The sequence below is a fragment of the Notamacropus eugenii genome, chromosome 4 (genome assembly GCF_028372415.1).
Source record: "Notamacropus eugenii isolate mMacEug1 chromosome 4, mMacEug1.pri_v2, whole genome shotgun sequence".
Taxonomy (NCBI): Eukaryota; Metazoa; Chordata; class Mammalia; order Diprotodontia; family Macropodidae; genus Notamacropus; species Notamacropus eugenii.
The window spans coordinates 50,445,093-50,517,181 of record NC_092875.1 but is presented as its reverse complement, the minus strand read 5'-3'; the positions used below and the strand labels follow the sequence as shown (position 1 = coordinate 50,517,181).

Genomic DNA, 72,089 nt, shown 5'->3' with positions numbered 1-72,089 from the left:
TGTATCTGACTTAATGAAATTATGCAATTTTGTGAATTGTGAGAAAACTTGATTGTATTGTTTTGAACCTAGCCCTGCATGGCTGGGAAATTACAGCATCTCCATATACCTTCAGCCAAGTACCTTTGTTCTGTTGTTTCCTCTCAATGAACAAATCATATATCTACTGGGAGCTGCTGTCAGATGTGTCTGCTACTCCCAGAGGTGCCAACTTGTGGATATGAACTCCTGGATCCATGTGTTACATCTCAGGATTGTCCCTGCTCCTGAGTGGACATCTGAACCCACAGGAGACCTTGCCTGCTGGTTTCGAAGGTACTTGGAAAAGAAGACAGCAGAGGGACAGAGCCAAGATGGTGGAGTAGAAAGACATAGATAGGAAGGCATTGCCCACATAGCCCATAAAAAACCTGTAGAAAGGGACTCTCAACAAATTGTGGAGCAGCAGAAGTGGAGAACACCAGAGTGGAGGAGATTTCCAGCCCAGGGTGACCTGAGAGGCCCATGGGAAACGTATGTTGCATGGGATATGGAACAGAGCCCAGGACTGCGTGCCTCAGGAACAGCCCTTGGAGGCAGAATCTCCAGTCAAGGAATCCCCATTCCCAGTAGCAGGGGTTCCCAGATCCCTGAATCCACAGGTGCCAAAGGTCAGTGAACGGGTTTTTTCAGCTGGCCAGGAAGGGAGAAGGGCCTGTTTTTCTAAAAGAGAACTCATGATGGTGTCTCAGCTGGATATGTTCGCCATTGTTCTTATCAAAGACTGTTCTTGTGAGAATCCAGTCCGCTAAGTCAACCCGAAGTGTCTGCCCACATTCATGCTTTCAGTCATTTGTCCAACACTTATTAGACAATTCCTCCTACATGTGGAACACTGAACTAATGACCTCATTAATATTGGGAGGACCTGACAGAGTGCTAGGCCAGAACAGTCTCTGTCACTTCTCAATGTCTTCTCTTCCTCTGCCTCCTCTTCTTCTTCTTTTTCTTCTCCTCCTCCTCCTCTTTCTGCTCCTTCTCCTTTTTCTTCTTTTTCTTCTTCTTCTCCTCCTCCTCTTCCTTCCTCTTTTTCGTCTTCTTTTTGGACCTCTTTTGCCATTTGGGTTGGTCTATTTTTTAGGATGTTACTTCTTTCAGTTTTTGGGATGGCTCTCCTTTAGCAAGCTATTGACTTGTTGTATTCATGATTTTCTTCTATCACTCTCATTTTTCTTCCCAAATTTTCCTCTACTTCTCTTACTTGATTTTCAAAATCCTTTTTGAGCTCTTCCATGGCCTGTGACCAATTCATATTTTTTCTTGGAGGCTTTGGATGTAGGATCTTTTACTTTGTTGTCTTCTTCTGGCAGTATGTTTTGATCTTCCTTATCACCAAAGTAAGATTCTATAGTCTGAGTCTTTTTATGTTGTTTGTTCATTTTCCCAGACAAATACTTGATTTTTAACTCTTTATTAAAGTAGGACTCTGCTTCTGGTATGTATGGTTTCCTGTCCCAATCTTCAGGGGTTTTGTGCAGCTGTTTTCAGAGGTATTTCTAGGGGCCTGTAAGTTTTCAGTTCTTCTAAGGTGGTATGATCAAAGGAGAGGTGTTTACTGACCTATGGTCTAGTCTGTGAGTGACCACAAGCACTCTTTTCTGCCTTGGAATTGTAAAGAGCATCCCCTCTCCACTGCCTGTGACAGGCTCTTCCACACCAGTGCTTCTCTTTGCTCTAGGACTGCCACTCAAGACTATGACCCAGATCCAAACAAAGACAAAGCAAGACAATCTTGCTTCAGCACCAGCAGAGAGATCCCTGCAATCACCTTCTGATCAGTCTCTTGATCCCCACATTGTCTGTGGGCCAGAAGTTTCAGAAGCAGCAGCAGCTGCTGCTGCTGCTCCTGTCACTTTCACCATCTCCTCCGCCACAGGGCTTGGGTTACACCATGCTTGTCTTTCACACAGGTCTGACAGAGTTTTCCCACTGAGTTTCTCTGCTATCTTTGGTGTTTGTGGGCTGAAAAATCTGGAAACCACCAAAGCTGCCAGTTATTCCGTCCCCTGAGGCCAACTCCAGCCCCATCTGTGCTGGCATGGACCACAGTGGACTGTGCTTAGCTCCCAGTCCAGTGCAATAGACTCTTCCTGTCTATCTTCCATGTTGTCTTGGGCTGGAGATTTGTTTTACTTCATCATTTTGTTGGTTCTGCAGCTCTAGAATTTGTTTAGAGTCATTTTTAAATGTATTTGGAGGGGTTTGAGGGAGAGCTCAAGCAAGTCCCTGCTTTTACTCTGTCATCTTGGCTCTGCCCCGCTCAAAGCATTCTTAAAACAATATTGCTATTACTGTATACAAAATTCCCTGCATTCTGCTCCTTTTACTCTCCATTGTTCTGTACAAGTCTTTCCACATATTCTTAAAATCACTTAGCTCATTGTTTCTCTAGCATAGTAGTATACTACGACAATCATATACCACAACTTGTTCAGCCAGTCCCCAATGGATGGGCATCCCTGCAACTTCCAGCTCTTTGCCACCACAAAGAGAACTGATATAAACTTTCTCTAGCATATGGATTCTTTTCCTTTTTAAGTAATCATCTTTGGAAACAAACCAAGTAGTGGTATTGCTGGGTCAAAGTGTATGGGCAATTTAATAACTCTTTGAGGATAAATCCAGATTACTTTCCAAAATGATTGGCTCATTTCATAATTCCGCCAACAATGAATTAGTGTCTCAGTTTTTCCACATCTTCTCCAACATTTGTCACTTTCCACTTCTTTCATTATAGTCAATCTAGTAAGTGTAAAATGATGTCTGCAGTTTGTTTTAATCTGCATTTCTCTAAACAATAATGATTTGGAGCATTTTTATATAACTATAAAGTGTTTTGATTTCTTCATTGGAAAACTATTCATATCTTTTGATCATTGTCAATTGGATAATAACTTGTGTTCTTAAATATTTGAATATTATCTATTTATATATATTTCTTTATCTATAGTATCTTTTATCAAAATGTAGTTACCCTGTTTATCTCTTTTAAGTAAATCTATTTTAGCCATAACTTTGTCAGATATCATAATTGCCACCTCTGCCTTTTTGCATCAGCTGAAGCACAACAAATTCTGCGCCAGCCCTCCAATTTAACTCTATTTATCTCTCATTTTAAATGTATTTTTTTCATTTTTGATTCTGTTATTTTCATATTACTTTAAAAATTAAATTAATGAATGGATTAGCAATTTTTAAAAATAAAACATGCTCCTAGTCTTATTTATTAGTTCAATGGTTTTCATACTTCCAATTTTATTAGTTTGTCTTTTGATTATCTGATTATCTATCTGATATTTAAATGTGAATTTTTCAATTTGTTTTTTTTTTCTAGTTTTTATTTAACTTTTGTTCTCAATTCATTGATCTACTCTTTCACTATTTAATTGGCTTAAATATTTAGAGATATTTTCCCCTAAGTACTGCTTTGGCTGCATTGTATATAAGTTTTTTGTCTCATTATTGCCATTCTCTTTCATGAAATCATTCATGGTTCCTATGGTTTGTTCCTGGACCCCCTCATTCTTTATCATTAGAATATGTAGTTGTGCAAAAGGTGATAGTTACCTAAATATATATGTAAGGGGGTGAGAATGGTCTAGGGAACCCTCCTAGGGTGCTGAGAAAGGCCCCTATGTCAAGAATTGGGTCACCAACCCTGGGTTTGAGCCCCTCAGCTGGGAAGTGAAGCCTGACATCCGTAGTAGGATGACACTTCTATCAAAAAGACCTCCAATATTCTCTCTCATTCCTGGTCTTCCTTTACCAAAGGAATTTATTGAACCCATGAATAATTGGCTACTTTGGAATCAATCAACATTCTGCAACTAGTAAGAACTGATTACAGCACAATCCTAGAGATTCTATCACCTTTTAGTATCCATCACATAATGTTCTAGATGTCACAACTGAGTACTTCTGATTTTCCAGTTATGAAGTCTATGGAAACATCATCTTTTTTCATACTATTCTCTTCTAAAAGCACCACCCAGAATACTTGGTCTGGATCAGTGAATCACACTCATATATCTTCACTTGGAGTCCAATACTCTGTCTTTTACACTCTACTGTTCAGTACATTTTTTATCAATGACTGGGATAAATGCAAAGAAGGCATTTTTGTTATTTTTTTTAGATCACACAAATATGAGCAAGATACCTAATATACTGAATGACAGTGTGTACAGGTTGCCAAAATACCCTTATTGGAAAGAACATTCAGCACAACTGAATCTGATGAAATTTAAAAGGGATAAGAAGGTATTATGCATTTGTTCAAAAAATACACTTTACAAATATACTATGGAAGAAATATCAGTATATAGTAGTTCATCTGAAAAAATTCCAATAGAGGATGGGTAAAATTGGAATTGATGTCTGCACCATAAAAATAGATTCCCATGGGACAATATTATTATTTGGCAAACAGGCAAGTTAATGTGATCTCAGGTTACACTGAGAATTATATATCCAGAAGCATGAAAGTGAGAGGACCACCATATTCTACCTGATACTACTCTGTCTAATCCAATGGGTTCAATTCTAGGCATTACATTTGAGCAAAGACATTGATAAACTGGAGAGCACTAAGAAGAAAATTTGTATGTCAAAAGGTCTTCAGTGCATGCTATATGAGAATGAGTTTTCTATGAATCAATCAATAAGTATTTATTAATCAACAGGGTATATGGATTAAGCATAGAGGATTAGCACCTCTAGTTATAGGGCTTGCCAAACCCTTTTTAGTGTTGCTCACAACTTTTGGTGTCCAACTGTCATCTAATTCTCACCTATGGTTCCAAGAAGCTGTAGCATGCAAAGTGGCCACATCCTGGTAAAACCATCCATGGCATATGGGCTAAGTCTTCTTGAGGCTTCAAACCCATCAGTGAATTACATGAATGTCTAACACAAGTATGTGAAGACTTCTCCCAATGGAATGGACAGACAAGAACAATTTGTTTCAATGGCCATGAAAGCATCTGAAGCAGGTGCTGTGGAACGCTTAGAGAATTGTTGGACATCAAAGATACCAAGGTCTTCCACTCCATCCCAGTCACTGCCAGTTAGCCTGACTTTTGTCTTGCCACTGGACTTTGATGACCCTGGAAGAGAGAGTGAGGCTGATGTCTTCGGGCAATTCTGCCTTACTTAAATCCAATTCACACAAAAGTCAAGAAATCACCCTATGATGTAATTGGTTATTTTCAAAGGTGAGGGATGAACAACATTACAACCACTACCAGTTCTCTATCCCAAGGAGATCACAATTGTTTTAAAAAAGGAAAAGAAATGTAAACAAAAGATTTACAGTAGGTCTTTTTTTGGTGGCAAAGAATTGAAATTGAGAATATGACTGTAAACTGAGGAATAGCTGAACAAGTTGTGGTATAAGATTGTGATGGGATACTATTATGCTATAATAAATGATGAGTAGAATGTTTTCTGAAAAAAAAACACCTGGAAATAATTACATGAAATGATACAAAAGGAAGTGAGCAGAAGCAGGCAAAGAGTAGACAGTAACAGTGATATTGTATGATGATCAACTGTGACTGAACTGGACAGAAGGAGGGGTCTTCCCCAACCCCTTAATTAATTATAAAAAGCAAAGACATTTTGGCAGAATTAATGAATTGATCCTAAACTAACATGACTAATTCCTTAATCACGTTTAAAGAATTATTGGGCTTCTGCACCATTAGACGAAACAGAAGATCCATAAAGAAAGTACCTTGAGATTGGTTGAATAGAATGAGTCATAACCTGTGGAGGTGTGAATGTCACACCAAAGTTACAGAAGTTCAACAATTTAAGTTGTAGGTGAATCCTATGGTGAAGCAGTCTTTAATGGGAATTGACACTAGGTATGGGAAATGAAAGAGTTTAGCATAACTCTTAGTCTCCTACTCCCTTATTGTCCAATGTTCATCCCTAACCCTTGAGAACTTCAGACATTCTGAAAATCTGAAGTTATCAGGTATCAGTGCATTGGTAGCAATGCCCTCCAAAATCATTAGTAATGTCTTCAAAGGAGCACTAGTCAGTAATTCCGTGGTGATCCAATATATTTATATAAGTAGAATTTGACAATGTAGCTGGAAAGAATGCTACAATAAAGTAAGATGGGTTTGAATACCAACAAAATTGATAAATATGGCTATGTCAAATTAATGTAGGTTATTATTCAGACTTAATATTCCCAGAACTGGAAGTGTATGACTGTGCTCTAGAAAAAATCTTGCCTCAGGAGTCCTGTTGAATTTCAATATGTTTCTTTGCATTTTTTTCTGGCTTCAGGAGAATCACATACTTGGTAATAAAAATGCAATTCAGTAACCCACCACTGGAGGCCAAGATGGAGAAAATTTCCACAATAATCATGGCCTTTCCTTTGGTGCTTTGATATGTGGGGAGGAAAGAGGCCCAGACCCTGCAAAACACTAGCATGCTGAAAGTGATAAACTGGGCTTCATTGAAGTAGCAAGCAGGTTCCTGGCCAGGAAATCTAGGGTAAAGGTTCCCAGGGCCAGAAACACTATGTAGCCTAGGACTCAGTGAAATGTGAAGAGAGAGCCCTCATTATATCTAATGATTATGTGATCAGATTCAGGGCGTGTGTCTGCCTCTGGAAAGGGGGGGATAGCTTCCCAACCAGATAATACAGAAAATCACTTGATTCCCTGTGCAGATGAGGACAACATAATTAGAGACTGTTAGATATATCAGCATCCAGCTCCTGTCCCCTGGCATTGTAACCCTGAAAGCCAGAACCACTATGATGGTTTTGGCCAAAGTGGAGGAAACAGTCACTGTAAACACAATTCCAAATAGTGTTTGTTGAAGTAGGCAGGTGATGGTGGTAGGACAGCCTATGAAGAGCAGGGAGAAGAGAAAACAGAAGGTAAGAGAGATGAGGAAAAAATAGATGAGGCCAGTTATTTGTTTTGGCTATGGAGTTGTCTTGGAACTTCACAAAGATGCCCAGAACATGGGCTATCAATAAAGAGATGGAAACAGCTACAAAGGCCAAAGTCATCCCCAAAGATGCTTTCACATTTAGGAAGTTCACAAGCTTGTTCATTTTCTGAGCACTTCATACATTGATCTGCATCTGCAGGAGATATACAAAGGCTCCATGTTGAGATCCAAAGAATTATCCTTTAAAGACAATGGATTATAGAAATCTATCATGCCCTTCAAGAAAATAGAAGGGAAGGAATAAGAGAAGGGGTGTGTGTGATAGAAGGGACAGTAGAATGGGGGAAGGGCAATCAGAATGCATGCTGTCTTGGGGTGGAGGGAGGGGAAAATGGGGAGAAAATTTGGAACTCAAAATCTTATGGAAGTGAATGTAGAAAACTAAAAATAAATTAGTTTAAAAAAATTTTTAAACCATTTTTCAGTTCCATCGGAGCAAAGACTCTGAAGGAATCAATACCATTTCTTTCCCTGAATTAATCTCAATGGATTCTCTCCTCTCATCCACAGTTGTAGAACAGTGGATAAAAGCTGTATTTGGAAGCATCTTGGAAAAGTATTCTCCATGAGTCAAATAAAGAACGTAGACTGGATGCTGTTCAAAGTTCCCACTTGGAGTTAGAGTCAAGATGATGGAGTAAAGTCAGGGATGTGCCTGGAATCTACAAATTTCCCCTCCAACAATTTAAAAATAAAGCCTCAAGATGAATTTCTGGAGTTGTGCATAGTAGATTTGCAGTTTCATGTGCAACCATCTTTTTAATTGCACTATATTATAGAAAGGCTTGTTTTATTCCATAAATGAAAAATAAAATACATTTTTAAGAAAGGATGGAGTGAAACAATGTTCTTGCCCAAGAAAACTTAGAGGACAGGGAGGAAAGGTCTGTCTCAACCAAGTAAGAAAGGAATGCAGTCCAGCACATGTTGGCTGGGCAAGCCTGCAGTGAGGACCAGACCTGCTGCAAAAGCCTGCATCAAGCTCCACACCCCTCATATCCCAGCCCCTGTTTCTGTAAACCAGCAGTGAGGTAAATCTGTTGCAGCCATTTCCTGAGTTCTCAAGATGTAGATTGTAAGAAGATCAGATAACTGGTCAGAAAGAGATTACAGGAGACCTTCAGCTGGTGCAGGGCACAGGTGTCCGTTCTATTGCCTAGGATAGCTTGCCTAGCAAAACTAAATATAATTCTGAAAGGAAAAAAAAGGATCCTTAATGAAACAAAAGACTACAAAGTGTTATTAATGAAAAGATTAGAGTTGTATAGAAACTTTAATGTAGAAACAGGAGTCAAGAGAATCATAAAAATGTAAACAAATAGGACAATGATAAAAGAGTAATGAAGCATAAGGAGCTTACATTCTAAGGTAGGAGATAACTCCTGTGTCACTCTGAACCTTATTATGAGGGATCATAGAGGTCAACTAATTAGAAAATATCTGAGAATGGCTCTTTTATGTCTTCATGATCTTAAGAGAAGAATGGAAAGACGGGAAGAAGATGACACTAGGTAGGGAAAGGAATGGAACATTAGTGGAGATTATCTCACAATCATGGTGCACAAGAAGATATATGTACAAACAAGGAACAGGAGTGGGGAGATACTGACCCTTCAACTTCACTATTATATGAAGTTTCCAGAAAAAGGAAGAATATAACAAGAGGGAGAACAAAGAATTAGAGAGAAAGGTAGATTAAAGGGAGATAAGGTCAAAGCAAAATAATCTGTAACTAAGGATGTGCAAAAATAGCTATAGCAGTTTTTGAAGTGGCAAAGAGTCTTATGGTGCCCATAAATTGAAGAATGGTCCAACAAGTTACACACACGCACGCATGCACGCATGCACGCATGCACGCACGTATACACACATATGTAAGTGTGTTTATACATTATGCAGTACTATTGTGTTGTAAGAAATGATGAAGGGGATTGTTTCAGAGTAACCAGAGAGACATTTATGAAGGGATGCCAAGTGAAGTGAGTAGAACTAGAACAGCTAATTCTACAAAGACAACGACACGGTAAAAACAAACAACTTGGGAAGACTTGGGAACTCTAACTAATGTAACAGCAAACCACAAATCTGGAGGTTAATGATGAAATATATTACCCACTTCCTGAGAGAGAAGGGAAGGACCCAGAATGCAAAATGAAATATAGTATTTTTTGGACTTGGTCCATGTGGAAATTTGTGTTGCTTGACTGTACGTGGAGCTTTGTTTTTCCTTCATTCTATAGTGGGTTAGAGAAAAGGTTGGATTTTCTGATTAAAAAAAAGATACATACACTGCTATATATGTATGTAAGTGTGTGTATGTATGTGTATATGTATATATACATCTTTTCATATATGCGTGTGTATGTGGGTATATGATCACTGAATACCACCTAGCATACACATTGCCTGTGTGACTTTACATAAATCACTTACTCTCCCTGACTATTAGTTTCCTGGAGCATGGTTGACTAAATGACCTGTGAAGTCTCTTCATTAACAAGATCTATAATCTTATTTTTAAAAGTAGTCATTAGGTATCTTTGATTTATAAATATATACAATGTTGTTGCTGTTCAGTAATTTTTAAATAGCTTCTGATTCTTCATGACCTTATTTGGGGTTTCCTTGTTAAAGATAATGGAATGGTTTGCCATTTCCTTCTAATTCACTTTACAGGTGAGTAACTGAGGCAAACAGTTTTGAGTGACCTTTCTAAGTCACACAGCTACTAATTTTCTAATGTCCAATTAGAACTTAGGAAGATGAGTCCTCCTAACTCCAGATTAGATATATCTCAAAAGTGAGAAGGGAGGTGGGAAAGTGGATTACAAACAATCAATTCCCAGTGCCCATGACAAGCTCAGAAGTGGAGGACAATACAACAGTTCTTTGGTTATTTCAAAGTTTGGGTGTTGTGACCACCATCCTAGGGCACAGAACCAGTGATAGGAACAGGTTCTGCAATAATTGATGCACTTCACTTAAGGTATATAGGACTCAAAATGCAGTGATTGTGAGAGTATTGTCAAGGTTTGATTGATCATTTCTAGTTGTATTATAAGCCTGACTCCCAAGCCAGAGGAGGCAATTCTGAAAAATCTAAGTTATTGGTATATTTATTACATATCATATTTATTATGAACATCATAATTCCTTTCATATAGGCACTTGTTAAATTAATATTAACTTGCTCCCAAAAACTCTGGATCAACTTCAAAACAAGTGAAGCCAACAGTGCCAGAGGCTTCCAGATACCCTATGTCACCTATGATGAGGACTATGAACAGTTAGTAGAAGACATTGTGCGAGATGGTCGGCTCTATGCCTCTGAAAACCACCAAGAGATTCTGAAGGATAAGAAGCTCATCAAGGCCTTGTTTGAAGTGCTAGCCTACCCACACAACTATTTCAAGTACACAGAGAAGCACAAGGAGATGTTACCCCAATCCTTCATCAAGTTGCTACACTCCAAAGTTTCCAGCTTCCTTCGACCTTACAAATAGCCCTCCCCAGCCCCACAGACCCCAGTTTCAAGGTTCCCTGGTTGCCTAACCCTCATATCCCAACAGCCCCCATCTACTGCCAAAGAACTCTCTTTTTGGAGAAAACAAATGTTCACTATGCAGACTACTTACTTTCCCATCCTGCCCCTCCATGTCCCTGCCTTTCTCTCTCTAATTTACCCATTTTTCCATTTCTTACATGCTCCCTGGGTGTTGGAAAAGCTCTGTTCCCCCTAAGGGATGGAAGTAACAGCCCCACAAACTGACCTTTTCCCTAGCCCATGCTCTGTGGTCAGGATCAGTTTGAAAGGGGTGAGGGGGTCCATGGTCTTAGGGCAGTTGTGTCCTAGAGGCAAGGCAGGGAAGGTGTATCTGCCATTCTCAGGGCTGTGCCCTGACTGTCTAGAGCCAGAATCCTCCCCTCTTCTCTGATACATATCCTTCAACCCATGGCAACTCAGGCAGCCCAGGATCTTACCAAAGAAGTCTTTGGCCTGCAGGCATTTCCCTAGCACTGATCCTCTGTGGGGCATAGTTTGGGCACTACCCTCAACCCCACCCTCCACCACCACCTCTAAGACCTGGGTGGATCAACCATCTTGTCTAGACTGCCCGAGTATTCCTCTGTCTTTCCCACATGCTCTGTCTGAGCTTTACCACTCAAGGGCTCACAGTGATTCTCACTACTGAGCTGGTGATTTCTGAACTAAATGATGAGGAGCAGATGAGGAACAGGCAATTGCCATGCAGATCACATTGCCATGGCTTCCAGGAGAAAGCATAAAGCTCCACAGAAGAGCAACCGGGTTTTTAAGCATCGCCAAAAAAGAAAAAAATTTAAAGGACTACAAAAAAAATTAATATTAAATAACCGTTGACTGACTGAATATACACTATCATTGCCCAGAACAGGACTTCATTTATGGTGTTAAAAAACTGAAGAGGTGGTCCATTCTGTCACTCAACTTTGTGACACTAGCATCTTTCTAAATAGGAAAAAGATGATTTTAGTTGAATTGGATGCACATTCACTTGATGCAATCGCCAATGTCCAGAGACAGGCTTGAGGCATATACATTTCCATATATTTTTGTGTTCCTCCTAGAGGGTAGAATTGAGTATGTAGAGTCAGGTGAATGTTTCTCTTAGAGGAACTGGATACAGGAGATATGAAACTAAAACTCACCATATCATTGACCAATGAGTATAAATTTTATATGTATGTGTGTATATATATATATATATATATATATAAAACCTCCTAAAGATTTTTGCAGAAATTATTGCCCTCAGTGACTTCCTTTTCTAATTCATTTTAAATACCTAGAACAATTCCTATTGCAAAATACCTAAAAAGTTACCACGTGGTCTCTGGTTGAATCAATTAATATTTCTTAAGCACCTGCTAAGTGCAATAAACTGTTCAAAGTGCCATGCTGGAAGTTCTGTAATAAGGTGGATCACCCTAGACACAGGCCATTATTCTTTTGGACAACTCTATGTAAATGCATGTTTGTCATGACATCATAAAAATATACACTTCTTGGAACCTTCCACTCTCTGTTCCTGTTTCTTCCCTTTTGGGAAAAGTTGAATAAATTTAATCCCTCTTCCACATGAATGCCTTTCTGATTCTTGAGTAATCCTATCATGTCCCACTCCTTTGAATGCTCTCTTCACCAGGCTAAACTTTCCCAGCTCCTCCAAATGGTTAACATATGATACAAGGAAAGAAGTCCCTTCATGTGATTGTGTTCCAACATTCTCCATATTAAATATCACATGGTAGCTATCAGTATTCTTCTTAAATCAAGGCTGCCAAAACACAAGATATGGAAATATTCAGATATAGAAATATCTCTTTCTTAGTTACATTCTCTTTTTGTCCAAGGTACCTTTACCTTTCTTAAGTATTCCATCACATATCTATGTCATATTGGCTTTATAACCCTCAGATCTTTTGAAAGAACTGCTTGTTGCCCAACCTCTCATCTTCAACTGTTTTTTAGACATGCTAACTTGGATATCCTGTTGTTATTCATTTGTTTCCACTGTGTCTGACTTCTTGTGAATCTATTTCAGATTTTCTTGGCAAAGAAGCTTGAAATCTGAGGAAAATTTTACTGAATAAGAGATGTTTATCCCAGAAAAGGAAAAAATAAGGGAAGGCACAGAGATGTTTTTCGAAGGTCTGAATGCATGTCCTATAGAATAATGTCTACCTGGCTCAGAAGACATAATTGCCAGCTTCAGAGGCTGAAAGTTAAAGAGAAAGTACTGTGACACATCATGTCACATGCCTATAGTCCTTGCTCTGGGGGTGTCTGTTGACTCATTAAGTTCAGAGCTTCAGAGCTGCAGCAGGACTAAAGCTGATTGGGCGTCTGATCTAACTCTCTCAAAACTATGGTGAGTCCATAAGACTATGCAACTCAGTTCAGGGCAACAGAATACATTAAAGCTGTCCCTGTGATCACTATTTGGTTCAAGCCTATGAGTGACCATTTTGCGTCTACCCCTGGTTTTATAGAGAAATAATTTCAAGGATAACGTGAGTAGTGAAAAAGAGAATCTAGTTTATGTTTATAAATATAAACTATTAACTTTTATACCCCTCTAACTTAGAATAAAGTTACTGTTCACATAATTTAAAAGGAAATAGAATCACAGAATCAGTTTCACAGTCACATGAAAAGAAGGTGACAGCAACTGTGTGAGCACAGAAAGGACTAAGAAAATTTTCCTGAGAGACTGAGTAACTTAACTTTCATGAGAAAGTCTGGAGAACATTTTGAGACAACTGAGTTTACATCAACCTATGAAGATATTCTGTGGAGAATTTTTGACAGACTGAAATCTGGAAAGAGCTGACTGGTGGAAGCATTTGTTTCTGTAACTGTGAAAAAATCAACAGCTTATATTAATGGCTAGACGTGATTTTATCCAGAATCCTTACCATCACAGATTACTTATTGTATAATTTCTTACACTCTTAATAAAATGTATAGTCAGTGGCAGAACCAAGATCACAGAGTAAAAGCAGGAACTTACTTGAGCTCTTCCCCAAACCCCTTCAAATACCCGTATAAAATGACTTTAAACAATTCTAGAGCAGCAGAACCCACAAAATGACAAAGTGAAACAAATTTCCAGCTCAAGACAATCTGGAAGGTCAGCAGGAAAGGTCTATTGCAGCAGTCTGAGAGAGGAGCACAGTCCAATGTAGTCCATGCTGACACAGATGGGCCAGAGCAGATCTCAGGGGACTGAATCACTGGCAGCTGTTGTGGTTTCCAGACTTCTCAATTTATAAAAGCCAAGGACAACTTAGAAGGTCGATAGGATATGTCTGTGGGACCTGGGTGTGCAAAGAGCTTGATGTAGCCCCAGCCCCAGGACAGAGAAAGGAGCATGGTCAGGACCCAATCCCAGGGGCAGTGGAAATGGCAGCTGTGGTGACAGCTGCAGCAGCTGCTTCCAGAGCTCTCAGCCTGCAGACTGTGTGAAGATCAAGGGGCTGATCAGAAAGGGATTTTTCTGGCACTGAGACAGGATTCTCTTGCTTTGTCTGTTCTTGGATCTGGGTCACAGTTCTGTGTGGCAGTCCTGGGGTGAGAAGGAGAACTGGTGTGGCAGAGCCTGTGGCAGGCAGTGGAGAGGGAATCCTCCTCACAGTTACAAGGCAAAAAAGAGTACTTGTGGTCACTCACAGACCAGAGCATAGAACAGGAGAGAAACTCCTTTGATGGTACCACCTTAGAGGAACCAAAAATTTACAAGTCCCTAGAAGTATCTCTGGAAACAGCTACACAAAATCCCTGAAGCTTCAGACTGCTTAAGAGTTTAAAAGTTTAGTAATTATCTGGGAAAATGAGTAAACAATATTAAAAAAAACTCAGACTATAGTATCTTACTTTGGTGACAAGAAAGATCAAAACATACAACCAGAAGAAGACAATAAAGTCAAAGCTCCTACATCCAAAGCCTCCAAGAAAAATATGAATTCGTTGCAGGCCCTGGAAGAGCTCAAAAAAGATTTTGAAAATCAAGTAAGAGAAGTAGAGGAAAAATTGGGAAGGGAAATGAGAGTGATGCAAGAAAATCATGAAAAAATGAGTTAACAGCTTGCTGAAACAGACCCCAAAAAGTGCTGAAGAAAGTAGCACCTTAAGAAGAGACTAACCCAAATGACAAAAGAGGTCCAAAAAGCCAATGAGGAGAAGAATGCCTTAAAAAGGAGAATTGGCCAAATGGAAAAGGAAGTCCAAAAGTTCTCTGTAGAAAATATTTCCTTAAAAATCAGAATGGAGCAAATGGAAGCTAATGACTTTATGAGAAATCAAGAAGCTGTAAAACAAAATCAAAAGAATGAAAAAGCTGAAGACAATGTGAAATAAATCACTGCAAAAACAACTGACCTGGAAAATAAATAGAGGAGAAATTATTTTAAAATTACTGGACTACCTAAAATTCATTATCAAAAAAAGAGCCTCAACATCTTTGAAGAAATTATCAAGGAAAAGCGCTCCAATATTCTAGAACCAGAGGGTAAAATAGAAATTGAAAGAATTCACCAACCACCTCCTGAAAGAGATCCCCAAAAGAAAATTCCTAGGAATATGGTAGCCAAATTCTGAAATTCCCAGGACAAGGAGAAAATGTTGCAAGCAGCCAGAAAGAAAGAATTCAAGTATTATGGAAACAGTCAGGATGACACAAGATTTGGCAGCTTCTACATTCAGGGATCAGAGGGCTTGGAATGTGATATTCTGGAAGATAAAAGAGCTAAGATTGAAACCAAGAATTGCTTACCCCGTAAAACTGAGTGTAGTCTTTTGAGCAGGGGTGGGAGGTGGGCATTCAATGAAATAGAGGATTTTCAAACATTTTCAATGGAAAGACCAGAGATGAATAAAATATTTGACTTTCAAATACAATCAAGAGAAACAGGAAAAGGTAAACATGAAAGAAAAATTATAAGGGACTTATTAAAGTTGAACTGTTTATATTCCTAAAATAAAACAAAATGTATGGTCAATAGAATTTGAATTAGTATATGCCTGTGATTCCAGGTATTGATGAAAGTGATCATTAAAAATATATGGGAAAAGAATGTTTTACATTTCATTTATTTTTTTTATTTTTTTATTTTTTTTATTTTTATTTATTTATTTATTTTAATTTAACTTTTAACATTTATTTTCACAAAATTTTGGGTTACAAATTTTCTCCCCTTTTATCCCCTCCCCCCCCAAAACCCAAGCATTCTAATTGCCCCTGTGACCAATCTGCTCTCTCTTCTATCCTCCCTCCCTGCCCTTGTCTCCGTCTTCTCTTTTGTCCTGTAGGGCCCGATAGCTTTCTTGACCCCTTAACCTGTATTTCTTATTTCCCAGTGGTAAGAACATTACATTTGATCCTAACACTTTGAGTTCCAACTTCTTTAGCTCCCTCCCTCTCCACCCCTTCCCCTTGGAAGACAAGCAATTCAATATAGGCCAAATCTGTGTAGTTTTGCAAATGATTTCCATACTAGTTGTGTTGTATAGGACTAACTATATTTCCCTCCATCCTATCCTGTCCCCCATTACTTCTATTCTCTTATGATCCTTTCCCTCCCCATGAGTGTCGAGCTTGGATTGCATTCTCCTCCCCATGCCCTCCCCTCCATCCTCCCCCCCACCCTGCTTGTGCCCCTGTCCCCCACTCTCCTGTATTATGAGATAGGTTTTCCTATCAAAATGAGTGTGCATTTTATTCTTTCCTTTAGTGGAATGTGATGAGATAGACCTCATGTTTTTCTCTTGCCTCCCCTCTTTATCTCTCCACTAATAAGTCTTTTGCTTGCCTCTTTTATGAGAGATAATTTGCCCCATTCAACTTCTCCCTTTCTCCTCCCAATATTTCTCTCTCACTGCTTGATTTCATTTTTTTTTTAAGATATGATCCCATCCTCTTCAATTCACTCTGTGCACTCTGTCTCTATGTATGTGTGCGTGTGTGCATGTGTGTGTGTGTGTACTCCCACCCAGTACCCAGATACTGAAATGTTTCAAGAGTTACAAATATTGTCTTTCCATGTAGGAATGTAAACAGTTCAACTTTAGTAAGTCCCTTATGTCTTCTCTTTGCTGTTCACCTTTTCATGGTTCTCTTCATTCTTGTGTTAGAAAGTCAAATTTTCTTTCCAGCTCTGGTCTTTTCATCAAGAAAATTTGAAAATCCTCTATTTCATTGAAAGACCATTTTTTCTCCTGAAGTATTATACTCAGTTTTGCTGGGTAGGTGATTCTTGGTTTTAGTCCTAGTTCCTTTGACTTCTGGAATATCCTATTCCATTCCCTTCGATCCCTTAATGTAGAGGGTGCTAGATCTTGTGTTATCCTGATTGTATTTCCACAATACTTGAATTGTTTCTTTCTAGCTGCTTGCAATATTTTCTCTTTCACCTGGGAATTCTGGAATTTGGCCACAATGTTCCTAGGAGTTTCTCTTTTTGGATCTCTTTCATGCGGTGCTCTGCGGATTCCTTGAATATTTATTTTGCCCTCTGGTTCTAGAATCTCAGGGCAGTTTTCCTTGATAATTTCATGGAAGATGATGTCTAGGCTCTTCTTTTGATCATGGTTTTCAGGTAGTCCCAGAATTTTTACATTGTCTCTCCTGATTCTATTTTCCAGGTCAGTTGTTTTTCCAATAAGATATTTCACATTATCTTCCATTTTTCGAATCTTTTCGCTATGTTCTGTGATATCTGTCTTTCTCATAAAGTCCTTAGCGTCCATCTGTGCCATTCCAGTTTTGAAAGATCTATTTTCTTCAGTGAGCTTTTGAATCTCCTTTTCCATTTGGCTAATTCTGTTTTTGGAAGCATTCTTCTCCTCATTGGCCTTTTGAACCTCTTTTGCCAATTGAGTTAGGCTAGTTTTCAAGGTGTTAATTTCTTCAACATTTTTTTGGTTCTCCTTTAGCAGGGAGCTGATCTGCTTTTCATGCTTCTCTTTCATCCCTCTCATTTCTCTTCCCAGTTTTTCCTCCACCTCTCTAACTTGATTTTCAAAATTCTTTTTGAGCTCTTTCATGGCCTGAGCCCATTGGGTGGGCTGGGACACAGAATCCTTGATTTCTGCGTCTTTGCCTGATGGTAAGCATTGTTCTTCCTCGTCAGAAAGGAAGGGAGGAAGTGTCTTTTCTCCGAGAAAGTACCCTTCAATAGTTTTATTTCTTTTCCCTTTTCTGGGCATTCTCCCCAGCCAGTGGCTTGACCTCTGAATATTCTCCTCACACCCACCTCGCCTCCTGGTCCTCCCAGCCAGCGTTTGGGGACTGAGATTCAAATGCTGCTTCCCACCTTAGGGCTTTTGGCGGGGGCAGGGCTGCTATTCAGTGTGAGAATTAAGTTCAGATGGTCAGGTCGGGGCAGGGCTGCCTCTCAGGCACAGTTCCCTCAGGGGGTTTATGCACAGACCTTCCACAATGGATCCAGGCTCCCGCCCGCTTGGGGAGCCCCTGTCTGCAGCCACCTCTCAACTTCTATCTCCCGGGGGGCCCGAGCCATGGGGGCACCCCACTCCCCTCTCGACCCACCAAAGAGACTCTCTCACCGACTCTTGTCACCTGTGGGTTGGGGGGCTTATGCGGCCACTGGAGATCCTGTCTCTGAAGCCTGCTCAGATCTGTACCTCTCGGAGCCGCGGCCGCTGCAGGGTTGGGCTCCGCGTCTGCAGCGCGACGGACCTTTTGCGAGAGGTTTGCAGGCCCCTCTGTGGGTGGAGGGACCCGCGTGGCCACAGGAGATCCCATCCCTGAAGCCCGCTCGGATCTTTTCCTCACGGTGTCGCGGCCACTGCAGGGCTGCACTCAGCTCCCAGTCCTGGCGCCCAGTCCACAGTGCGAAGGACCCCCCGCGAGAGGTTTGCAGGTCTCTCCGGAACAGAAATCTCCCTTGCTCCAATATTCTGTGGCCTCTGGGTGCAGAATTCACCATGGGTTGGTCCCCTCTAGCCGTTCTGTGGGTTGTGGGTTAGGAGCTATGTGTATGTGCGTCTTTCTACTCCGCCATCTTGGCTCCGCCCCCCCTACATTTCATTTATGAACTAGGATAAGTGTCCAGAGTTAATTGCTTGATTAATGAGAAATTGTGTAACACTAATAATTTATGAAGAATTATCATAACATATCCTTGATCTCTTAAGAACTCAGAATGAGAATTAATAAAAAATAAGTCATTAACACGTAGAATTTCTGAGGACTGATCATTGGCTTGTTATTCAACTAGTAGGGGACATATTATAGCTTAATTAACCCCACTTCAAGGTAATAATGAATAGTTTTTCAACTTTTATGACTCCTACAAAATGGAATAAGATAACTTTGGAGGTGACGAGTTACCCCATGACTGGAAGCAAACAGCAAGACTTTTGCAGAAGAGGCTCCTGTCCAGATACACCAATAACTGCTAGATGGTTCCTGAGGTCTTTTACAACTCCAGGACTCTGTAAAAGAAACAGTAATTATGAAATTCACAGGCAAACTGACAAATATTAGAAATTAACATGTTTTCAAGGAATGTATACTCAGAGAATGAGAGTTGGAAAAGACTCCATTATTCACTTTGTCCCACCTGTGCCCAAAAAATATCTTCTCCATACCATAGCTAAAGAGTGGCCACTAATTCAATATTACCTGCCATATTCTTCATTTCCCATTGATCTTTGCCTCATAAACATTTCATGCAGATGCCAAGCCACAGCATATACAGTATTGTAGATGATATAACTGAAGTCAGATATAGCCATATCAATGATATCCAGGGGCCATGTCTCCAAGGAAGCATTTGGTGAACAATTCTCTTGCTCTGGGCTTTCTGGTTGATCTGGGCACTCAAAAGCTGAGAACCAGAATCCCTAAAGTAAAATGTCATCTGAGTATTTAGAAGGTGTAACTCTCTCAAGAGAAGTCCTGAATCCAGGAATTTTATGTCAAGTATGAAAATGTGAGAGACCCATGGAAAGGAATACCACGAGAATGGAAGGGTCTCATGGTAATGTCCCAGTGAGATATGGCAATTCATACCTTCCCTGTTGGGAAAATAGGTTCTTGTGAGTATCTTAGATTCATTCACGAATCTTGTCACCATGGATGACAATCACTTTGGTTGATGATGCTATGATCCTGAGAATGAAGGTCTCATGTGATTCCACATATCTTCTCTCACTGACAGGTATCTTCTCTGTGAAGGCTACACAGATGCCATTCTTTACCATTTCCCCCGTCATTTCCAGAGGAATTCTTCACCTTTCACATCACTGGAGGCAACCAGATCTATCCAATTTCATTTAAAATATACCATTAAGCAGACAAAACCTTGATGAAGAGAAGAGTCATTGGGGGCCTTCTGATAGTGGAAAGGAAACTGTACGTTGTCATTAAGAACCAAATCAAATGGACCATAGTTGATCTGGATGACAAAGAAACATGCATCAGTTTGACCCCTAGCAATACAGAGAGAAATGAAACAAAATGCAAATTGAGAAATGGACCATTTTATTGATAGAAAATAATTATGTATATTTCAGTGCACAATTTGTAATTGGTATTTTAAACTCTGAAAGTCTCAATATTTATCCCTCTCAATAAGCCCTCAAAAAGACAATAATTGAGTGAAGAGAGTTCTGAGATTCTAATGCGACTTCTACTCCAGTCATTGTGTCTTCCCTAGGCTTTCCAAATGAACCAGGATATATTCTTACTATTTTGCTTGATTTTTTGACCCACAGTAAATTTCCAGATTAAATTTATTACATATTATTGACATTTCAGGAAATTTCAGGTTTATTTTAAAAACAAAAGAATACCACATGAATTGTTTTTAATATATTTTTTCATTTTGGCTAAACAGTATACCTAAACATATCTTTCCTGGATTTGAATATTTTATTTCAGACAGGATAATCTAATTGTTTTCTCATGAAACTGGGATATTGATTTCTGATTTCGTGAAAATAGGAATCTGAGTGTGAGAAAGGAACTAGTAAAATCTAAAACAATGCTCAAAAGGAATTCTTACTATAATGTAGCTGAGTAGTAGGTATTCAATCTATGATTGAAAACCTTCAACAACTATGATCTTACTATAAAAGCAGTTCATTCTTCTTCATGCATGATTGAAATAGTTACGTTTTTTATGAAACAAAATATCTTTCCTTTTAGCTAACCTAATTTTCTTTTTTTTTGTAAGATAGGGATAAAAAAAAGCATTTACTGAAAGCCTTCCCTGTTCTAACATTTTGCTAAGTGTAGAGGTACTAATACAAAAATCAATATAGTCCTTCTTTCCAATGCTTTATATTTGTATTGGAGAAAACAACACACATAATAAGAAATTGCTTAGGAAGGACTATTTTGTTCTGAGAAGTCATTCAGATGGTGAGTGGAGATATGGAACAATCTATTGCCATGTACATACCATTAATGATAGGGTAAATTTGATTTCTGTGTTCTGAGGTAGAGATAGAAAACATGAATGAGCATTAGAAAGGGAAGAAAAAAATCCAAATATTAATAGTGTTAGATAGGGACATCTGGAATCTCTTTTGGGCTATATATTGTAATGCTAATTTGAATTGGACAATCTTTCTTATTCACTAATTGGTCCATTAAATCACCTGGGAGCCTAAGTCACATGTGGTGGGAGGCGTTTGCTGAATGGGTGAAACAGGAAGAGGTAGAGCTAAGGCAGAACTGAGAGGAAATTAGTCTTGACAGCAGTCAGAGTTCCTGGGTAGCATGAGTGGTTTTATGACTTTTTGTGATTTTGTTCAAGAAAGCTGGCTTGTGATAAGGGTAATGGATCTGGTTTGTGGGAAACCTAGCAGGGAAAGGCTTGGGGATGATACATTGTCATTGTATATAGACTTTTGTCACTGTGAAGGATTTCGTTCTGAATAAACGCTTTGATTCTGCCCTCTCTTAGAGACACTCTTGACACTAATAAGGAAAATTTATTGCAGCAGAGTTCAGAGGAATTGAACACTTTGAGCCAAGAACGAGCTGAAACCCCCACCCCTTTAGGAAGCAAGAGCACTGAATACAGAAGCAAGATGAGCTGTATACTGTTAGTTGAAGACAGATCCTCCCACCAGAAGATGAATTGGTCCATTCTCCATTAGGTCATCATCTTCTCTACATGCCCATTATGTAACCACCTTTGGTGTGATTCCCCCCCCTCCCAAACTTTAACATAGGACCCATGATCAGAAAATGTAGGCATCATTTTATGTGGGGTGTGTCTGCTTACATGCATAACGCTCATTAAGCAAGTACAGTGAAAAAAAGCTTCCTCCAGGTGATAATATTTAATATCATTTTTGGACTTTAATAAGGGCCAGAACTTTCAGAAGAAGAGCCTGGATCTAACAGTCTCTTTGTTCTCTGAAGTAAACTCAGAGAATATCTCTTCCTATGTCAACAAGGTCAGATGGGACTGACTTAGCATACTTTATGAGATCCTGAACCCGGGACACTATCTTGAATAGTGGGACTTTTTTTCTTATTTTGTGAACATGTACTATGTTAAGACATATTAATAATAGAGAAAACACAGATATCCTGAATTGTAATTTCAACTGACACCTTTTCAATCTTACTGTATTTACAACCTATCCAAATAAGAAACTCCTTTCTTATGGAATAGTTAATCACTCATGGAGACCATACATCTGAAGGACACAGACAACCTTGGATTGTCCTAAAACAGATTTAAGCCTGCTCATTCTTGTATTAGTCAGTCAGAAGTTTTTCTGGCTCCATGATCATGTAACCACTAGCTTTAAGGGAATGAACAATATGCATTTAGCCTGTTTGCCTTTATTATTTTTTTTATTTTTCTTTTCTTTTTTGTTTTTTTGTTCTTAGTTTATTTGTTTTTTAATTTACGTTGTGTATTTATTTGAAAAATAATGTAATCACTACAACCTTAACTCTGTTACACAACAGATGAAACATATATAAACTGGTCTTTCAAAATTTTCTTCTTTTGTTTTCTTATGTTTCTACCATTCCCTTATTTTTATTCAATGCCTGCCATTGCATCTGAAGCTACTGCCACTCCCAACTCCTGAATGCCCCAGTGCCCCCCAAAGGGGTGGTATCACCCACTTTGGGAAACTATGCGCTGGGCAGAGATTCATCTCTACCTAGACCACTCTGCCTTTGGAGCAATCCAGACAAAAAAATCTACCTCCAAACAGACCACTTATGTAGCAATAGACTGGAATTTACCTACACCATATTCTCTTTACCCTTTAATCAGAACTGGTTGGTTGTTGTCCTTCCTTCTGGAAGTGGATCAAAATGACATCACTATGCTAGAGTCAAGCTACACTGTGTCCAACTGTGACTGATCAGACTAATACAAGTGTGGAATGTTCTACCACAGATCAGCAAAAATAGTCCGTGTGCACATTTGGGGTGGATTCTCCAAATTTGTTCATCTCAAATTTCTGTTGAGCTACTTCAATTGTGCTTTGCTCATAGTGCACAGCAGCTTCTCTGATGTGAGCACACCATGCTGAGCAGTCCTGTGCTAGTGTTTCCCATGTCACACAATCAATTTCAAAGTTCTTAGTAAAACCTTGAGAGTGTCCTTGCATCTCTTCTTCTGACCACCATGTGAATGCTGCCCATGTGTGTATTCTCTGTAAAATAGTTTTTTAGGCAAGTGTATATTTGGCATTTGAACAATGTGGCCAGCCCATCAGAGGTGCACTCTCTGCAGTAGAGTTGAATGCTTGGTAGGTTAGTTTGAGAAAGGACCTTATCCTGCCAGGTGATCTTCAGAATCTTCCTAAGACAGTTCAAATGAAAGCAATTCAGTTTCCTGGCATGGCACTGGTAGACTGTACAGATTTCACAGGCATACAACAGCGAGACCAGTACAACAGCTCTGTAGACCTTCAGCTTGGTAGTCAGTCTAATATCCAAACACTGAGCTAGCTCTGGCAATGCATGTGTCAATTTCATTATCACTGTGTATATCCCTGGAAAATATTCTACCAGGGTGAGCAAACTTATCCACAGCACTTAAAACATCTCCATTTGCTGTAACTGATGGTTCCACATATGGATGGTGTGGTGGTGGCTGATGGAACATCTATGTTTTCTTGGTATTGTTAGGTCAAAATTAGCATAAGCAGTGGAGAACTGATTCATGCTTTGATGCATTTTAGCTTCAGAGACTGCATTGAGTGCACAACCATCTGCAAACAGAAAATCATGCACCAACACTCCCTCCACTTTGGTCTTGGCTTGGAGCCTTTTCAAGTTGAAAAATTTATCCTCAGTGTAGTAGCTGACATTGATGCCATGTTTGTCCTCATGGAAGGCATTTGACAACATGATTGAAAACATCATTCTAAAAAGCATGGGAACAAATGTATAGCCTTGTTTTACTCCTTTGGTGACTGGGAAAACACAGGTGGGATCCTTTTTATGCCTCTCTTGAGATCTGCATTTGAAGATCGAATTTTCTATTAACTTCTGGCGTTTTTGTCAGTAAGGTCTGGAAATCCCTCACTTCATTGAATGACCATCTCCTTGCCTGAAATGTTATGCTGAACTTTGCTGGGTAGCTGATCCTTGGTTGTAGTCCCATCTCCTTTGCCTTACAGAATATCGGATTCCAATTTCTTCAGTCTTTTAATGTAGAAGCTACATGGTCCTGTGTGATCCTGACTGTAACTCCTCGATATTTGAATGGTTTCTTTCTGGCTGCCTGTAGTATCTTTTCCTTCTCTTGATAGTTCTGGAATTTGACAACGATATTTCTTGGGGTTTTGAGTTTGGGATCCTTTTCAGGAGGTGAACGGTGAATTCTTTTGATGACTATTTTGCCTTCTGGATCTGGCACTTCTGGACAGTTTTCCTTGATGATTTCCTGGAAGATATTGTCCAGACTCTTTTTTTCATCGTGGCTTTCTGGCAGACCAATAACTCTTAAATTTTCTTTCCTGGATCTATTTTCCAGGTCAGTTGTTTTTCCAATTAGATATTTTACGTTTTCTTCTATCTTTTCATTCTTTAGATTTTGTTTGACTGATTCTTGCTCTCTCATAGAGTCACTAGTTTCTACTTGCCCAATTCTAATTTTTACCAAATTGTTTTCTTCAGTTACTTTTGCATCTCTTTTTCCATCTGACCAATTTTTCCTTTTAAGAGTTATTTTCTCCAGTTAATTTTTGTACTTCCTTTTCCATTTGTTCAATTTTCCTTTTTAAAGAGATGTTCTCATCAGTGAATTCTTTTTTTATACTTTTAAAATCACTGGCCAGTTTTTCTTCTATTTCCTTCTTCAGCTGTTCCAGCAGAGCTATTTGTGCATGCTAGCAGTTCATAGTCCCTTCTGAAGTTTCAGATGGAAGTACAGTCTCAATGCTGACCTCTTTGGTATTTGTGTTTTGGTCCTTGTCCCCATAGAAAAATCCTATGGTTCTTTTCATGCTTGTTTTGCTTTTTCTTGTTCATGATGGTGATTGTGTGTTGTGGTTTCTGGTTCTTTCAGTGAGAAGCTGCAGGACTTGGTGTTGAGATGACTTGTGTCCTGTTTGCCTTTTTTAACCAAACTTTCAGGTCGACACAGGTTATTCTGGGTCATTTCTTGGCTAGCTCCAGGTAGCTGTAGATTTGGTTCCTTTATCAAAAACTTTGTAATTTTCTGAAGGCCACTGTCTGTCTCCCAATTAATTGAGTCCACCTGCAATCTGCTGACCTTCTTATTATCTGACTTATTCTCCATGACTTTATCAACTAATAATAACTTCTGTGGAAACTTCAAGTTTGTTGTCTCTCACACTTCCATGTGGAGAATCTGTGGAATTTCATGATTCTGAATTGCACCGTGATATTCATGGCTGCCATGGGAGCTTTGTATGTTGCATTGGTCCTACAAATGGTAACAGGAATGGGATCACAAAATAGCAGACCTCTATTTGCAGACAGAAAGACACAGGAGACAGAGGAAGAAATGTCCCAGGGTGGGAGGATTTTTGTTCCTCCCTAAAAAGAGAATGGGCTAAAGGCGCAGGGCTTTGTGAAAACTGGGAACTGAGGCTACAGAAGGGAGAACCTAGAGACTTAGAAAGATGTTTCCACTGTCATAACAATGGAACCAGGGAAAGAAATGGCAGAGGTATGTAGGAGAGGCTGGGCCTTGCTAAGCTCTGGATGGAGGAAGGACTCACACCCCAGAAGATGGCTGGAGCCTTGTGAGCCAAGGCATAATAATGGTGACTCAGAAAAGAAAAAGTCATTTTTGTCTCAAATCGTTTGTAAATTTAGAAACAGGCTGCTGGAGGAGAAGGCTCAGATGGAAGGGGAGTTGGCTGGTTTGCAGGAGAGGCTTTTTGTCCTACAGTGTTAGGGCTGTCCTTTGGGAGAGGAAGCTGGAGAGTTTGGAGTGGTACAAGGGAGGGCTGTTGGTTTGTCTCATGGGAGGTGAAAAGTTAACAATAGGAAAGTGAATGCAGCCCTTGCAAGGTTGAGCTTGATTCGGGCCTAAACATAGGCTAGGATGTTGTGCAGGAGAATGAAACAAGTGAGGAGGCTGAGGTTTGGCCAGTACTAAGAAGAAAGCATGCCAATCATGAGGCACCACCATAGTGTTTGGGGAGATAATTGAGGATTTTGCTCAGCAGGAGGTCACAGATGTTTTGAGTTGGTTCACCCAAAAGATGGGAGAATCATCGGTACCTTAGATGGTGAGAATTAGTGAAAATATAGGTTTTCTCAAAAGAGAAGAATGAATAGCCAGTGGGTTCAGGGTCTGAGTGGACTGTCAAGAAAAGAGTTGTTTGCTGCTCTATTGAGAGCAGGGGTAGATTTTGGAAGAATAGATGGCTTTCTTCCAAATGAATTATATAAAATGTATCCAGGAAAGAGGCTTGATTTTTGGACTCAGCAGGGAGATAGGAGCTGCCTGGGCAGATCATTCTGAAACATTGTATCCAGGTTCATCACACCTGCAAGGAGAATGGGCGGGGTGGCCCCCCCAGCTCAGATTAAAGAGGATGTACCTCTAGCCCAATGAGGACCCCAGAACTGCAAATTAGAAAACAGTAAACACCAGTGAATAAGGCTATGATAATGGTTCATGGACTCCAGAAGCATGGTTGACCCTACATCTACCCTGTTTCTAGTTATTGTTTCTTTGTTTCTTTTTGACTTTTTGTCTGTTCACCTTGTCTGACATTTGTTTTCTGCAGGCTTAATGCCCTCCACCTGTGGATGCCTGGTCACTTACCCACAAGTCACCCTCCATCCATAAAGTCACTGTGTCATCTTTGGACCTGAAGTAGACCAAATTCTGGATGCCAACTAAAGACCTGATCTCTCAAATGGGACCTTTTGGGGCAGGGACATCTCCACAGGAAGTAGCTATAGATGAAAAGACTTTCACCCCTCACCCCAAGATTTTGGGCCCCATTTGTTCAAGGGGGGACCCTTGAACCCTACCCTAAGATACTGTTTTATGTGCTCATTTTGTGTGATCCCTGTTATATTGTTGTAAAATTCTGTTGACACCAGTTGCCCCACTGATCTATGTAATGAATATGAAAGATCTTGGGGCTGAGTGTAATGGTAATTTGAATTGGAAAATCTTTCCTATTCATTAATAGGCCCATTAAATCACCTGGGATTCTAAGTCACGTGTGGTGGGAAGAGTTTGCTGAATAGGTAGAGCAGGAAGAGGCAAAGCTAGAGCAGAGCTGAGAGGAAGTTAGTCTTGAGAGCAGTCAGAGCTCCTGGGTAGCGTGAGTGATTTTGTGATTGTGATTTTGTTTAAGAGAGCCTGCTTGTGATGAGTGTAATGGACCTGGTTTGTGGGAAGCCTAGTAGGGGGAAGGCTTGGGGATGATGCATTGTTATTGCATGTAGACTTTTGTCACTGTGATGGATTTGGGTCTGAATAAATGTTTTGGTTCTGCTTTCCATGTGGAGAGTTTGTGGAGAGTCTGTGGTATTTTGTGATTTTGAATTGCACCGTGATATTCATTGCTGCCATGGGTGCTGTGAACATTGCATTGGTGCTACAGATATGAAGTACCACCCATAAGAAGTCTCTATTTTGTAATTTCTGATTGGCGGTGGAAGCTACAGCAAAGAGACATGGGATAAACATATCTGGAGAACAGTAAAATTGGTCTGAATGACTATGATATTGAGTGTGTAATCCAATGAAATCTGATTTCTTTTAGAAAAACTGCTACCAAATCCCTCCTGTTCTATTCAGTAATGGAAAGGTTTTTCTTTTCATATTTTTTAAATTCCAAATTAGAGGCGTAAGTTTATACCCTATTAAATTTTATTTTTTTATTTCAAAACAGATCATAAACTGCTGGGTCCATTAGGACTCCTTCTCAGTCATCTATCTGGTTAGTTATAACCTCAGTCTTTATCTCATTTCTATATTTGATTAGAATAACATTCATGCCTTTATCAAAGGCATGAATAACAGTGCTAAACAGCAGGGAGATAAGAAGCTCCCTAAAATGCTCCACTGGTTACTTACTGTGACATTAATGCTGAATCATCAAAAGTTACACTGTGGATTGAACCAATCAACCAATCCTTATTGCTATCAAGTCTGTATGTCGGTTTTTAGAACTCTATATTACACACCTCCCTATTGTTTCCTTCTGAATAGAATCATACATTTCATTAAATATTTTTTAACTTGAGCTGTTTTTATTCCTCAGTGTGTCTTCTCTTGAAAATAAGTACGACTGATTTTTCATATTTATTTTGAGACAAACACTTTTCAGTATTTGTTAGTGGCAACTAAAACCACTCAACTCAACATTTGCATTTATTCTATTTTAAAATTTATTTTAATTTTAATTTATAGAATAAAATAAGCATTTTCATAACATAATATAATAAAAGCAAATGACTGCACATGAAACTACAAATGACAACTTGTCATTCCTTTCAAACATACAAAAAAGTATCAGGAAAAATTTCTTTATTTTCCTTTTTTTCTTTCATCACCTGTCTCTATCCTAGAGATGGCTACCAATAGAGACAAGTACATATACATGTAAAATTATTCTATAAACATTTCTATTTATCATTTTTTTCTCTAAATGCAGATGATGTCTTCCTTTATATTTCCTCTAATGTTAATTTAGGTTTTTATAATAGTCAAAATAACTTATTCACTCACTGTCATTCTGAAATGAATAAGGCTGTTACTGTACACCATCTTCTCCTGTTTCTGCTAATTTCAGTCATCACTATTTCATGCAAGACTTTCCATGTTTTTCTAAGATCACTGAGTCCATCATTTCTTGTAGAAAGTATTATTCCTTTACAATCATATGCCGCAACTTGTTCAACCATTCCACAACATAAATCTCATAGGAAATTTGCTAGTACTTAACTATTTTCTAAACCATTTAATTAGTCTCTGTCTTTGTCTTAACCAGAATGTAAATGGATAAGTTTATTAGCCAATAAATGTGTATTTATTATGTAATGTATACTACAGTAATATGTATTACAGGATTTATTTCACCTGAAAGAGTATTAAAACCATTCAAAAAAATGAAATATATTTGTTTTCAGCATGACCTGTTCCTGATGAAGCAGTATTTTCTCTTTGTAATCACTGTTTGCCTTTCATATACAGAATTTTCACTTTATGTAAATTTCTTGGACCTCTAAAGAAAACAATTTTTATGTAACATAAATTTATTTGCAGACATGGGGAAGGATGGCAGGACAGAGAAAAGAAGGAATCATCATGCTCATGTTGGAAGGGGCCCAGTAAATGGTTCAACGATACTTCAGGGCCACAGAGAAAGCAAGAGGAGGAGGGAAGGGGAGGCTTGGGAAGGGCTTTGCCCCTGAAATGATAACGTGTATGGACTTCTTGGTTACTATGATGGATCTGGATTTCTGATTATGGGATTTAGCTTTCAGGTGTCTGAATAAAAGTTTTTCTTCTGACTTCTGTATGTAGAATCTGTTATACTTTGTGATTCAGAACTATGCTGGCATTCATAGTCACCACCAGTGCTGTGAATATTGCCTTGGTGATGCAATCATCGCCAAAATCAAACAGAAAATCTTTGGTTTGGTGTACAAGGGTCTTCATACTCTATTTGCTGCCTTCCCAGTCTTATACTTTATTCCCTGCCATCAGTGATGCAGGCCTCCTTACTGTTCTTCATACTCCATCTTCTAGTTCTATTTTCACTGTGCCTGGAACTTTCTCCTTCTTGGCTTCCCCAGCATTCTCCAGATCCCAACCCAAAACCCATCTTCTAGGGGACAGTGAGGTTTCTTATTGTTTCTTACTTCTATTCCCTTCTCTTTCTTGATGATCCCCAATTTTTCCTGTATGTATATTGTTTGAATATCGTTTCTGGCATGTTGTCACTCTCATTAGACTGAACTTCTTCAGGGTGGGGATGAGCTTTCTGCCTTTCTTTGTATCTTCAGTACCTAGCACAGTATTTTGAAGATGGCAGGCATTTCATAAATGCCTGTTCATTAACTTAGAATATCAGAAGGGGAATAGCAAGCAAGCCAGCTTGGCTGGAACAGAAGAGTGTGATGGGGAACAATGTGTATTAAGCCTAGGAATGAGAAGGAAATAGAACGTGAGGCACCATACAACTGACATAAGAATTCATGTTGTGTCTTGGAAGCAATAGGGGACATTGCTGGAGTGAGCTCTTTGGCCAGGGTAGGAATATGGGCAGAGCCATGCTTTAGGAATATTTGGCAGTTGTGTGTGTTTGCCCTTCATTGCCAAAGAAGACCATGCCATCAGAGAAATAATGACATGACTTGGATTTGATTTTGTTCTGAGGGAAGGCTGTGCAGGTCACCAGCCTCACTTCTCCTCCGGAGCCATCTGAATCCAGTGACCACATACTCATCAGGATGACTGGAGATGACCCAGGATGAGGCAGTTTGGGTTAAGTGACTTGCTCAAGGTCACACAGCTAGTGAGTGTCAAATGTCTGAGGTGAGATTTGAACTCAGGTCCTTCTAACTCCTGCACTGGTGCCCTATCCACCGCACCACCTAGTTGCCCCAATTGGACAGTTGTATGAAAGATGGATAGGGCAAGAGGAGACATGAAGGGAAACAGACCAGTTAGGATCTCCTCACCATAGTCTAAGGGAGAAGGTGGTACTTGTAAGTGGACAGAAGACGATAGATATGAGGGATCTGTCTGGAGGGCAGAACAGACAATATTTAGCCACTGATTGGATAGTGAATGAGAATAGAGGATGGTTTCAAATTTGTGGGTCTAGGTCAATGGAAGCATGAAAGTGTCTTTAATGAAAATAGGGGAGCTGAGAAGGGGAGGTGGATTTGGGGGGAAAGATGAGTCATAGATCTCTGAGTTTTATATTCATGGAACATCCAGGCAGATCACAGGGTCTTAGGAGGGACCTTAGGGGCCATCAAGTCCAACTTCACCATTTTATACATGGGGAACCTGAGGCCCAGGAAAATGCAATCACTCACCAATAGGGATCCAGGTAACATCAGAAGCAGGATTTGAATCTGGTTCCTGACTTGTGCTTCCTTGCAGCTTACATTTCTGCTTCCTAATGTCCTTTAGTCATTTCAGGACAGATGAGGGTTGTGTATACTCTATAGATTTTAGAATCATCTGCACAGAAGCCATGAGGAATAATAAGCATTGGATATAGTACCTACTATGTGCCAGGCACTGTTAAATACAGTGTTATCTCATTTGATCCTCACAACAACCATAGGAAGTACACTCTATTACCCCCATTTTACAATGGAGAAAACTGAGACAAACACGTGAAGTGACTTGCCCAGGGTCACACAGCTAGTGTCTCAAGCTGGATTTGAACCTAGGTTTTCCTGACTCCAGGCTCTGTGCTCTTTCCATTGTCCCACCAGTTGCCTCATGGCATGGAACTAATAAAAGCAATGTGAGAGGAAGACAGAGAAATAGGGCCTGGCCCTATTAATAATAATAAAAAAGACCCACAGAAGGGAGAATGCAGGAGGAAGGGAGTCGTCAAAGCATCAGAAGCAGATGAAGTCTGAAAAAAGTCCATTGAAACAATTGGAGGTGTACCAAGAGGAAATGGGATTTGCCAGTTAGGACCTTTCCTCAAGTTGCCCCTTTCCCCCATTACTTTGTGTGTAGATGGGGATGCTGAAGAAAAACGATAGCTCAACTAGTAAGGCTAGAGGGCCCTGGCCCAAAGAGCATGACCTTTTACATAGTTTAAATCCTAGATGTAAAGTTGCAGAATCTAAGAGTTGAAGAGTTTCTGATGATACCTGGACTAACCTCTCTACTGTCAAGTGTAAACTCCTCTCAAAAATATCCAGAACAGGGAGTCATCCAACCTCTACTGGACTACCTCTGGAGAAAGGGACTGCTTGTTCCTCGGGGGAACTCATTCCCCTTCTGGATGGTTCTATCCTCAACAGGATTCCGGGCAACTTCAACTCAACACTCCTACTTCTGTCATCTTGAGTGTGTTCAGTGATATTCCTGATAACTAATTCAATGGATACTTGCAAATTCTTACTATCTTGTTTGTGTCTGCTTTTATATATAGTAGCAAGTGCGTAAAAGGGGCTACAAAGAAATGAGAACAAGTTGGTTTTGGATTAGTCATTTAAATGGAACAGAAAAAACTAAACTGGAAAGCGTTTTGAAAAGGGATAGCATGACAGCAAAACTTACTGAAATCAATGAATTTCCATAGAGTATTTAACACATTTTTATGAATGGGGGAAAACATACACGTCAATAAAAGAGACAAATGGTACTTAAATATTATAATGAATCCCCTCAAAATAAATATGAAACCTTTTACCAAAAAATAGTTTATTGCATAAAACCTAAGAATTCCTATGCACATTTAAATGTTTTTTAATTAACATGCTGTATAAGATATCATTCGGAGTACATGGTGTCACATTATCCTCAAATTATTCCACAAACAAAAGTCCCAACCTGAGGGAAAAAATTGAACAAATTGGTATGCATGAATAATTGCTTTGCAGGTATATGAAGCTTATTTTGATTTGCTAATGAATATTTGATTAGATAACTGAAAACTATTCAGAATATTGGAGCCCCCTGAATTGTGATCTTTGGGACCATACGTAGGAACCACAGTTGAGGTGAAACCATTGTGAGAAGCATGCTTGCTCTAGAGAGAAAATATTCATTGTGAAGCCGGGAAAGTTCTCATTACATTTATTTTACATTCATTGCAAATGAGTAGCCCGCTAATGGAGTGTACTTGCCCAGACAAATGCAAAGCTTTTTGTGCTGTTTCCAGTTCAAATTTCCCCTCGTTTCCATTGGCTAGATGCAACCTCCTGACCCATCCTCTTCATGTTGTCTTACTTGATATGTTCCCCCTCAAACAGCTCATTAAGCAGGCATATAAATTTCTCACCTTTTCCCTGATTGGAAGCCTGGTTCTGCTCAGTCACAACTCTGATTAGAACCAGTCACCTCTGAGGTACATCTTGTTGTTACTCAAAGCTCAGAGTAGTTTTAATCCTGTGGAAACAGAATTACTTCTTTTGTTTCTCACACCATGATATAACAAAAGGCTTCTGTTACCTCCACTCACAAACCTCCCTTGCACAAGGAAGGCATGAGAACCTTGGGTCTACATCCAATTCCATCCTACATGGGTTCTGGTTAGAGTGAGGCTCCAGGGCATCTCTTTTTAATAATGGGATGGTTTCACTCCATGACATCTATTCAAGACATTTTCTAGCACCTTTCAAAGTGTCCATACACATCCATGCCAGATGTACAGATCTGTAATTTGATTCACTATTGCTTTTATAGGGAAATTTCACCTGTATAGAAAATGGATACTGTCAATTGAACAACATGGCAAGTTTCACAACTGCCCAGCTATACCTATTAGTATGCACCTTGGGGCATCTCTCTTGGGGACCTCTTTACACTTTGGACCTAAATCTGTACCAAACATAGTAACAGCCACTTTCACATCCTATGACAAGATAAAAATCAGCTGTCACACCCTCCAGAGAGATGAATGGTTTTACGAATCTTTAAGATCCACAGTATTTCTTGGAGATGTTGTGTACCAAAGAAGGAATGACAAGCAGGATGCACAAAACATTGTGAAACGGTCAACTGAGTTTGCTAAAATCTAGGTAAACGATAACCACAACGTTCCCCTTGCTGAGCAATCTAATAACCCTGGGAAGGGTGATAAAATGAGCTAGGAATGACATTAGGAACGCTAGCAACCGCTGCTGATGCTTCCTGGCCACCACCTGCTTTTCTAGCAATCTGCTATCCACACTTTTAATAGCATGATCTATAATTACTCAGTAACAGAGTCAACCTCCTCATTCTTCATTGGAGACTTTATTCTCTTCCCTTTTTTTAAGCTTAGGACATTACTCCTCCTTTCATCCTCTCCTGTGCTCCATGATTTTCCCCAGATCCCTGTTTGTGGCCTCACCAGGGATATCTACCTTATTTTTCCAAGTATCTTGAGAGTTCAATTGTGCCTGGTGCCCTGAGGTCATCGAAGGCAATCAGGGACCTTACTTAACTCAGGCATCATCTTCTTAACCAGCTGTTTTGGTCCAAAGAGAATTCTCCTTGGCAAAGAAAACAAAATTGCAAGAAGACGGGTTGCCTCTTGGGTCTCAATATTATCCACCTGGAGCCGTAGTCATGAACCTTGTTTCATCTCCCTCTTTTCCCTCAATGTAGTTAAAAACTTTTTAGAAGCTTTGAAAAGTGAAAGTTTTTTCTTTTGTTCCACTTCTCTCATAATCAAAGATGTGCCAAACAAAACAATTCAAAGGTATCCACCCAACTGGCAAAACCAAAGAAAAATGGACAAAATAATGTAAGGTTGTAGTGTTCAGTCTTCTCCAACTCTTCATGATCCCATCGGACATTTCTTGGAGTAGTTCACCACTTCATGTGGCCTAAAATGGACCTGACCTGCAGAGGAAGAAAGCAGTGCCAGTGAGAAGGCATGCCAGTGAGGGAGAGGGTGACCCAGATGGCTCTACCTCTGGGTGCTGATTCACAAAGCCTCTCCCCTCGAGACAAAGGCCAGCTGGTCTCACATGGCTTGGCTCTGCTTGGTCCTGCCTTCACTCAGGCTCTTCCTCTTGCCTGGAAGCCCTTACCTTCAGTCTCTGCTCAGTAGAATCCAAAACTCCTCTGAGGAGGGTCCAACTCAGCCTCCCTTCTTTTGAATCCCTATAAAACTTAAATATGTCTGTCTTTCTGTAATATCTGTATCATATATACTAAAGAAGATTAAAAGACTCTCATAAGTTGTGAATATCTCCTGTTCTGAATCCTGAGTGCACACACAGAGTATGTATTCAATAAAGGATGGATGAGTGGAAAAACCAAAAGTGACCAGAGCTGTCTCATGCAGGCCAGGGCTGCCCCAGGAGGGGAGGTCTTCTGACAGGGGTTAGATCTGGCCTGTGCAATCAGTGGCCCTCAGGCCCTGGGGCTGTAAGCAGTGTACCCAAGGACTTCCTCTACATACAAAGGATATTTTCCTCTACATTGTTCACTGACTGAGTCTGAAATCCTTTAGCAGGCAGCAAGGGGCCAACTCTGTGTTGGGAGTCTTGTTAAGGTGGGAGTTGGAAGAGACAGTCCCTGCGTGAACCTGTTCAACTCAGAAACGTCTGTCATCCTATGAGATGCAGCAGTATGGAATGGAGACACAGAAAAGGAGGAGATTTTAGCCTGGCAGACCCATTTGTTGAATATGAGGTATAAGTGACATGAAAGCATGTTCCCAACAGATTCCATTTTCTTTATTAAATGATAAACAAAAAGGTCCTACTTCAGTTGCTGGAGACAGCTGCTCAGGTTCTTGAGTGGCTCTTTGTTCACAATGGGTGGAGGCTTGAGCAGCTCTTCTAGAAGAGAGGTACGGACAGGGCAGTCTGGAATTTTAAAGGGAGTCACAGAGTTGGAACTGATCTCTTCTTTCATTTCCTTCTTCTGAAACACAAACGTGTTATTAGTGCCTATGTTATAGAGACAGACAGAGAGAGACTGTAGGAGGGAGGGAGGAAGAGAGGGACAATGGTGATACAGATGTGCAAACCCAAGCTTTCTAATTCTGCATAGTGTTACTCAGTTATTGCCAGGAGGGCCCCCAAATTCAGCAAGTACAACGCCCAATATTTTGATGCCCCCCCCAACTAATAGCTACCATTAATATAGCATTTTAAGGTTTGCAAAGCACTTTACATATGGTAACTCATAGGAATTATTTTCATCTGTAAAACTTGTGATCTTCAGTATAACCGCCCTTAGATATGAATGAGAAGAGAAGAGTTTTCCATGAAGGACTTCTGGCATCATAAGGAACTGTTAGTTATCCAATGGGTTGTGTCAGGTTTCACCATTATTTTACTGATATACTTACTTCAGATGTGTGAATTATAGCAATTCATCTCAAATTTATGAAAGACCTCCCCAGATCTGTTTTAAGGGTGATTTATTACACGTTTGCTAGTTACACTCAAGTATGCCACCGAGGCATTCCTTTGCTGCAGAAACTCTGCCTATCGATTGGATCAGCTAAAAGAGGCTTTCTGAAGCTGGCCTAGAAAGTGGGCCAAACTGAACCCAGGCTGCTCCTCCTGATCCTACCCAACAGCCCAGTGCTAGATAGAGATCAAGTCCAAGGGTAAGCTTGGTCAGATCAGGAAAGTCTGCACCGATAATGACCCAGTCTTGTAAAGACACTATGCTCTCTGCCTCTGGTTTCCAAACCTCAGGAGATACTGAGATGTATTAACAATAATACCATAAATGGCTGACATTCATTATGTACCCACTCTGTGCCAGGCATTATGCCAAGCACTTTACAAGGATCATCTCATTTGATCCTCACAACAACCCCACTGGAGTAGGTGCTATCATCATTCCCATCTTAGAGCTGAGAAAGCTGAGGCAGACAGAGGGTGAGGGCTTTGCCCAGTAAGTGCCCAAGGCCAGACTTGAACTTGAGTCTTTCTGACTCCATCCACGGCTTGGCTGGCCAATACTCACTGAAGACCATCTGCTTCTGCCTGGAGCTTCTGAACAAGCTGGTACTTGGCCTGCAGTTCCTTCTTAACGTCACTCAGCTGCAAGATCGCAGCTCGGAAATGACCGCAGTCTTGTCCAGCAGCACTGGCCTTGGCTGCAGCCACCGGTGGCAAAGGGAGGCAAGAGGCAGGCCAAGAAGCCTATTAAGGTGCATTTTCTGTGAAATAAACAAGCATTAAACAGACCTTTTTACTTCTGGTGTAGATAAAAGGGCTTTTAAATCATACTCCTTGAAGGAGGCTGAGAAATGGCTTTGCCACTCCCATCTCTGTATTAAGTATCTCTAGTTCCGGCAGGTGCCAAGCCAACATGGACCCAGGTGGGGTCTGGTCTGAGAATCAGAGGCAGCAGGAGCAGGCACAGCCATCCACATACACCTGAGCACCCATGTACCTGCTCCTTGAGGCTGCGCACTTTGGCCTTCTCCTTCTCTAGTGCCGTCTGTAAGCTCTGAACGAGCTGTTTTATCTGCTGATCTTCCTCCTCTTTGCGCTGTAGAACTGCCTGGACCTAGACCACAGGAGGAAAGTGGGGTGGGGTGCTGCCCTGTCAGGTGTCTGGGGGAGCACAGTCAGTGTAAAAACCCAGGGCATGGGAGGTTGACAGCACTGCCACAGCAGGAGACCTTAGGGTGGGAGCTGTAGGCTCTCCTTGGCACCAGCTTCCAGCAGGACCCTGGACACTTCAATGTACTATTTAAAGATGCAGCATTTTGAGTCTCTGTGAAGAGACTTAGATGCTTTTCCAGAGAAACTTTATAAAAATGGACTACTGAGCTTACAGGATGGAGAGACTTTACTGCTATGGCTTAGCCTTCTCAAGCAAGGGTGGTTCTTATTGGACTGCTTGGCCAAGTCCCCAGTATGTGAAGTATGATTTTTACCAGACAAGCTTCCAAACAAAGGAGCTAAGGAATGACCTTCAGGAATGACCAAGACAATAACAACTTCTGCTTTTCTAAGCAAACATGAAAAAAAACCCCAAAAAACCATGAGTCAGCCATGTTGATTTGATCCTAGAGAAGAAAGCTGTTCCTTAAGAAAACCTTTTTGAGTAAAATCACCAATTATACTATAGCCTTATGGAAGAAGGAGAAATGTTCTCATTTCCACTTTGAAAATCCTGTCTCAATAAGGATAGAAAGGAAGAAACAGTAATTCTGCTTGTGAATGACTGCCAATTTCTTCCACTCCTAACTACTCTTAAGAAAGCTATGTTTTGATTTTAAGATCCCTGACAACCAACCCACTAGCACAAGGCTCCAAATACCTGCAGGTTCAGCTGCACTAAATCTGCTTCCCTCTTGGCTAATGCTGTTTCAAAGATGCTGGTATGCTCCCCAAGGGCTGCATTGGACTGTCCCAGACCCATCAGCTTTTCCCACTCATGTTCTAATTCAAGATTTAACTCTTCCAGATGCTTTATCTTCCTCTTAAAGCCTCTAGATTCTTGGAGCTGGGGAGAAATCACAATAAAGGCTCACTGTGACCTGACTTAGTTGTGTACTTTAGTGAGTAAAATATTCTTATGAATAGTTATAAGAGCAGTGTTCAGGGCAATAGACCGCACCAACAGTGTGTTACAGATGTACAGAATTTGCATGAATAGAATTCTACCCAAGAGAATGCCAGACAATAGTCAGCAACACTAAAGCATGGAATTAGAACACAAGATCTGGAGAAAGCAACTTAAACCATCACAAAATGCAATCACTAGCCAGCATATTACTGCAGCACCCGCAGACACCCTCCCATCTTTCCTGCCATTCCCCACTCTCCATCCCCACAGCATCCTTTACCTTCTCTCCCCCAAGAAAAAGCAGAGACAACCACCACATCCTCCAGCTCTGTGATTTCTCCTTGTACTCTTCCACCTCTTGGCTGGTCAGCTAGATGACTTCCTGGAGCTCCTTCTCCAGCACCATTTTACTATGACCAATAGTCTGCAGCTCTGATTCCAGGTCTTGGAGTCGTTCCTGAAGACAGAGGGCACAAGTTCAGGGCTTGCTGTTTCATGAGGGCACATGACAACAACCACTCAACATGTTTGCTTCCTTCAAAGAGTACTTTGAAGGGGCAGAATCTGGTTCTGCTCACTTGCACATGTTTCATACGTGACAAATATTTTACTACATTTTCTTAGAAGTTTTGTTGAGAAGGGGTTTAAATTTACTTACTCAAATCATGTACATTTTCATATGGTAACAAATAAAACCATGGGGCACAGTTTTTGTACTTGATTGGTAAAAGACACAGAAGAGTTCTGAAATCTGGAAAAAGACAACTCCTTTCACAGGAGGGGCCTATACTGTGTGTTATAAACAAGATCACCATATTGAAAAGTAGGCACAAGGCCTCTCATGGGTCCTGTGACAGCAGTGGGGCAGTAGAGACTGCTGAACACTATGGGTCACCCCAACAAAGTGTATCCTAAGCAAGAAAGTGATGGGGCATTGAAGTGGTAGTTTAGTCTGTCATATTGTGGTTGTGCTTGTCCTTCATTTTTGAAGAGGACCATGACATCAGAGAAATGATGACATGACTTGCACTTGACTTTGTTTTGCGTGAAGGAGGGCTGTGCAAGGTCACCAGTCTCTCATTCTCCTCCTGAGTCATCTGAATCCAGTGACCAGATATTCATCAGGATGACAGGAGATGGCCCACAATGCAATGGGTGATCTTGGCCTTTTAGGCTGAGGCCTTTAAAAGTATTCCCTTAAAGTGAGGTAATGCCCATTCAATGAACAGGCCTCTTTAAAAAGTAGTCAGGGGGATGGCCCCTTTAATAGAAAAGAAAAATAAATAAATAAATCATGCTGGGAGGGGCAGGAGCCTCGGGTTCTTGTTTGGAAGAGAAACTGTTACTAATGACATTCACTCTAAGGCAGGAGGGTCGGAAACCAGCCATTGAGTGGAAGTTGGGCAGGGATCTTTCCTTGTTGAAGCCAAGGGCTTCAGAGTACATGGGGTCTGAGGTTTTCAGGGGGAAGGGAAAGGGAAGGGAAGGGAAGGGAAGGGAAGGGGAGGGGAGAGGAGGAGAGGAAAGGGAAGGGAAGGGGAGGGGAGAGGAGGGGAGGAAAGGGAAGGGAAGGGAAGGGAAGGAATACCCAGCTATTAGGCAGTTTTGTCTACTCACAGGTTGTGTTTGTCCTTCATTTTCAAAGAGGACCATGACATAAGAGAAATGATGACATGACTTGCACTTGACTTAGTTTTGAGTGAAGGAGGGCTGTGCAAGGTCACCAGTCTCACTTTTTCCTCTTGAGCCATCTCAGTCTGTAAGATATAAACATACAAGTGAAGATTCCTTTTGTCTGACTCCCTAATGTATCCACCAATAAGTTCTCTAAAGGAAAAAATAATTATATCTTTCTAATAAATAAGATTATGGCTGGAAGGAACCTTAGAAACACCCTCATTTTACAAATGAAGACACTGAGGTCTGGGGGGTGGTGGCAATTGATTGTCTCCCCACCACACCTGCACTCTGAGCTCACACCTCCACATGGGAGAGAGAGGGAGAAAGAAAGTAACATCTGCCCATATTTAAAGCTTGGGTGCTTCCTCCCTCTGTGACCTGGGTTCTGAGTTTCGTAGATTTTGCCTCTGAGGATTTTTTGGCAGTGAGGGCTTCCTAGAAGAAGCAGCTCAGGATGCCCATTGTTTTCTCATAGGTTTTGTGCTGGGCCTTCATCTCCCTCTGGGCATTGGTCAGAACTGAACCCAATCACTTCATCCTTTCCTTGTGTTCTGTAATGATCCTGGAGCAAAGTAAAGGAGAAAAAAGAAGAAAAAATCTGAGCCTACAAACCATCAAATATGGAAATGAAATAAAATGTTTAGCTTAATATCATCTCAGAGCTTGGAAGGAACTTCAGCAGGCCTCTAGAGCTAACTCTTGTCACAATATGATAAAGGCCAAGGTCCCAGAGAGGAAGTGACAAAAAGTGACTCACTAAATCAATGATAAGACTTGCAAGGTGTTCCACGGTTTCAATCTGCATTTTCCTCTTCTCAGAGGACCTTGGGAAGGGTCCTGTGAAATTAGGGGAAAATTCCCTCTCCTTACAAACCAAAAATACTGCTCACTTTCCCCCTGAATCATAGCAATAAATCAATTCATATTCCATGGCAGGTTGGAGAGAGTGTATGGTGTCACTGAAAGATCATGGAAGCAACATGTGCAATATAGAAATAAACTTTGCATGACTTCACATGTGTAACTGATATTCCATTTCTTGACTGCTAAATGGATGGAAAAGTGGGAGGGAGAGAATTCAGAAATCAAAATTTTAAAAATAAGGTCAATGTTAAAATAAAAATGTTAAATGTTAAAAATTAAAATTATAAATTCATTTTAAAAGATAATTTAAGAAAAGAAAGAACAAATATGGGGTAGGGTCCTCCCCTTCCATTACAAGCATCCCTCACAGGCAGCATGCCATGAGTTGGCCAAGTCACCTGGTCTTTTTGGTCCTCAACGAAAAAGGAGGGATTGGAAAGGTGAAGTCTAAAGCTTCTGAGTCTGACATTCTCTGATTAAAAAGCACGATTTGAAATCTAAAAGATAATGTCTGGGTGGATGAATTTAACCTTCTGCCATTTCTACCTGCAGGTTATAGTGTGCTATTTTGTGAAACAGAATGGCTACCCCAAAACAGGGCACAAACAGAATTTTGGTAAGATGAACTTTAACTGTACTAGGGAAGCTTTTCATTTACAGGGGCTCTCAATCAATTCCTTTTGTAGAGTTGTGGAACCTTTCACAATGCAAGTAACAGATCCCCAGTTGGTCCAACCTGGACTATCCTAACTTGCGGATTTTTTTAAGGTGGACCAGGCCCACACTGCCTGTTGACAAACAGGTGCCAACCCAAATTGGAATAATATAAAAGTGCCAACTTCATTTTAGGGTTTGTACATATTCTGAGCAGAAGAACAGGCTAATAAAAGTCTTGTGGGCTTGTAAACTTTTTCCTGATTCACAAGGACATGTATATATTTAACAAGCATGAGAACAAATGATGCATACACAGTTAAGGTAAGAAGACCAAAACCTAGAGAAGGTTATATTCTTTTTCAAGGATTTTTATATATGAGCAGATATAACAAGTACACAGAATAAAAAGGTATATGTGGTATGAGATTTTATATTTACAGAGAAGGGTTTCATACATGAGATGACAGAATCATGAAAGCACTAAAGCATGTATGTATGTGTCTGCATTTCCACATGTAGAGGGCTACACATACACACCTAAATATCACTATGTATATATAGGTAGGCATAGGTGTCTGGTCCACATATAGCACAATATTAAGAAAAACTACTTGTGATGAAACCATAGCCACATGAACACTGCCATGTGCTCATCTACACTTCTGTGGGTGCTTCATCCAGGCAGCAGGCCCTGAGGGGCTAAGCCATCACCCTCAGGGCCATACTAACTTTGTTATCTCTAGCTGCATTTGTTCTGCTTGTTGTTTCCCCTCTGTAAGAGACACCATTTGTTCTCTGTGAAACTGCAAAGACTTGAAAATGAGAGAGATGGATACACAATGTGAGAGGTTTGGAAGGGAACCATCTTTCAGTTTGTTCTGTGGCCTGCTTTATGGTAGGGGATGCTATCTGGACAGAGGTCTGAGAACTGGAGTGAACATTGTGACTCCAGGTGCACTGGAGGCTACATGAGCACCTCCATATACAGAGCTGATAAGGTGTTATTTGGGGGCTACTTGCTGTCTCAGTTGTTGAAGTATTTCCTGTGGATACTTGCTACCTCCAGTGTTGAGAGCTTCACCCCTGAGGACCTATTCTTAAAAGAAGACACTTTGGAGGAGCCAAGGAGTAGAATGCTGGTGAAAAACTTCTTGGTAGCCTCAACAATCAAGTTAAAAATCCCCATTAGATAACTCTTCCAGTACCATCAAGCATGTAACTGTGTTTCCATTTTATCCCCTTCTCTCTGCACCAGCTGCAGCTGTCCTTTGAGGCTAATCATTTGCCATTGGACTTGGAAACTTCCTCCCATAACTTGGAATGCTCCACTTCCACAGATCTATTCACCCTGAAGTTTGATTAATTCCTGCCTCAGATTTCTCATCTCCAAGTCCAGTCTTTTCTTGGTGGTCTTCAATTCTCTGATCAGCTAGTCCTTGGAACTTGCATCCTTCCAGTACACTTCCACCATTACCTTCTAGGACATACTAGAATTATAGAATTACACAACGTTCTTAGAATAGGATGTCTAAGGTGACTTTTCTAATTTAAAAATCTTTCTTTCAGTAGTTTCCATGCTCAAGTTCTATAAACAACTTTTTTAGGGGGAACTTGTGATAAAGTCTATAAATGTATTTTAAGAAAACAAGTCAAGGGAAAAATCAAGCTACAAAGTAATGCTTCTATCTACAAAGTGTATTCCATGAATATGAATTTTTCCATTGTTACTTTCATTTGAAGGAACTGATGAGGAGCATCACTTTGCCTTTTGTTGAAGAAACTGCTCCTTCACTTTCTGAGTTTGTTTTTTCAGAGTCATGTTTTCTTGCTGCAGGTTTTCCACCTGGGACAGGAAATACATATACACTGTTAAACCAGCCCCTGGGATCCAGGGAGACATTCAGTCCAAAGAACTATTATCTAAAGGCCACAACAAGCACGAAAAAATAAATGTCAAAGACCATCTACCTTGTCCTATCCTTCCAGCCTCCCAGGTTCCCTTTCACCCTTGAAGAATCCTAGCCCTCCCCTCCCCTCTGCCTCAACCCTGGGTTCAATCACTGGATAATTCCTGTTCACTTGATTTCTCTCATCCCTTTCCTCTCTCCACTCACAAGGCCACTAACCTTATTTGGTGCCTCATCACCTCTCACCTGGACTATTCCATAAACCTTTTAATTGGTTTCCCTGCTTGCAGCCATCCCCTTCTCCAATCTTCCACAAATAGACATCTATAAAGTTTTATTGATATCTTTAGTCATTACCCAATATACCATCCATTGCAAGAGAACCTTGCTTTGTAAAAAATAAATAGTCAAGTAAATAAACCAGCAAACCCAGTGGGCAGTACTGAGAGCATAGGCCAAGTTCCACACCTGTCGTCAGTCCCTTGCTTCTCTATTGGAAGGAGGTAAGTGTGTTTCACTATGTGTCCTGTAAAACTAATGTTAGTCATTACTTTTGACTTGAGTTCAAATACTGTTTAGGTTTTTCTGAAGATTGCCTGGTCCTCATTTTTATAGTGCAATACTATTCCATTACATTCATATATCACAACTTGTTCAGCCATTCTCCAATGGATGGGCATTCCCTCCATTTCCAGTTTTTGGCCACCATAAAAAGAGCTGCTATAAATATTTTTGTACATGTGGGATGCTTTTTCATTTTTACGATCTCTTTAGGATACAACCCTAGAAGCAGTATTGTTAGGTCAAAGGATATGCACATTTTTACAGCCCTTTGGGCATAGTTCCAAATTTCTCTCCAGAATGGCTGGATCAGCTCACAGCTCCACCAACAAAGAATTAGTGTTCTAGCTCTCCCACATCTTCTCCAACATTTATCATTTTCCTGTTTTATCATGTTAACCAATCTGATAGGGGTGATATGGTACCTCAGAGTTGTTTCGATTTGCATCTCTTTAATCAAATGTGATTTAGAACATTTTTCATAAGACTATCAATAGTTTTAATTTCTTCCTCTGAAAACTGCCTGTTCGTATCCTTTGATCATTTTTCAATTGGAGAATGACTTGTATTCTTGTAAATTTGACTCAGTTCTCTATATATTTTAGAATGAGGCCTTTATCAGACACTAGTTGTAAAAATTTGTTCCTAGTTTTCTACTTTCCTCCTAATTTTTGTTGTATTGGCTTTTTTGTGCAAAACTTTTTCAATTTAGTGTAGTCAAAGTTATCCATTTTGCATTTCATAACGTTCTCTCTTGTTTGGTCTTAAATTTCTCCATTCTCCATAAATCTGACAATAAATAAACTACTCTTTGCTAGTCTAATTTGTTTTTAGTATCAGCCTTTATACCTACATTGTATGTGTGTGTTTGTCCTTCATTTTCGAAGAGGACCATAACATCAGAAAAATGATGACATGACTTGCAGTTGACTTTGATTTGACCTACATCGTGCACCCATTTGGACGGTATTCTGGTATAGGGTGTCAGGTGCTGGTCCATGCCCACTTTCCACCACACTATTTTCCACTTTTCCCACCAGTTTTTGTCAGTGAGTTCTTATTCCAGAAGCTGGGGTCCTTGGGTTTATCAAACAGTAGACTGCTATAATCACTGACTACTGTATCTTGTGTACCTAACCTATTCCACTGAGGCACCTCTCTATTTCTTTGCCAGTACAAAGTGGTTTTGATGACTGGTGCTTTATAATACAATTTGAGATCTGGTAGGGCTAGGCCACCTTCCCTAGTATTTCTTTTCACTAATTCCCTTGATATTCTGGACTGTTTCTTCCAGATAAATTCTGATGTTTTTTTAGCTCTATAAAATAGTTTTTTGGTAGTTTGATTGGTATAGCACTTAATAAGTAAATTTCAAATGCTTTTTAAATATTATTTTTACCCACACTGTTGAGTTCTTGTGTATGATGTTCTCCTGACTCCACTTCCATTGCTCTACATCAGTTCATACAAATCTTTTTACATTTCCTATTTTTAGAGCCCAAATGCTACTCCATAACATTAACACAACACATTTGTTCATCCATTGCCCAATCAGTGGGCATCCACTTTATTGCCAGTTTTTGCAGCCACCACAAAAAGTGTTCCTGTAAATAGTTACATATATGACTTTTCTTCCTTTGGCTGCCTTGGGGTACATGACTATCAGTGGGATGACTTCATCCAAGGCTGGGAAGTGCTGCCAAATTCATCTTTCTTAGGCATGGGTATAGTTATGTCATTCTCTTCCTCAAACATCTTTAATTGGAGCATTATTTGCATGCTTCTAGGATAAAAATAAATCAATCCTACTACCTGGCATTGAGAACTTTCCACAGTCCCCCTCTCACTTGCTACTCCAGGTTAATTCTCATCATCCTTCTTTCATTTATTTTTGCTTTCTACTAGCTGGCTCCTCAAATTCAACATTCCACTTCTGTGCCTTTACAAGGATGACCCTGTGCCTAGAATGGATTCCTCCTTTTCTCTCCGTATTTTAGATGCCCTAGTGGACTTCTCTTTGTTTTTATATCTCTATCACTGAGCCAGACATGGTGCTTAATAAGCCCTTCCCGTCACCCCCTACAGTGCTGCAAACCCTGAAGACAGACAGAATGCTTTCCCCACTTTCTAACCCAAAAATGTTTCACAGAGATGCTCTGATACCTGAGATGGAGCTAAGGTACAATCATCAAGTCAAAACAAAGCATCGGGGAGACTTCCACATTTATCATTAATAAGAAGGAGGACAACATCTGGAACTAGTGGTTTATAGATTTAAGCTTCATGTTCCTAAAATTCCAGCGGGGACAGAGGACCTGGGGAAGACTTTGCAGTCAAAGCTTTAGTTCATCAGCCATTCCCTGCCAAATCACCAAGTACATGCTTCTCCTCTTTGTTCTCTGAACTACACCAGTGATGTTTAAGAGATGAAATAGAAGAGCTCCAGACTGGCCCCGTGGGCCCTAGTTAGTCTGGCCATAGCTACCAAATGAACAAATACAGTAAAACCAACTTCTCACCATTCTGACACCAATCCATCCTCTACATTCAGTCCAAAGATTTTCCTAGAACTCAGATCCAATCATGTCACCCCTTGTTCCCCCTACCCTCAAACTCCAGAAGCTCCTTATTCCCTTCAGCATCAAATAGAAAATGCTGCCTGACATTCAAAGCCTTCATAACCTGTCCCCCTCCTCCCTTTCCAGTCTCCTTCCACCTTATTCCCCAATGATTGAAGCAATGACACTGATCTTATGACTGTTTCAAGAACAAGATCCTCCATCTCTCAGCTCTGGGAGTTTTCTATTTTTCCCCCATGCCCAGAACACTCTTCCTCCTCCACTCCACATACTGACCTCCCTGTCTTTCTTTAAGTCCCAACTAAAATCCCACTTTTCCAGGAAACCTTCCCCAACCCTCTGTTGCCTTCCCTCTGTTAATTATTGCCTGTCTATCCTGTGTATTGCTTGCTCACGCATATTTGTTTTGTTGTTGTCTTCTCTGTTACACGGGAAGATCCTCGAGGGCAGGTGCTGTCTTTTGCCTCCTTTTGTATCCCTAGGGCTTAGCACAGTGACTTGCACATAGTAGTCACTTATTAAGTGTTTACTGACTATTTTCAGATAACAAAACTGAAGCTCCCAGGTATGAAGGAATCTGCCCTATGTCACAGAGGGTTAGTACAAGTTAGACATGAAACCAAACTCTCTATGTTCGGTATGGTGGTCCTCCCATGAGGCCATAGTGCCTTTTGTAAAGCACCTCAAACTGCTAATGCACATGACAATTTGATAATTCTCTCAAAAGTCAAGTAAGTAGTACAGCTTCACCCATGTGTATCTGACCCTATACATAGTTATACATATTAATAACAAGAGTAAGAAGAAAGCTACTGTTCCTAAAAAGAAGTAGCTGCCAATGTCTGGCTGCTGTGCCAGAAGCCAAGCAGCCCAAGGAGGCGACTCAGTGGCTTCCAAGGTGGCCCGGCAGACAGGGCCTCCCTAAATTCTGCCTCTTCCTCTCAACCCAATCTCTGCCCATTGGGAGCTCTAACATTGTGTCTTCCCCAAGGAAAACTTGTATATAAGCTTAAAAAAAAATCTTACCAAGTAAGCACCTTTCTGTAACCCAGGCATGTGTCTCCCAAAGAATTCCTCACCTGGCTGCATTTGGCAGCTATCTCCTGCCTCAGCTACTCCAAGAGCTGAGGTGGCATCTGCATTCACCTCCAACTGCTGGGCTCCTCCTTGCCTGCCCAGGCCTCTTGCAATGCCTCCTCCAGGATGATCTTTTCATTCTGTAGAACTGGAAGGGTGTTGTCTTTGGTGCCCACATCTCTCTGGAGCTCCTCCAACCTGGCCTGCAGCTCCTCGTGGCGGGTCTGCAGCTCGCTGAAAGCCTGCTCCTGGGTGTGCAGAGTCTCCTGGCTCAGGGTGAGCTGCTTCATGAGGTCCAGGTGTTCCTGCTGCAGGGCATCCAGCTGAACATCTCGCTGATGCAAAGTCAGCTTTATCTGTGGGAAATCAACACCATAAACCACTTCAATACAACACCACAACTTCATTGTTCACTTGTCCCTTTTGTGGGCTACTGTTCAGGTTGATAATCATTTAATCTCATTTGAACCTCAATAAGAACCCCAGTCTGAACTAATAAGCCAGGAGAAGCCCCTCAGCCTAACAGATATGCTTTCTTTGGTCTCTGAGTAAACTCAGAGAATGCCTCTTCCTGTATCAACAAGGCAAGATGAAGCTGACCAGAATAAGAGACCTTAACCTCAGGCACTCTCTTGAATAGGGGGACTTGTCTTATCTTAACATTTTATGGGCATATACTATGTAATCTCATGTTAATGGCAAAGAAAACACAGACATCCTGGGTCGTAATTTCAACTGGCACTTTGTCAACTCTCTTATCTTATTGTATTTACCTCCTATTCAATGAAGAAAATTCCTTTCTCATACTATGGTAAAACATATATGGAGATCACAAATTTGAGTACTGATTTGGGATTGTTATTAAATGGATTTAAGCCTTCTCATTCTTTTGTTCAGACAGTCAGAATTCACATTCTGGTTCCTTGTACATACATACATGTTCGCTAGCTTCAGCTAGCATTAAGGGAAGAAACAATATGAATTTATATGCCAACTAGACTGTTTGCCTCTTTTAACCAAACTTTCAGGTCTAAAACGTTTAAAACAAAAACAAAAGAGAAAGAGAGAAATACTTGAGTGCTGGTTTGGTTCTCTCACACTAGATCTGTGGTGTCATCAGTTGAGAGAATTGTATGTGTATGAGCTAGGTCCAGCTCACTGGGAACTTGTATTATAGAATTTTCTGGGGAATACACCAGTGAAGTGACATACCCAAGGTCACACAATTAGGAAGTGTCTGAGGTGGGATTTGAACTTAGGTCTTCCTGCGACAGCTTGGGTGGCACAAGGTGTAAAGCACTGGGCTTGGAGTGATGAAGAACTGAGGCCAAATCTGTGCACACACAGGTCTGCCAGAGGGTGATGCCAACATGTGACGGGCTTTCTTCTCTTTCTCCTAAGCCCATGAGGACACAGGTGGACCTCTTGGACTGTGCACATGCCATCCTCACCACATGACCAATCCAGCTTCCAGTCATAATTCTTTGGTACTTTTTTATTCTAGTTAGTCCTGTGGGGCAGCTTGTCCCCACATTTCTACCCCATCTCCCTCTATGTTTTTGCCCTTTTGTTTTCCAGGCTTTAGAGACCATTGTGTTCCATGCCTTGCAGCCATCAACATTGGCAGAATACTGCTATTCAAAAAGGGTTCTTTTGCTCTGGGAAGAAAAGGTCACCAAAGAAATTGCAATTTCCCAAAGGCAATCCTACCTGCTCTCTTCCTTTTTCACTCTGGCCAAGACTTTTAGATGACAGAAATCTCATACCCTGACAGCATAGATATTTCCTATCAAAAAAAAGAATGCTGAAACACTAGATGGTGGTAGTGGTCCTTCATTCTTGAAGAGGAACATGACATCAGGGAGGTGATGCTATGCTATGGCATGTAAGTGAATTGGATTTCAGTGAGGGAGAGCTGTGCAGTCATCAGCCTCACTATCTCCTCTGGAACCAACTGGGTCCAGAAGCAAGATGTACATCAGGATGACTGGAGATGACCTAGGATGAAGTGGGAGACTATGGTCTTTTTAAACTAAAGTCTAAGGCTAAGTAAAAATCAATCTGGGAGGGGAAGACCCTCAGGGTTTTTGGCAAAAATTGAAACAATTGCTATTTGTATTCCCTCTGAGTCAATCAGGGCCGAAACAATGACCAGGTGGTGATTGGGCTGGGAACAACTGTTGGCCAATCAATGAGAAACAGAGTGATCTGAGTTTAAGGCAAGGTCCTTAAGAAAGAAATCTAGCCTATAAATCCCAAGATATCTTGCCAGGTTTCAGCAAACAAGAAGGGAAAGAAAGAAGGAGAAAGAAGGAAAGCAAGAAGGAAGGCAAGAAAGGAAGGAAGAAAAGAAATAAAGCAGCTGTGTTGCCCAACTGGCCAGTTGGGTCCCCAATTGTTGTTTGTCCTTCATTTTCAAAGAGGAGCATGATATCACGATGATGCCATGACATGCAAGTGAACTGGATTTCAGTGAGGGAAGGCTGTGCAAAGTCATTAGCTTCACTTTCTCCTCTGGAGCCATCCTGAGGAGGGGGAAGAGACACAGGAGGAGATATCTTGTTCCCTAGAATCAAAACCAGGCAGAACAGCAGATGCAAAGTGGAGTGAGGGGTTAGTCCAGTTTCTGCCCTTCATAAAAAAAGGCATCAGGAGGAGTTTGGTCCTCCTCCTCTAACCCTCCAATTAGAGGGGGAAAATGGCTGAGCGAGAGGTGGACTTAGCAGGATGATGTTAGAGTTTACAAGTGATGAGTTCATCCTGGAAGGGGCATGTTGTCCCATGGAGATAAAACCAAGGAATGCTGCAGGTGCAAAGTAGCATGAGCCATTCTACATATATGATACACACATAAACATATATTACATACACATATATGTATATTGTTCGTTTGCTATCTCCCCCATTACAGAGTGAGCTCCTTAGGAGACGGGACTGTGTTTTCCACTTCTTTGCATTCCCCAGGGCTTAACCCAGTGCCTGGAACAGAGGAGGCATTTAATAAATGCTTAACGGACTGAATGACAGAGGGAAGAGGCTGCTTTTTGTTTCCATACCCACACATATCACCTCGATGAGCACCTGAACACATGAGGAGTTTCATAAATGTTTGCAGAACCTAATATGACAAGAATATGAGCACATTAGTGCCATCAATTACCAAGAATGGAAAATGCCCAGTGTATGTCCTCCTGGACCAATGAGCAAAAGTCTCACATACCTAACACAATTCATGGTCAGGTTCACAAATAAATAATATTGTAATTAATTATTAAATTTAATGGTTAACTTACAGCTTCATGAGTTTGTAAATATCTCTTTTTAGGATTTTTTATAATACCAGGGTGTAAAAAAACTACATTGTCTATATCTGTGTTATCAAATTTGCAAGCAAAATGCAGAGGAGTATCATTTCCCTAAAATAAGGGTAAAGACACACTTTAGCATTTCCACTTACATATTAACTGCCTCACAGAGATGCTGTAAAAATAAAATAACTTAATGTTACAATAACATAAAACCCTCCATGGCAAATTACACATAATAGTTACTCAACAATATTGGTTGATCAATTGATAAACTAAAGTAATATGTGAATTCAAGAAACAAAGTTACTGATGGATAATTGTAAAGACAGTACATAATTTAGCAGTCTAAAATTCTGCAAAACTTTCTGGCATGTACAGTTCTTTTCATGATATAATAATCCCTTCCACCTTTAAGAGATTCAACAACGAGAGAACAGTGGTCATCCAGCACTTTACCAAAAACTCTAGACTGGAAAATTTTGTGTTATCCCCAAGCAAATATAGTCTTAATAACCTACCCCTGTGTTGAAACCAACTGAAATGAAGACAAACTGTGTGGGGAATATGCCCTGCAGTTACAAAAGGGAAGTCACTGTGCCCACTGGGAGGTTTTATGGGGGAAAGTTCTATTACATTTAAAGATTTATTTGTATGAAGGCACTGACTTTTAAATCATTTGTAAATCTTATAAAGAAGAACAAAGTAACATGTTCTGAAAGACTTTCTTCACAAGGGACCTGCCGTACACTAAGCTCCCCATTCATCAGGTACTTATCAGTAACCTTTCACGTGTACGTGGCCTGTCTCTCCATCTGTGCTAAAAAATCCTTAAGGACCGAGATTTCTTTCCTTCCAAGATACAGGACATTGTCCCTCTTTTTCTTTTATAGCAAATTTTTGTAATGAAAAAAGTTATATTAAGTGATTATCAGGCAATAGTGTGTGCCCAGATGAATTTATGTACAAGGTCATGTGGAAATTCATTCACCTGAATGGATGATAGGTTGTTTCAAGTTTTAAATATATAATGTGTGTGTATATACATATATTTTGTTTAAAAAGTAATTTATCTAAATGTTGTTACATTAGGAATTGCATTGTTAAGTGAATGACAGATTGGTTAAGAAGCTGTTATGAATTCTGTGTAAGAGTTTCTGTGTTGTAGAATTCCAGTTGAGAAAATGAGAATGCTTGAAAATATAAGTATATATATACATATATGTGTATGTATATGTGCGTATACATACATGGATTTTTATAAATGGGCGTGATTTTCAAGCTTGTTCCATGTAAGAATGTATTAAGTATGTTAAAAATTTTATTTTTGGCATTAAGAAGTAAGTTTTAACTGAAATTGTTTTTGCTATAAATCAAATATTTACAAAAATATGTTTGTGAAAGAAAACTTGGCAATTATGCAAAGGCCTTGGTTTTGAATCTTTTCATGTAATTTTTGTCAATTAGGTTCAAGAGGATTTTGTGATAAATTGTAAACTGGTTTTAAGACAGGAAAATATTTGTTGTATGAAGAAATGTTCTATAAAATCTTTTGCATGACTTTGGAAGGCCTACCAAATTTACATTTGTAAGCTAATTTGTTATATAAAGGTTTTATGGGAGTTGAAAGATAAGGGAAAAGATAAAGGAGACCAGGAATTTTATGGCTCCAGGAAGTTCTATGATAAATTTAAGACAGCCTCATGGCAGTCTCCTCATTCACTTTCAAAGTCCAGTCATTATTACAGAAGGACTTCTTAAGGTCTAATCTGAACTCAGAGCTGCTCAGAGAAAAGATGTTAACACTTTCCTATTGTCAAAGGAAAGGAGGGGCACCAGCCCCACCCTGGGCCCCTAAGTCTGGAAAGTCCTGAAAGCATCACCCAAATAGCTATAGCATCTGAGGCTAGAAAGCAGTGGCACCTCAGACTTGGGGGAACTCACTTTGTTAAAGCTGTAGTATCTATGTAAGGTGTATCAAATTGATTTTAACTGTTTGTATATGGAGTTCCTAAATAAGGAACTTGTTTTGGTGATAAATGATCTCTAGTGATTGGCTTTAAGGACAAATTTAAGATCTAAGATGTAAGTCCTGATTAGGAAACCTGCCATCTGATGCAAAAACCTCTAGGACCATTACTAATTGTGTTCTACTACTCAGAGAAAAATGTGACCATTAAAGCAGAAGTTTGTCTCAGGGGACAATCTTGTCCTCAGCCTTCCATGGGATCCTTTTGGCTCAGTTTCCTCATTGTGTTCCTCTGACAAGGAATGTTTTCCCACTCAACTATTTCTGAGTCTGGCTAAATTGGCACTCTTGTATAGTCTGGTGAAAGATAAAATCCCTAGAATATGATATTTTTTTTCTAAATGTTATGGAAATAATTAGATAAAGGAAAGGAAACAAAAGCATAAGTGTGATGTTGAATCATTGTTCCATAGAACAAGACTGAGATTTAAAGTTAATTGTAATTGTATGGAATTGTTGAAGGTAGGGATGCTTGGGACCCAAAAATAACAACATGTTGGGTCCGGCTCAAATGAATTCAACCCAAGCCTTCTTCCAGATAAAGAATGTCAAAGTATGTTAAGGTTTCTCAATATTGGGCAGACTTTTAGGGAATCTGAGCATTTGTGTTGCTAATGTAAGTGAGGTGGATGGAGTCTAAGCACTTTCATGGTTCTGATTTATAGGAGGACTAAGGAAGGAGTTTAGAGGTGACCCCAGGGGCTTCAAGGGATGGTCATGATGGCAGTGGCCAGTAACCTGGAGAATTGGATTGATAGGGCATAGTGAGAGGGAAAAGTATGTGCTTTGTTCAAAGATTAAGCTATTAGGCTTAAGATTTTAAACCAGCAACAATAAGTTAGGGTCCCTTCATTCTTAGTAAGAGCATGGAGACAGATTGAGGGCATGTAAGGTTAGCATACTTAGTTAATATTACTCTTGTCTCAGTTGGTTAATGTTAAAAGAAGAATGGTTTATGATCTGTCTTGTAAATGCTTTAAAAGAAGCATCACATGACCAGAAGGTGGAATTGTCTTATTATGTGACATGTGCTGTGTTAAAAAAAATTATTTATTGTATTTATGTATGTACTGGAACCTGTTATTAACTCCTTAGTGAAATCTCATCATCCTGATGGGGGAAATGAACAGTGAATTAATGTAAAATGTGAAAGCTGAGTTCTAATGTGAATTTCTTAAACGTGACAACTGGCCAAAGTTCCAATTTTGATTTTGTAACAATGATAAGGGTATAAGGCTTAGGAATGGAAATCTAAAATTGTATCAAGGTCAGTTTTGTAGGCGAGTGGACATCTGGATTTCTACAGGAAGATAAAGGGAAGAAGATGCTGTGCTGAAGACAGCTTGAACAAGCATCCAGATCAGAAAACTGCATCAGATGATGTTCCTCTCCAGACTGCTGTATGAGATGGAACTTCCAAAAGGACAATTCATTGATTTGACTTTTTCTTTTGAGTCCCTGTATCTCTACTTATGAAGGGGGACTGCCCCCTTGTAATTTGTCAATTCGTCAGTCAACTTTGCTCACTTCCCATACTCAGGGGAAAGAAAGTGAGGAGGTATTGATTGGATTCAGGTGTAGAAACAGAAATTTTGATAAAGAGAAAAAGGGGGGAGTTTGTGGGAAACAAGGAAGAAGTTCGGTTTCTACAGAGTTGTGACCTAGCACAGTCAGGATAGAGGTCAGGAACTTGTGCGAAGGCTTAATGGGCTGTTTGAGGGAAAGCCTATCAGAGAGGGGAACATGAAGTCACATGGCCAGTGGATGGTGGGGCAAGGAGTTAAAAATTCAGAACACTATAAAGGGGCTTGGATTGGTCTAAACAAGTTGTAGCCTTCCTGTAGCCTCACCTGGAAGCTACCTGTTCATAATGAATGTAGAAGGCACTCCCTCCTCCTGAAGAGGGGTGGAGTCAGCTTTGGTCAAAGTGTTCAATTCCTCTGAATTCTACTTTAATAAATTTTGTTTGATACCTTTTCGTGTGTCAAGTGAATCTCTAACAGAAGGAAGGAAGTTTTAAAGAAACCTGGGAAGATTTGTATAGATTGATGCTTAAAGAAGTGAGCAGAATGAGGAGAACCATTTATATAGCATCAAAACTTAAGGGTTGAAAATCAACAGCTCTTATCAAATGGAATGACCAACCACAATTCCAGGGGAATAGTGATGAAATGAAATGATTAGCTCAGAGTACAGACTGTGAGACACACACACGCACACACACACACACACACAATTTATTTAACATGGCCAATGAGGGAATTTATTTTGACTGACTATATATTTTTATAAGGGTTTAGTTTATCTCTCTTTTTCTAGGGGCAGAAGTGAAGAGGGAGTAGGAAGGAAAAAAGCTGTATTTTCATTATCTGAAAAAATTTAATTTAAAAAATATGAAGAAACGTGACAAGATAAAGGAGTATGGAGTTTGTTTAGATGAGGTCAAATGAGCCTCCTGAAATCTCTGGCTTCAGGTCTCAGCTAAAATCCAATCTTTGGGGAGGAGCTTTTTCCAGTGTACCTTAATGTCAGTGCCTTCCCTCTGAGCTGATCTCCAATTGGTCCTCTATCTTGTTTGTACATAGTCATTTGCATGCTCTCTCTTCCATTAGATCCCAGGGCAGAGAAAATTTTTGCCTTTCTTTGCAAACCCAGTACTTGACACAGTACCTGACACCAGCACATGTTTAATAAATGCTTCCTGACTTAGCCACAATAGTTTCCTAATAGGTTATCCTGCCTCCAGCCCATCCTTCATCATGCTTCTGGACTAACATTCTAGCTCTACCTCATATTATTCTCTGATCTCACCAAGAAATAATGCTGCTATAAAAATTTGGGTTTATTTGAGGATTTTTCTCTTATCAGAGGCTTCATTGGGGAGGTTTACTAAGGGGGGCTCTAGGTCAAATGGTAAAGATAATTTGTCACTATTTGCATAATTCCAAATAGCTTTAGCTCCACCAACAATGCATTAATGTGTCATTTGCCCACAACTCTTCCAACATTGACTGTTCTCAATTTTTGTCATCTCTACTGTTGACCTGAAAACTTGGTTAAAGAAAAGGCAACAGGCTAAATGCATACATTTTATGATTTAATTAATTAATTAATCAATTCCCTATTAAAGACAACGGTAACATAATGCATTATGGAGCCAGAAATGTTCTGGCTACCCAGTGCAGAAATCTTCTGGCTTATATACATTTTGCCGTGAGAAGGAACTCTCCTAGTTGAACAAATCATAAATTCAGTAAGACAAGACAATTAACAAAGCAATGTCAGTCAGGCCTTGGGATTCCAGGCTGGGTAAACATATGTCTTGGTGATAAGTAAGGAAATCCCACCACTAGTAAGTGGCAGGCTTCCTGCCCTAAACAGATAACTGACACAGGAAAGGGCAAACAAAGTTCAATAGAAATTATGACCTAAGATATCTATATTTTCTTTACCATTAATATGCCATAACAAAGTATGTGTCTATAGATAACAAGACACAAAGGAAAGTCCCATCACTCAAGACAGTGTCCCAGGTCAAAGGTCTCCCAAGGAATGCAGAGTCAGCCTTGGCTGGCCCCCACCGACAGATGAAGAGGCACTCTCTGAGTTTGCTTCAGAGAGAACAAAGAGATTATTCCAAAATTTTATATTAAACATTATCACTACCAATTTGCGCAGAGTGAGGTAAAACCTTCAGGGTCGTTCTGATTTACATTTCTTTTATTACTAATGAGCATGTTTTCAGGTGATTAATAGCTTGCAATTCTTATTCTGAAAATTCTTCAGGGAAAGAAATTGATATTCAAAGAAACTGAGAAAGTTCCATTTCAAGCATTCCTGATAAAAAGAACAGAGCTAAATAGAAAATCTGGCTTTCAAATACAAGATTCAAGAGAAGCATATAAAGGTAAACAGAATAGGGAAATCAAAAAGAACTTGATAAGATGAAACTGTTTACATTTCTACTTGGGAAGATGATACTTGTAACTCCTAAGAATTTTCTCATTATTAGGGCAGTTAGAAGGAGTACATATAAACAGAGGATGCAGGTGTAAATTGAATATGATGGAAAGTACAGGAGAGAAGAGGTATCAGACTGACTATCAAACTGAAGCCATTGTGCTGACCTCATTGTATGCCTGTGAAACCTGGACAGTATCAATTGTCTTTGGAAGATTCTGAAGATCACCTGGCAGGATAAGGTACCAGACACTGAGGTCCTTATTCAACCTAAACTGCCAAGCATTCAAACTCTGCTTGAGATAGCACAACTCTGATGGACTGACCATATTGTTTGAATGCCAGATATAGGCTTACCAAAAAGACTGTTTTATGAAGAACTCAGGTGTTCACATGGTGGTCAGAAGAAGTGATACAAGGACACTCTCAAGGTCTTTCTCAAGAACTTTGGAATTGATTGTGTGACATGGAAAACACTGGCACAGGACCGTTCAGCCTGGAATGCCTACATCAGAGAAGGTGCTGTACTCTATGAGCCAAGCAGAACTGAAACAGCTCAAAGGAAACACAGGATGCCCAAATTTAGAGTATCCACCCCAAATGTTCACAGAAACTATTTGTGCCCAATCTGTGGTAGAGTATTCCAAACTTGTGTCAATCTGATCAGCCACAGTCTGATGCACTGAAACTTGACTCCAGCATAGTGATGTCATTTTGGTCCTTTTTCAGAAGGAAGGACAACCACCATTGTGTGGTATGCCTATCCAAGGAGATACCCTCCATGGCTGGCTCTTAACAAATTATTTCTTTTATCTTCACCCCTCCCAAGCCTGAATGAATTATTTCTCACTGTCAGGCCTCAGAAGCAGGTGTTTGCTTCAGGCCACAAGCCTTCCATTATCAGTAGGCAGAAATCTCGGTTACCCTTAACCTAGCCTAGCCCTCCATAGTCTGTTATCTCCAGGTAGCCTTCAGACTTCCCATCCTCAGTCCTATCAAAATGCCATTCCTGGCGTCTGACCTCTAGTCATCCCAGCTACCCCTTCAAGAGCCTCTCTAAGGCACCCCAGACCACCGCTAGATCCCTCCCACAGTCTTTCTGGATCTTCTGCTCGATCTTGCCTCCATGAAGGCACTCAGATTCCATCTAGCCCTGCTTGTATGTCAAAAACACTCAGATTCTTTAAGAGTCTACGAGTGGATCTTTAATAAATTCTTTTTCACTTTAGATGGAGGACGGTTCGAGTCAAATTCCTCTAGGAAGGAGGGGAGGGTTTGCTATTTCAGGGTTTCGGCACCCCTAAACCTCAACAAAGTGACCTTTCCAAGGTCATACAGTGAAGAAGAGCCCGGACTGGATTTGAAAGTGGTTGTTGCTGCCACTACATTGAAAACATCCTAATAGCATTCACATCCTGCTCTAACGCTTTCCAGAGCTCATCTCTTCCTATCCTCACCACATCCCTGGCACATAGACACTATGACTGCTTTTTACGAATACATTTTCCATTTGACATACAAGGAAGCTGTAACTGAGAGAACTTTGGGGCCTCAGCCAGTATGAAAGGCCTAGTGGGACCCTCCCGCCCGGGCGGTGGCCTTGCTGCCTCAGGCGTGCTGCAGAGAGCCAGGGGCGCCTGGGCTATCTTGGCCTCTCGGAGCCCGAGGGCGGAGAGCGTGGCCCCCCTCAAGGAGAGTAGATGAAAAAGCTGGGAGGGTAGTTGTGATTCTGAGCGCTGGGCCTCCATCACGCCGCGGAGCAGAGGCGGTTAGGCCAGGGAAGAGGGAGTGCAGGATCGCGGGGCTTCCACAGTCTCACCTGAGCCATGGCCGCTGAGAACCAGGGATGGAGGGCCAGAGTTGGGCCGAGGTTCCTGACTTCTAGTCAAAGCTTTGGCGGATCGCCCTGGGCCACTGCTTTAGCCAGACAGCGGACAAGCAGGGCCAGAGTCGACGGGCCCTGAAGCCTTGAAGTACTTCAAATCCGCCTCCTCGGAGACCGCGAAGACAGCTGGAGGCTCCCAATGAACCAAACTGGAACCAAGCAACCAGGGCACGTTCCAAGTTCCCGAAGCCACAAGTTCAACGAGGTACAGGAATGCCAATAGGCACGCGAACTCGAGCCTCGCTCCCTCAGTTGTGGGGACCCGACCAGCCCGCTAAATGGATTGGAGCCAGTTCTGCCCCTCCCAGTCCAATGGAACCCGGCCCAGTGTACCCACCCTATCCACCAACCCCAGGGGTCCCACCCCACAGGACCCTCCTTCCCTGCCCTAAGGAGCTCCCAACCCCATTCTCCATGGCTGTCTAAGACCGGTCAGGTCCGGCCAGATCTGCCCAGGTCCTAACGCTTCTAACGAGTACCGCACTCGTGTCTGCCCACCTAACCCCATCCCGGGAAGGCAGGCAGGATTCTGCAGCAGCAGCAGCAGCCTCCTCATCAGGAACACCACCGTCACTCCACAGAGGTGCTGGAGCTATTTGTCAGAAGCTCCTCTTGGGACACTGGAGACATCTGCAACCCAGGGCTTGATGTGGTGTTGTTACTGATTAGATGGGAGCAAAGTTCACAATGTAAACTTGAAAGTGCGTCCCGTGTGTGCACCCTGCCACCCTGCCAGTTGTTAAACATTTACGAGCACACCCTGGATTCAGACCGGAAGCATGAGGCTGGGTTTTGGTTTTTGTCCACACCTCTGTTTTTATACTAGTAGGGAAATTCCTATGAGAAGAATCTCCCTCTACCAATGATGATCAGTCTCACTTCGGCAACTTGGGGATGGTTCCCAGGCCTGACCTCTCTTAATCGCGGTGCTTCCGCTCTTTTAATTATTTATCCTGTACATAGCTTGTTTTGTATGTGGTCTCCACCTTTAGAATGTAAGGTCTTTTGGTTGTTTGGGATTTGGAGGGGGGGAGGGAGCGGGGTTTTGCCTCTTTTTGTATTTTCAGTGTCTCATATACTTCCTGGTATATAGGAGGTGCTTTATAAATATTGGTTGATTAAATTCAGGAATCAATGAACCACAGAATATCAGATTTGAAGGTGGCATATAGTTCTTTGGATTTGGAATGAAAGGGACCTTAAAAAAGGATCATCAAATCCAACCTCCTCACTTTAAAGGAGAAAACTCAAGTCCATGGAGGCTGTGACTTTGAGGCACTGTGAATGGTAGAGCAGGGATTTGAACACAGGCGATAAAGACTCCGAATCCAGAGCTCTGTTCACTTCCTGAAATGAAAAGAATGCGGTCTACAATCTATCTGACAAGTACGCATCTACTTTTAGGGGTATGATTGAATGTCAGATCAAAAGCTTCATTGTATCTCCCTCCAGGCAGAAAAACTTAAGTTCAGATCTTGTCTGGATTCTCTCCTACTGTTTGACTCAGAGGAAGCCATTTAACTTGTTTGAGCCTCCAAAATCTATAAAATGGGGGGTAATCGCTATGTTAATAATAATAATAATAATTTTTCATAGACCTAGCTATGTTAATAATAATAATGTTTCATAGACCTCTGAAGTTTAAATGAGCTACTGTACATGCAACGGATCTGTTAAAACGTGAACAACTAGGAGCTATTGAGGCTTCTGTCGGGTCAGTGGCGCGCCAGTCGCCTGGTGGGTTCGGGCAAGGACCGTTGACCGCGAGTCTCTGACAGTGAACGAGCTCCCGGTAGCGCGCCTCCCTCGTGCCCTTCTGAATGCCTCTCCCCCCATTCCTGGCTGGCCCACCGGGGAACCGTTGCTCTGAGTTCGACCGCATCTCTTCCAGATTTCTTCGCCCAAGCCACCTCTAGAGCCTGGAGCCAGCATCGGGATGAAGCACCTGCCTTATTTCTGCCGCGGTAAAATGGTGAGGGGCTTCGGACGTGGCTCCAAGCAGCTTGGCATCCCCACAGCTACTTTCCTGACTAAGTAGTAGATAATCTTTCAAGTGATTTATCTGCTGGAATTTACTACAGTTGGGCCACCGTTGGAAATGGAGATTCCATAAGATGGTTTTAGGCATAGGATGGAACCCATACTAAAAGAATACTAAAAAATCGGTGGAAACTCTCATTATGGCTTCAAAGAGGACTTCTTTGGGGAAATCCTTAGTATGGTCATTACTGGCTACATCAGACCAGAGAAAAATTTGAGTTCCATTGAGGACCTCATTTCAACAATTTAAGAAGATGAAGAAGCTAAGAGACGGCTGGATTTGCCAGAATATTTAAAACTCAAAGAAGACAATTTCTTCCACATACCAGAAATCAAAATAATGAATGGCCACTGATCAAAAGTCATTTTATTTACTTGTTCATTTTTTCCTTGTGTTCCACTCCTCTTTATCATTGCTGCAGCCTTGTATTTGGTTAGCTTAAGAAAATTTTCCCAATAGCTGTGAATTAGCTTATACAATAGAATGCAGTTGCCATTTTATGCTTAAATTAACTTTACATTGAACCCATCATGCAAGAGCACCAAAAAGGTTCATTTAGAAATCAAGATTTTTTTTTTTTTAGTGTGCTGAACTGTACGGAAGCTTCGTGAAACACACTACAGTAAAAGCAGAGAGCAGAGCAGGATCTTAAGATTTTTATGATGAAAATATACATATATGTGTATATAAATGTACATATATATGTAAAAACTGACGGGCTTAGCTCTAAGTCATTTGCTGCAGATGAGAACAGATTCTCTAGAATACTTCTGACTTCCAACTAATGCTACTAGATCTAGATGCTATAGAGAATTAAATGTGCACGTATGAAGCTTGGGCAGTCTAATGCCTTGAAAGGAAGAAATGGTAAGATTTCTGTTTGACATGTGCAGTGTGACATATTTTGTTTGTCAAAGATGAGGTTTTGTGAAACTTAGTTTTATTTGGAATTATTTATTTAAAAGAATTTTCTTATCGGGGTCATATTATTGCCCTGTTTCCATTTTATATTTATTTTCATGCCTTGAATGCTCAGGGTTTTTGAACTTTTAAAAACAGTTCATAACCATAGCTCTCAGTTTTCCATGTGTTCTCTGTCCATTTATTATAGGTGGTATCTTTGGTATTTAAAATTATTTCAACCCTCTTTTACTCCTTAAACTTTGATTTCTTTCTGTGCATAATATTCTTCCCAATTTATGATCTTCAGGCATAGTGTCTTATCTAGTCCTTTCCCTTCACTACCATTAACTCTAAACAATAATAAATATGCAAAGATTATTGGATTCTAGTTCAGAAAACAAAACGTTAAATATTGCAAGAACCCCAGTTTTTGAAGTTAGTCGGAATTAACTAGTTGGACAGAAAAAGCCAAAGTTTAGTTGTTTCCCAGAGGGAAAACAATTAAGGGCCAATTAAATTCAAGAATATATTTTTTTAAGTTATTTAAATTATTTTTAAATGTAAATTATGCATGTTAAGCATGTGTAAACTCTACTGTAATTGTGCAATTACAATGCTAGTGCCAGTCTTACTAGTACTTATTACTTGAAAAAGAATTTAGAAGATTTATAGGTTAAAATTTTCTTTAAATCTTCCCCTTTTTTAATCTCAGGTACTTTTTCTCTTTTTAAACACTTGGATTTTTTACAAGTTCTTTTTTTTTTTTTTTAAAGAAATGCTATTCCAAACAATGGAGTTTTAGGAAAATGTACTTGGATGTAATTGGCTTTAGGCCCTTAAATAACAGATCACCTCTACTTTATAAATCAAAATGGAAGAGAGAATTTAGAAGAGATTTTAGCCATCCCTAAATCAATTTTGTTAATTTATTTTAAAGGGAATTTCATTGTGTAGTGCCTTAAAGATCAAAATGTTCAGGGGTACACATTCTAAGAATGTTTAAAGAAAAGCAAAAGGTCAAGTTTATAAACAATGACATCTCTTGAGGAAAACTACTGTGTTTTTAAATGCAAAAACTATTCTATTTGTTTCTTTTATTCTCTTATTATTAATGATTTAGAGATTTAGATTTTTATGTGGTTGTGAATACTTTGCAAGTTTCTTTTAGAGCTATTTGTTCATATCCCTTGACCATTTATCTATTGGGAAATGGCTGTTAGTCATATATATACACATATATGTATGTATGTATGTATATGTGTGTGCATGTAAAATGCATATGTATATCTATATAGTATACACATACATGTACATATATAAATACCTATATCCATATATCTTAGATAGAAAATCATTAACAGAGAAATTTTATGAGATTTCTTTTCCCATTCGACCTCTTCCCTTCTTATCCTAGGTGCATTATTGTTATGCATGTAGAAGCCTTTCACTTTCAAATTTTATCTTTTGCTAGAAACATGCTCTTAAGTTTCTGCGGCTACTTTAATCTTTTTTTTTAAAGGTAACTGTTCCCACTGACTCTCTTCTCACTCCTGATCCTCTATCCTTGTTTATTACAACTTTCCCTTTAGAGTTTTATTAGTTCCTTTGTCTCTCCTGCTTTATCTAGTTCTATATTACTTCCTTCCATTAGTCCTATATGTATATATGCATATACACACATACATATACACATGTACATGAGGATAGTTTGTATATTTTGTATTCCAAACCCTTATCAAAGAAACTTGATAAAAAGATTTTTTCTCATCTGATCATTTTCCTTCTAATGCTAGATGCATTAATGCTGTCTATGCAGAAGCTTTTCAGTTTCAAATCATCAAAGTTATTTATCTCATCTTTTCCAATTGCCTCTATCTCTTTTTGTGTGGTTAAGAATACATCTTCTACTCATAGCTGTGAGAGAGGCATATGATCTGTTTCTATTCTAATTGTATATTAAGATCTTTAATATTAAGGTCCTACATGCATTTAGAATTTATTGTGGTATATGATGTAAGCTGTTCAACTAAGCCTAATTTTCTGTCAGATTATTTTGTAGCTTTACCAGCAGTTTTCTAAAAATCAAATTAGGCACTTTTTTTCTAGGTAATTCCTGTTTTCCATTTTATCAAACACTGGATTATTGAATTCTATTTCTGAATCTCCCTTATCTAGTTTGTTCCACTGATCTATCCTTTAACCAATAGCAGATGACTTTTATGACTGCTTCTTTGTGATATAGTTTGAGGTCAAGAAGTACTTTCATTCCTACTTCTTTTAATCATTTCCCTTGGTATTTTAAATTATTTTTATTCCAAATGAATTCTGTCATTTTATCAGGTTGTATAAAGTATCAGATTGGTAATTTGATTGATATTGCACTAAAGGGCAAATTAATTTTGGTAGTAGTATCACTTTTATTATTGGCATATATTGACACAGTCTGGCCATGAGCACTGAATATTCTTCGAGGTGTTTAAGTTGTGTTTTTTTTTTAACTTCATTGATGAACACTTTGTAAATAGACATATACAAATCTTTTGATCACCAGATATGCTGTATACTTTATAGTTACTTGGAAAAGGATTTCCTTATTACTTCTTGTGTTTTGTTATTGTAATATGGAAATGCTATTGATTTTTTAGTAATTTATTTATTTTTTCAGTTTCTGCTTCTTTTTTATTAATTAATTTATTTTTAGTTTTCAACATTCATTTCTACAGGATTTTGAGTTCCAAATTTTCTCCCCATCTCTCCCTTCCCCCACCCCAAGACATCATGCATTCTGATTATCCCTTCCCCCAATCTGCTCTCCCTTCTATCACATCCCTCCCTTCCCTTATCCCCATTTTCTCTCTTTTCTTGTAGGGCAAGATAGATTTCTATACTGCATTACCTGTATTTCTTATTTCCCAGTTGCATGCAAAAACAATTCTCAACATTCATTCCTAAATCTTTGAGTTCCAACTTCTCTCCCTTCCTCCCTCCCCACACATCTCCAATGAGAAAGCAAGCAATTCAATATAAGCTATACATGTGTAGGTATACAAAAGACTTCCATAATGGTCATGTTGTGAAAGAATAACTATATTTCCCTCCATCCTATCCTGCTCCCCATTTATTCTCTTCTCTCTTTTGACCTTGTCACTCCCCAAAAATGTTTACTTCTAATTACTCCCTCCTCTCATTTGCCCTCCCTTCTAACATCCCCCCCACACCCAACTTATTGCTGCCTCCTCTACTTTCCTATAGTGTAAGATACCCAATCACACCAAATTGATTGGGTACCTTATTCCCTCCTTAAGCCAAGTGTGATGAGAGTAAGCTTCATTTTTTCCCTCTCACCTTCCCCCTTTTCCCCTCCATTGAAAAAGCTTTTTCTTGCCTGTTTTATGAGACATAATTTGTCCCATTTCATTTCTCCCTTTCTTCTCCCAATATATTCCTCTCTCACACCTTAATTTTATTTTTTTAGATATCATCCCTTCCTATTCAACTCATCCTTTGCCTTCTGTCTGTATATGTATTTAATCCCTCCAACCACCCAAATACTGAGAAAAGTTTCAAGAGTAACAAATATCATCTTTCCATGTAGGAATGTAAACAGTTCAACTTTAGTAAGTCCCATATGATTTCTCTTTCCTGTTTATCTTTTCATACTTCTCTTGATTCTTGTGTTTGAAAGTCAAATTTTCTATTCAACTCTGATCTTTCCATCAAGAATGCTTGAAAGTCCTCTATGTCATGGAATGATAATTTTTCCTCTGAAGTATTATACTCAGTTTTTTTGGGTAAGTTATTCTTGGTTTTAATTCTAGTTCCTTTGACTTATGGAATATCATATTCCAAGCCTTGAGATCTCTTAACGTAGAAGCTGCTAGATATTGTGTTGTCCTGATTATATATCCACACTACTCAAATTGTTTCTTTCTGGCTGCTTGCAATATTTTCTCCTTGACCTGGGAACTCTGGAATTTTGCTACTATATTCCTGGTGTTTTTCTTTTTGGATCTCTTTCATGAGGTGATAGATGGATCCTTTCAATATTTATTTTACCCTCTGGTTCTAGAATATCAAGACAGTTTTCCTTGATAATTTCATGAAAGATGATATCCAGGCTCTTGTTTTGATCATGGCTTTCAAGTAGTCCCATACTTTTTAAATGGTTTCTACTGGATCTATTTTCCAGGTCAGTTGTTTTTTAAATGAGATATTTCACACTGTTTTCTATTTTTTAACTCTTTAGGTTTTGTTTTGTAATTTCTTTGTTTCTCATAAAGTCATTAGCTCCCATCTACTCCATTCTAATTTTTAAAGAACAATTTTGTTCAGTGAACTTTTGAACCTCCTTTTCCATTTTGCTAATTCTGTTTTTTAAAACATTCTTCTCCTCATTGGCTATTTGGACCTCTTTTGCCATTTGAGTTAGTCTATTCTTAAAGGTGTTATTTTCTTCAACATTTTTTTTGGATCTCCTTTAGCAAGCTGTTGACTCACTTTTCATGATTTTCTTGCATTGCTCTCATTTATCTTCCCTATATTTCCTCCACCTCTTTTACAAGATTTTCAAAATCCTTTTCCAGCTCTTCCATGGCCTGAGACCATTAAATATTTTTTTTGGAGGTTTTGGATACAAAAGTCTTAACCTTTATGTCTTCTTCTGGTGGTATGCTTTGTTCTTCCTCATCTGAAAGGATGGAAGAAAATAGTTGTTCACCAAGAAATTAACCTTCTATAGTCTTATTTTTCCCCTTTTTTGGGGCATTTTTCCAGTCAGTTACTTGACTTTTGGCTCCTTTGTCAAGTGGAGAGTATACTCTAGTGACCTGTAAGTTCTCAGTTCCTCCAAAGCAGCAAAATCAAGGGAGAGGAGTTTACTCCTCTCCTGGCCTGCACTCTGATCTGGAAGCAACCACAAGCTTTTATGCTCAGGATCTGTGAGTAGAATTCCCTCTCCAGAGCCTCTACCAGCTCCACCAGGCCAGAGCTCTTTCTCACCCCAGGACCACCACTCAGGCCTGAGATTCAGATCTGCCACTTTATTCCCCTAGGGTCTTTAAGCCTAGGGCTCTGCTGCCTCAGTGCCTTCTGCTGCCTTGGGGCCAGGGCTAGGGTTGAACACTGTTCCCTTCTTACCCAGGTGAAAGAGCTTTCTCACTGACCTTTGAAGCTGTCTTTGGCATTTGTGGGTTGAGAAATCTGGGGCCCGCAGCTGCTGCCAGTGATTCTGTGCCCTGAAGCCTGCTCCTGCTCTGTCCATGCTGTGCCACATGACCAAGACCTGGCTGTGCTCCACTCCAAGCCTGATGTGATAGACTTTTCCTGCTGGCTGTCTTGGGCTGGAAATCTCTTTAATTCTGTCGATTTGTGTCTTTTGCTGCTTTAGAATTTCTTTAGAGTCATTTTTAAAAAGTATTTTATGGGCTATGAGAATAGAGCTAGAGCAGGTCCATCCTTCTACTCTGCCATCTTGGCTCTGCCCCCTCAGTTTCCTTGAGTATTTATTTTGCAACCTGAAACTTTGCTGAAACTATTAATTGTCTCAATTGCTATCATTGCTGATTCCCTAGGACTGTCCAAATAAACCATCATATATCATCAGCAAACAGATAGTTTTACTTCATCTTTAGCTGTTTTTGTTCCTTTATTTTCCTCCTTATTTCCCTGTCTTATTGTTGTTGTTAGCATTTCCAGAAGTTTATCAAATAATAGTGAGGAGAGTGAGTATCTTTGCTTGATTCTCATATTTGTTGGAAAAGATTCTAGTGTAGCCACATTGTGTATGATGTTTGCTTTTCATTTTAAGTAGAGGTTTTTATGATATTAAAAATGGGTTCCTCTATGCCTATACTTTGTAGGGTTTTTAGCATTTAAAAAAAGTATTGTATTGCGTCAAAGACTTTTTGTGCATCTGTTGAGATGATCATGGGATTTTACATGTTTTGATTTTTTATTATGATTATGTTGAGTGTTTTCCTAATGTTGAATGATCATTGCATTGCTGGTATAAATCCCACTTAGTTATAGTGAGTGATTTCTTGGATAAATTGTTGTAGGCTGTTTGATGGATTTTGTTTCACATTTTTGAGTTAATGCTTGTTAGTGATAATGTCCTATGGTTTTCTTCCTTTGTTTTAGTTTTCCCTGGTTCTGATAATAGATCTATATTTGTCTCATAAAAGCATTCTGGCAGGGTGTTTTCATTCTAAATTTTTGGAATAACTTGTGAAATATGAGCACTAATTATTCTTTAAAAGTTAGATTGAATTCTTCTACAAGTCCATCAGGTCCAGGAGTTTTTCTTTAGTAGTTCCTTTATAGCTAGATCTATTTCCTTTTTTGAGGTAGGGCTATTTAACGTCTCTACCTGGTCTTCTGATTGTTTGGGTATTTTATATTTTTTGAAAGTATTCCTGTATTTCTTTTTTTGCATAATATGTTGAAATCTTTCTTTTTTTATTTCTTCTACTTTTGCTAGGATTCCACCTCGCTTACTTGCTGTTTGATTGACTTCATTTCATGCCCTCTTCTTTTTAGTCAAATTAGCTAAGGCTTTATCAATTTTATTAATCTTTTTGAGGAACCAGCCTTTAATTTTATTTCTTGCTTCCATGGTGTTTTTTGTTACCAATTTATCTATTTCCCCTCTAATTTACAACATCTACGTTTTTGTCCTTATTTTAGTTTTTGCTTATTTGTTTACTTTCCAGTTTTTATAAATGCATAGTCCACTCATTAATTCTTCCCTTTTTCTATTCTTGTAATGTGTGTTTGTAAGGATGTGAGTTTCCCCCTTGAGAACTGCTTTAGCCGCATCCTAGAAATTTGGTTATGCTGTTTTATCGTTGTCATTTTATTTTATGTAGGTATTGCTTCTCTCATTTGTTCTTTGACCCATTCATTTTTTAGGATTTCATTGTTAAGTCTACATCTGGGCCTTCATTTTTAGCTTGTGGTCCCTGAATCAATCTCTATTTTTATTATGTTATTACTTTTAAAGGATATATTAAGTATTTCTGCCATTTTATATTTGTTCGCTTTTGGATAATGAGATTCAGATTATTTCTTCTTTCTTTAAAGCATCTTATCATAACCAGATGTCTCTGAACATGATTACACACACACACATACATACACACAAAGTGGTATTTCAACATAATTGGTTTTCTTTGTAATCTTTCATATTTTATTTTATGCGTTTAAGACGTGATTCTGAGAAGGCATTCAAAGACTGCCTGCCATACATAAAAAGGTTAAGAACCCTTGCTTTTAAAAGTTAACATTTCCATCGCTGATTTGGGTGAAATCTACCTGTTATGGGAAGCTAGGAAGGTTAGCAGGCAGCTTCTCCTTTTGTTCAGATGATCTGTAGCATATTCCCATCACTATTCACTTCTGTGTCTCACTGAGGATCTTGGTTCTACTCTTGCTTAGATTCTTATGATTCTGGAGAGCCTTGCTTTTGGTTTACATTTGTATTCCCAGTGTTTAGCATAGGGCAGGGGTGGGGAATCTGAGCCCTAAAGGCTTCCTGTGTCCCTCTAGGTCCTCAAGTGCAACTGTCTGACTGAATCTAAACTTCTCAGAACAAATCCCATGAATAAAAGAATTTGTTCCATAAAACTTGGACTCAGTCAAAAGACGACCCCCAATTTGGCACATGGTGCTTACTGATTAATAAGAGCTTGTGGATCTGACTTCAGTCTTTTGTTCCTTTTGAACAAAATGGACTCTTCCATACCCGTACAATGTTATATGTCATATCCTACCAATTTCTGAGTCTTAGACTAGAAAGGTAGTGGTAAGTAAAGCCTTGACCTAAATCACACATTCTCTATAGAATCCTGCCACCAAGTGGCCATTCAATCCCATTTTCCTTTATTGCAAAGGGATGAGGAAATTCCATTTTATCTCTCTTGTTTTGCCATATATCAAGTCAAATTTTCTCTTTAACTTTCCTCAATTTGTCCTAATTTTGTATAACCTCCTAGTGCAGATGTTTAATTTTTCCTCAACAACAAAATGTTTGTGGACTGTAATTCTGTCCCTTAGTTGTCTTTTCTCCAGGGATGCAATATTGCAACAAGGTGGCATAATATTTTCATCGGAGCTTGGACCCTCATCTAGCTATTCAAAGTTACAGAGGAATTATTTTCTCCCACCAAAAAACCAAAAACCTTTGGCCAATCAACTAATAAGGATCTGTTAAGCACCTATGTGGTAGAAGCTGTGGATACAGATGCAAAAGTGAGGTAGTTCCTGCCCACAAAGAATTGACATTTCCAAGTTCATCAATAAGTGTAGAGTATATACAAAAAATTAATGTATTATTTGGGGGGTGGCACTGACAGCTGAAGGAATCTGGAAGGTCCTTAAAAGAAGGACTTGAGATGAGTCTTGAAGGAAACTAGAGGTCCCAAGCTACAAGAAGTGAAAGGGAAGATGGAGGTCCTTAAATCCACATATGCAAAACTTAACATGTTTTCTTTTCCCCTCCCCCAAATGTTCTCTTCTTCCTAGCTTCCTTTTGGCTGTGAAAGGTACCATCAGTTACTGAGGTTCACAACCAAGACTCCTCACTCCCTCTTAGTCCCATATCTAGTCTGTTACCTGTTGGTTGTACTTTTGTAACATTTCTAACATATCCTCCTTTTCTGTTTTTTGACGGTGCCCACAGCCTGATGCAGACCCTCATCCCCTCACATTTGGATCACTGCAATATTCCCCTTGCTCCCATCCCAGTCAAGTGGCTCCAGATCACCTCCAAAATCAAATAGAAAATCTTTGGTTTGGTGTTTGAGGATCCTCAGTCACCTGTACCAGTCACCTCTGACTTACATTCTGTTATCACTCAAAGCTGGGTGTAGTTTGAATTCTGTGGAAACAGAATTCCTTCTTTTGTTTCTCACAAATTCCTCCTCTTTTCTTTTATTCAAATTCTGTTTCTGCATCTTTTTTACATCTAATTAGTACTCTGTCACTATCTTTCCCATATGAATTCTTCCCCTCATCTATCTCCCCTTTAACAAGGCATAATAAATATGGGAAAGAGAAGGGGCAGAGTTTGATGGATGCATTGACAAATCAAAGGGGGCAGTTCCCATAATAAACACAGATAAAGAGACTCAAAAGAAAAAACAATAATGAACACTCAATTGTCCCTTAAAGATTCAGAAGTCTTATCTCATACAGCTGTCTAGCAGAGAACATCATCCGAAGAAGTTTTCTGGTCTAGGTACTTGTTCTAACCATCTCCAGCACAGCATCTCAGCATCTTTTTGTCATCTTCTTGTAGAAATCTGCTTTCTTATGTCCATTCTCCTACGAAACTGATCTTGACCCAATTTAACATTACCATTTAATGCTTATACCTTTATCATTCTAATAAAATCAAAATTGGAACCTTGGTCAATTGTCATGTATAAGAAATTCACATTAGAACCCAGTTGTTCTATATTTTACATCAATCCATTATTAATTCCCCTTCAGGAGGATGAGATTCCTCTAAGGAATTAATAATAATAATAATAACAGTCTCCAATACATAAATACATTGAGTAATCTCTTTTAATATAGTACATATCAAGTCATAAAACAATTCCAACTACTAGTCATGTTGTGCTTCTTTTAAAGCATTTACAAGATATACAACAAGCCATTCTTCTTTTCACATTAACTAATCGTACAAGTATGATATTAACTAAGTAGCATAATAATATACTGATTTCACAATCCCTTGACCTAATTGTCTCCATGCTATTACAAAGAATACAGAAATACATACAATTGTTTGTGCTAAAATCCTAAGCCAAACAACTCAGTCTTATACTTATATCTTTCTATAGTAAATTCAGATGATTCAATACTAATCTTATTATTTAACAGACTTGATATTATGCTTACAAAACTTTTGATTATAGAAATTTGCCGTAAAAGAGTAGGGACATAGCTAAAGCAAAGGAACAACATTTCCCTAAATTCATGTCAATTCTGTGCAGAAGTTGTGTAGATTGTCAACTGCATTGAGCCAGGCTTAAAGTCAGCCAGGTGTCATAGTGGGGAAATTGAGTCAGAAGAATCCTATCAATTCATGTGGAATAGTTGTTCTTCCAAGATTCCCATGAGATCACCCTCTGAAGCTCATAGATACACCACACAGGTTTGCTGGCATCATGGATCAGTAGCTCAAAAGAATTTCTTGACACGTATACCTAGAATCTGATTCAGAATAAGTCAGTTAATAGTCCCATAAAGTTTTGAATAACAGTTTCAGATAATGACTATAATCTCACATTGGTTAGGCAACATCTTTAAAATGAGCCTCAAGTTGCTTGCATGCATTTCTACACTTGTTCTAGTTACTGAATAAATAACAATATAAAATCAAATTTCCCATTTCTCCCCATAAAACCTTCTAGGTCTTTGGGCACTACAGAACACACAGTATA

General features: G+C 39.7%; 1 protein-coding gene and 1 pseudogene across 3 annotated transcripts; one reads left to right on the top strand and one right to left on the bottom strand.

Moving 5' to 3' along the window:
- Positions 1 to 32,426: 32,426 nt before the first annotated feature.
- LOC140499419 (golgin subfamily A member 3-like) lies at positions 32,427 to 59,544 on the bottom strand. 3 transcript variants are annotated; one of them, XM_072600806.1, is made up of 9 exons: positions 58,632 to 59,544; positions 47,521 to 47,874; positions 39,811 to 39,950; positions 38,474 to 38,650; positions 37,945 to 38,130; positions 37,069 to 37,185; positions 36,637 to 36,832; positions 35,417 to 35,577; positions 32,427 to 34,545 (listed from the first exon to the last, which is right to left on the bottom strand). In XM_072600806.1, exons 4-7 carry the CDS (start codon positions 38,510 to 38,512, stop codon positions 36,710 to 36,712), a joined length of 465 nt encoding a protein of 154 aa, XP_072456907.1. In that variant the 5' UTR covers positions 38,513 to 38,650; positions 39,811 to 39,950; positions 47,521 to 47,874; positions 58,632 to 59,544; the 3' UTR covers positions 32,427 to 34,545; positions 35,417 to 35,577; positions 36,637 to 36,709. The 3 variants fall into 3 exon arrangements, with proteins under 3 accessions (XP_072456907.1, XP_072456906.1, XP_072456908.1); XM_072600805.1 differs by having other exon boundaries at positions 32,427 to 35,577; XM_072600807.1 differs by having other exon boundaries at positions 32,427 to 35,519.
- Positions 59,545 to 60,499: 955 nt separating this feature from the next.
- Positions 60,500 to 61,102, top strand: LOC140499414 (riboflavin kinase pseudogene; annotated as a pseudogene).
- The last annotated feature ends 10,987 nt before the right edge of the window (positions 61,103 to 72,089 follow it).

What these genes read in the sequence shown, in the direction of transcription:
- LOC140499419 (XM_072600805.1), bottom strand. Translation starts at nt 38,512, where the DNA reads ATGTGGTGGTTGTCTCTGCTTTTTCTTGGGGGAGAGAAG. An exon ending in TAGTGCAGCTGAACCTGCAG is followed by an intron (nt 37,186 to 37,944) that starts GTATTTGGAGCC and finishes CCTGTGGTCTAG; the next exon opens with GTCCAGGCAGTTCTACAGCG. An exon ending in TGCGCAGCCTCAAGGAGCAG is followed by an intron (nt 36,833 to 37,068) that starts GTACATGGGTGC and finishes TTTATTTCACAG; the next exon opens with AAAATGCACCTTAATAGGCT.